The sequence below is a fragment of the Enhydra lutris genome, unplaced genomic scaffold, assembly GCF_002288905.1.
Source record: "Enhydra lutris kenyoni isolate GAN:26980312 unplaced genomic scaffold, ASM228890v2 scaffoldscaffold86, whole genome shotgun sequence".
In the NCBI taxonomy this organism is placed as follows: Eukaryota; Metazoa; Chordata; class Mammalia; order Carnivora; family Mustelidae; genus Enhydra; species Enhydra lutris.
In genome coordinates this window covers 5,405,580-5,472,884 of record NW_019154170.1, presented here as the reverse complement: position 1 = coordinate 5,472,884, position 67,305 = coordinate 5,405,580, and the positions used below count along the sequence as shown (strand labels likewise).

General features: G+C 63.4%; 3 protein-coding genes across 23 annotated transcripts in view; all 3 read right to left on the bottom strand.

Moving 5' to 3' along the window:
- Positions 1–3,879, bottom strand: part of LOC111161707 (methyl-CpG binding domain protein 3) — a 10,510-nt gene extending 6,631 nt beyond the window's left edge. For 3 of the 5 annotated variants that reach the window (XM_022525570.1, XM_022525571.1, XM_022525572.1), the window contains exon 1: positions 3,668–3,879. In XM_022525570.1, the coding sequence (XP_022381278.1) occupies positions 3,668–3,777 (110 nt within the window). In that variant the 5' untranslated portion in view covers positions 3,778–3,879. Of the gene's footprint in view, positions 793–3,667 lie in introns of those variants that run through there. The other 2 variants (XM_022525573.1, XM_022525574.1) reach the window with 2 other exon arrangements.
- A 4,223-nt stretch (positions 3,880–8,102) lies between these two features.
- LOC111161710 (cytochrome b-c1 complex subunit 10) lies at positions 8,103–11,975 on the bottom strand. Of its 2 annotated transcripts, none has more exons than XM_022525578.1 (3): positions 11,836–11,975; positions 10,343–10,487; positions 8,103–9,772 (listed from the first exon to the last, which is right to left on the bottom strand). In XM_022525578.1, the coding sequence occupies exons 1-2, from the start codon at positions 11,883–11,885 to the stop codon at positions 10,367–10,369; spliced, it is 171 nt and encodes a 56-aa protein (XP_022381286.1). In that variant the 5' UTR covers positions 11,886–11,975; the 3' UTR covers positions 8,103–9,772; positions 10,343–10,366. The 2 variants fall into 2 exon arrangements, with proteins under 2 accessions (XP_022381286.1, XP_022381285.1); XM_022525577.1 differs by having other exon boundaries at positions 8,103–9,723; positions 11,836–11,971.
- A 3,529-nt stretch (positions 11,976–15,504) lies between these two features.
- LOC111161705 (transcription factor 3) lies at positions 15,505–48,469 on the bottom strand. Of its 16 annotated transcripts, none has more exons than XM_022525553.1 (19): positions 48,367–48,469; positions 46,570–46,683; positions 43,478–43,550; positions 32,597–32,670; positions 32,310–32,388; positions 30,248–30,315; positions 29,015–29,144; positions 28,319–28,368; positions 27,139–27,241; positions 26,901–27,064; positions 26,690–26,822; positions 26,208–26,266; positions 26,021–26,099; positions 25,193–25,266; positions 24,693–24,854; positions 24,488–24,611; positions 21,165–21,300; positions 20,696–20,931; positions 15,505–18,427 (listed from the first exon to the last, which is right to left on the bottom strand). In XM_022525553.1, exons 2-19 carry the CDS (start codon positions 46,639–46,641, stop codon positions 18,285–18,287), a joined length of 1,959 nt encoding a protein of 652 aa, XP_022381261.1. In that variant the 5' UTR covers positions 46,642–46,683; positions 48,367–48,469; the 3' UTR covers positions 15,505–18,284. The 16 variants fall into 16 exon arrangements, with proteins under 16 accessions (XP_022381261.1, XP_022381262.1, XP_022381260.1 ...); XM_022525554.1 differs by lacking the exon at positions 48,367–48,469 and adding an exon at positions 47,541–47,973; XM_022525552.1 differs by lacking the exon at positions 48,367–48,469 and having other exon boundaries at positions 46,570–47,534.
- Positions 48,470–67,305: the final 18,836 nt, after the last annotated feature.

Here is a 67,305-nt window from a genome sequence, read left to right as displayed (position 1 = left end):
GGTGAAAGCGGCCGAAATGTGCACTGGGATGGGGAAACGGGTACACACACGGTCCCCCATGCACAGGAGTGTCCCTGGCCGCGAGCGGGAGGGAGGACGGACCACAACGCACAGGGAGGGAAGCGGACACAGGCCATGCAAGGTGTGAGTCCACGTGTGTGACACGTCCACGGACGGGAAGGGGGCTCGCGGGGGCCAAGGGCTGGGGAGGGGGGTGGTCACCGCTAATGGGGACGGGGCCCACCTGGGGAGGGGGAATGACTTAAGGTTAGCCCTGGTGAGGACTGCACGACTGTGACATAGGGCTCGGCCGACCTGCACGCTTCCAGCGGGTAAACCACCGAGCTGCCAGAGAAAGCACTCGTGTGGGGCCCAGCAGGCCCAGTGCCTCTAATCCAGGCAACAGCACGTCTGTCCCCCGAGCCTCCCAGGGACCATGGATGGCAGCGTGGAAGCGCAGCAGAAGGAAACCCCTCCCCTCCAGCATCAGGACCCACGTAGTGGCCGGCTGCACTCGGCTCTGGTACCCCCACCAGGGCCTCTGGACAAGCAGGGCTGTGGCTGCAGGCTGGGCGATTCCCTGGGGCCCGGGCGCCTCTGCGAGGACCAGGAGCCCAGCACGCAGGGCCTCGGACTCCTGGCTTCGGGACGACTGACTGCTCCACCACACCGGGCCAGCTTGCGGGCACACTGAGCCTACGTGCCCAGAACAGCAGGAAGGCATCAGGGTCAGATACGGCCACAGAGGAAGGAGAGGACGCCTCAGAATGCGCCAGCCTTTCTCTGCCTCCAGTCACCACCCCCCCCCCCCCCCCCCCCCCCCCCCCCCCCCCCCGCTACATGAGAACAGCAAATGGACAAAGAGCACAGGTAAGAGGCCGCGGATACAGGGCACTGGCGGTTAAGGGTCTGGGGCTTTCGGGGTGAGGGAAATGTGGAGGTGGCCACACCCGTCTGTGAAAGTGCTAGAAACCGGTCAATTGTGCACTTCAAACGGGAGAACTGTCCGCACGTGAATCGTTCTCTCAATGAAGCTGTTCGAGAGAGAGAGACTAGCTCCCGGGCGCTGGGGCAGTGATGCTAACGGACAAAGGGCTCATTTCGGAGTGATGGAATGTTCTGGAGCTAGACAGAGGTCATGGCTGCACAACTCTGTGGGTACACTAAAAACAGCACACCACGGTGCGCGCTGCTGACAGAGCGCGGACGTATCTCAACTTGCGAAAGCGGTTCGCGGCCCCGCTCTGGCGCCGGAAGACGTCGCTGCCGGCCCACCGAGAACCACCACCCCCCGTAGCTCTGAAAGCGCACGTGTGAAAGTAAGAGCACTGTGGCCTCTCTGGGAGCGGGGCCGAGGCTGGAGGGCACACACCAGCAGCCAGAGGCGGAGGGACGCAGGGCTGCGGCTGGCCCGTCAGGTGGCCGGTTGAGGCGCGAGGAGCTGCGCCCCAGCCTTGAGCCCCAGCCCTGAAGATGGCTGCAGGTCGGATGTGCAGCCCGGCCTCCCATCACAGGAAGGGCTGCTGCGAGGGTCGCCAGGAGCAGTGCAAAGGCACCCACGACACCCCAGCAGCAAGGTACAACCTCAGCCTGCTGCCCCAAGGAAGGGGGCCACTGTGCTAAGTCCCTCCTGCTTTTCCTGAGTATGGTTCTACTTCTAACGTGAGGTCCCCTGGAGAAGGCCTCCCTACTCCGTACCCCTCCAAAGACCTATCCCCGAGGTCAGGGTACTGACCTGCCACAGCCCCTCAACCTCCTGCTGGACAGAAGATGCCAGACACGACTTTCACAAAGAAAATGCACGGCTGCAGACCAATGTTCCAGCCCCCCCGAAAACAATCTGTGGGGTCGCTCCACCTCTCCTGCATGAGTCTTGCCAAGAACACACTCCCTTCCCCCACTTGCTCTATGGACAAGGAAATCGAGGCCCACGTGCTCCTAGGGACAAGGCTTGGACCCCACACCAGGTCTGCTGGACTCAAGGCCCTCGTGCCCTCCCTCCTCTCTGCACTGAGAACGAGGAGAAACCATCCACGCTCCTCCCCAGCCGCCTCGCTCAGCCGGAGCTCCAGTAGGTGGAGAGGCCAGAGACCCATGTTCTGGAAAACACCATGGTTCCAGGTCAAACCTCCCAGCGGGAGTGAAGGTGACACCCCCTGCCTGGTGGGTCACCCAACTCAAAGACTTGGGAATGGGAGGGGACTCTCCCGACACTTCCTCCCACTCAGTGGTCATGGGAAAGCTGGCAGTCTATCTGTACCCCTGTCTGGGGCTTTCCCCACTTGACAGACCCCCATGCTCAGGTCCAGGGCCTCAGAGGAAGACCCCACTGGACTGAGGCCCTGAGAGATGCACACACAGGTGGGGACGGAGGTGGAGCAACGTTCTCAAGGTGCTTCCACCCCGCTGCCCTTGGCTCAGCCTCCGGGGGCCTCTGCACAGCACGCCTGCCGCCAGGACAGCCCCTCCCAGCTCCACGGCCCTCCGGGACCGGCCCCAGCCTCACCCAGCACCCCATGGCCGGCCTCACAGAGCCCTGCACTTCTCAGCGGATGTCATCACCTGCAACCATGGAGCAACGGGCAGCCGCCTGCCGCAGCCGCCCAGGAAAGGAAGGCGCGGGTCTGACTCCCAGCGGCACAGCCAGAACCTGGGCCAGACCCCCAGCGGGCGCAGCTGAAGGCTGGAGCCGGAGAGACATGCCTCAGCCTTGCGCTCTGACAGGGACACAGACGCGCGGGCACGCGCGGGAACAGAGGGGGCTCCTCACGGACCCAGCAGCACAGAACCACCGCAGCCAGCACGGCTGGGACACGACGGCCAGCAGCGAAGGACGGGGACCCCGAGAGCCGCTGCGGCGGTCACACTGCTTCAGTGCCTGACATGACAGGGTCCCCGATCTTCCGGGGCCCAGAACCCGCACCGGGGTCGTGGCCGAGGCGCCGGCCCTTCCTTTCCCGCCGGCTTCGCTCCTTCCCCCAGGCGGCCAGCAAAGGCCCCGGAGGGACCCGAGCGTGGGGTGGGCGGGACAGTAGTCCCGCCCCGCCTCGGCCTCGCCCGGGCGGTTTCTGGGCGCTTCAACACGTGGCGGGTGTCCGCGACCTGAGCGCGCCCCAGGCCGCTGCAGCAGGGGCTCGGACACAAAGCGTCGGGCCGCGCTCAGAAAGGGAAGAGGAGGGGGAGGGCAGACGGCAGGTGGCCGACTGTCCGGGGCCGGCCCGCCGCCGCCCACCAGTTCTTCGTCCCACCGCCGAGCCCGCGGGAGGGGCGCTCACGGTCCCGCGGTCCCCCCGCCCCCGCTCCCGGCGCCCCCGCCGCGGGCTGCGCGCGCGCCCCGCGTGATCCAAGGGACAGCCCAGCTCCCACCCCCGCCTCCCAGCGGCATCTGGCCCGCGCCGGGCGCCCCTCGCCCCGCCGGCCGGTGTGCCGCGGCCGCCGAACAAAGGCCGCCGCCCGGCTCGCGCCGCCCCGCACTCCACGCGGCCGCGGGGGAGGGGGAGGGCACGCACGCGCACTGGCCCGGGTCCGCCGCGCGCCGGCACGCACGCACGCACGCACGACGCACGCGCGGGGCCCAGGCCGCAGCCCGGGTCGAGGCGCCCGGGCCGCCGCAGAGGCCGCTGGGAGGCGCCCGTTGGGGCCCTGCCCGGCCGGCACGTTCATTCACCTATAGTAAAAGACATCCCTGTGGCCGGCCGACAGCCCCGACCTTCTGGGCACTTCTTCCCTCTCCCAGCCCTGCGGGAGCGCCGGGCACTCCCACCTCTTCCGCTCCATCGCGCCCGGCTCCTCGGCCCGCCGCCGCCGCCGCCGCCGCCGCCCGGACCCCCGCTCGCCGCCGCCGCCGCCTCAGCTGCCTCCGTCGCCGCCGCCACTTGCCGCGGCTGTTCCGGCCCGCGGGCCCCCGCCCTCCGCCCCCAGCCGGGCACGCGCCGGCTTTGCCGCCCTTTCGGCCCCCTCCCCGCGCTCGCCAGCCCCCGCTCGGGGGGCCCGCTCCGCCCACCCGCCCGCGCGCGGGGCCCCGTGCTGCGCAGGCGCCGCGCGGGCCCCTCCCTCTGGGCGGTAGCCCCGCCCCGCGGCGGCCGCCCCAATCGGCGTGCTGCTAGGGGGCGGGGCTGATAGCGGCGAGGTGCCCGCCTGCCAGCCCGCCCCGCGCCTGCGCCCTGGGGCCGGCGGGCCGCGACGGGCTGGTCTGCAGCGTGGTTAGCTGGCGCGCTGTGCTGCTGGGGTCCTGCCTCCTGTCCCGTTGCCCTCGGGTCCCCGTTCGAATCTCGGGTTGCCCGCCCAGTACCGGGCCTTCACCCACCCGGCCAGCTCCGGCCCCCCGTCTCCCAGCCTTCAGGCGTGGTTACCCGCCGCCCTGCGCGCCCCATCCCTCCCGAAGCCTGGGAATGAGGGGTGACCCCCCCGCCCCCCGCGCCGCCGCAGTCCGGCCGCCTTCCGGTCCTGGGCTCCCGGACCTTCCTAAGAGACGCCGCTCCCCAGCCGGACAGACCGGCTACCCGCCCCGTCGGCCCCTGCCCTCGCCGGCGCAGGCCGGGTGCTCGGGAGACGACGACGGGGCGAGCGGAGGGAACTTCGGCCGGTGCGGGAGGGGCGGCCGGACCCCCTGAGCGGCCTGTCTTGGCGTCCGGTCCCGGGCGGCCGAGGAGCACGGCGATGGCGGGGGCGGGCTCCGCGGGGAAGCAGAAGTTGGCCTCCCCTGCAGGGGTCTTCCCAGCTGCGGTCGGAGGCCGGTCCTAGCCGGGGAACCCAAAACCGCCGCCCTCTCCTGGGCGTCTGCACAAGGTTAAGAAATAGAAACGAAGGAGCGCAGGTGTAACTTTTTGTTTTAATGGCTTCAGGCCCAGAATGTCGCTTCCGCAGAATCACAGATAAAGGGAACAGTGGGCAGACGGGCCCTCTGACCTGATCCATACAAAGCTGGGCTGGGGCACTAGATTCCTCTCTGGACGGTTCAGGCCAGAGCCCAGGACTTCAGGACCCTGACCTTTATGCAAGGCAATCCTGGTCACTACTGGGCTTGTCTTTTACCAGCTTGTATGATTTTATTTAATTTAAAAACTATAGTTACATATGGACATTGGGAAAGGTATGTGCTATGAAGTGTGTAAACCTGTCGATTCACAGACCTGTATCCCTGGGGCTAATAATATATGTTAATTAAAAATTGAAAATTAAAGAACGATAGTTACAAAGATAGGTTCATTGCAGTCAGTGAAACCACACGAAGACCTAAAGGAAAAAGTGTTAACCTTCTCAGGTGGGATCCCCAAGGACCACTCTCTGCTCCTGCTCTCAAGTCTGGGTATACCCCAAAGTGGAATTGCTGGGTCACGTGGTAATTCTATGTTCAAATTTTTAAAAGATTTTATTTATTCGAGTGCAAGCACGAGCAGGAGGAGGGCCAGAGGGAGAAACACACCTCCTGCTGAGCAGGGAGCCTGACTCAGGACCTGATCCTAGGATGGCAGAATGGTGACCTTAGCCAAAGGCAGGAGCTTCACTGACTGAGCCATCCAGGCGCTCTGCTCTCTCTGTTCAGTTCTTAGAACTGCCACACGGTTTTCCTGCGTGACGCCTGCCCCAGTTCACATACCTGCCAGTGGTGAGGAGGTCCGGCCTCCTCCTGGCACCAGCCCCAGCTCCATCGAGGGGAGGGACGAGGGAAGCCAGCTGGTCTCTGGTGGGGAGAGGACGGGGCTGGGGGAAGGCTCCAGTTTCACCACTTCTTGGCCAACGTTTGTCGTCTCCCGGTCCCCGCTAGCTGCACACCGGTGGGTGCGTGGTGCTGGGCCCCAAGAGCTGACCTTAAGAACCGCCACCCAATACGCATCCTAGGGGCCCCTCTCCATTCTCGGGCATCCAGCCTGCTGGCTCTCACTTGCTCCTGGGGGCGTTTGACCTTCTTGGGACCCAGCTGTCTCAGTAAGCAGACAGCCAGCCTTTGAGCACAACCTGGGGTAACCCCGGGGGATGATCCCCTGGGGGCTGGCTCAGGTGGACATGATGGGGTTTGCCAGCAGAGATGAGAGGCTGGGAGCCCTGGGAGGGGGTGGGGCAGTCGTTGCCACCCCCCACCCCACCCCACCCCCGCTGGTTTGCTGACACTTAGAAGCTCCCTTTCCTGGACTGGCTGTCTTGGGGCCGAGAAGACACCCTCTCCTGCCGTCTGCACAAGGTTAAGAAATAGAAATGAAATCAGGTGATGAGAGGAGCCACTGTGAGTGGCTGGGTGACTGTCTGAGGGCATCCTGGGCACTGTGGGGGACTGAGGATCAACTCTGACCCTGCTCACTCCATCCCAGGACTCCCCCAGTCTTGACCACAGATGTCCCCAGACAACAGTCCCTGAGTTAATACGAGGCAAGCACGGCACTCCACTGGGGCACAAATATATGGGGCACCGAAGACCTCAGTCATTAAAGTGAATGGCATTTAATACAATGCTGTAACAATTTATTTTTTTTATTTTTTTTTTTTAAAGATTTTATTTATTTATTTGTCAGAGAGAGAGAGAGAGGGAGAGAGCAAGCACACGCAGACAGAACGGCAGGCAGAGGCAGAGGGAGAAGCAGGCTCCCCGATGAGCAAGGAGCCCGATGCGGGACTCGATCCCAGGACGCTGGGATCATGACCTAAGCCGAAGGCAGCTGCTCAACCAACTGAGCCACCCAGGCGTCCCCAATGCTGTAACAATTTAAAATGAATGTAAAAGATCCATGATAGACAGTCAAATTTGTGTTTTTGGTGGCATCTGGGTGGCTCAGGTTGTGATACCAGGGTCCTGGGTTCAAGTCCTACATCGGGCTCCCTACTCAGCAGGAGTCTGCTTCTCCCTCTGCTTGTTCTCTGTCAAATAAATAAAATCTTTTAAAATAAATAAGTAAAAAATGTTTTAGATTTGTTTTGTTTTTTGTTTTTTTTTTTTTTAAAGATTTTATTTGACAGAGATCACAAGTAGGCAGAGAGGCAGGCAGAGAGAGGAAGGGAAGCAGACTCCCCGCCGAGCAGAGAGCCCGATGCAGGGCTCGATCCCAGGAACCTGGGATCACGACCTGAGCCGAAGGCAGAGGCTTTAACCCACTGAGCCACCCAGGTGCTCCCAAAATGTTTTAGATTTGTAATAAAAAAAAGATTTTATTTAGAGGCAGGGTGAGCTGGTGGGGGGTGTGCAAAGGGAGAGAGAGAATCTTTTAGATTTTTAAAAATTTATTTGTGTGTGTGTGTGTGTGTGAGAGAGAGAGAGAGAGAGAGAGAGAGAACACGAGCAGTGGGGACGGGCAGAGGGAGAAGCAGGCTCCATGCTGAGCAGAGCCCAATATGGGGCTTCATCGCAGCACCCCAAGACCACCACCCAAGCCGAAGGCAGGCACGTAACCAACTGAGCCACCCCGGCGCCCCGGAGAGAGAATCTTAAGCAGACTCCAAGCCAACGTGGGGCTTGATTCCACAACCCTGAGACCGTGACCTCAGCCGAAATTGGGAGTCTAACGCAGGGCATCTGAGTGGCTCTGTCGTTAAGCATCTGCCTTTGGCTCAGGTCATGATCCCAGGATCCTGGGATCGAGCCCCATATCGGGCTCCCTGCCTGGCGAGAAGCCTGCTTCTCCCTCTCCCACTCCTCTGCTGTGCTCCCTCCCTCTCGCTGTGTCACTCTCTGTCAAATAAATAAATAAAACCCTTTAAAAAAGTCAAATGCTTAACCGATTAAGCTATCCAGGTACTCCCAAGCTTGTATTTTTTTAAGATTCTATTTATTGACAGAGCACGAGCAGGGTGAGTGGCAGGGAAAGGGAGAAACAGGCTCCGTACTGAGTAGGGAGTCTGATGCGGGGCTCTATTCCAAAACCCCGAGATCACGACCCAGGAAGACTGAGTCGCCCAGGTGTCCCTTATTTACTTTAAAGTTTACTTTTTCTGTAATCTTGCTACACCCCACGTGGGGCTTGAACTCATAACCCTGAGGTCTACAGTCTCATGCTCTCCTGGCGGAGTCAGCCAGGTGCCTCCAAAGTATCAAGTTTTTAAACAAAAGGTTTCTTGGTGTTGTGCCGAGCCATTTGGAACCCCAAGACAAAAAGAGACATGATTCTTTTACGTGTTTTTATGTGGTTTTTAATAGTTAACTCCTCCCCACCGCCAGAACTTAAAGTGGTTGGAAAAGTACTAAAATACTGAAAAGTTGTATTAAAACTCACAATAGTTTAAGCCTCAATATTGTATTTATAACAGCATCTGACTTGGAATTTTACTTTTCTTTTATGGATGCAGGCTCAGTTGTATTTTCACTGAAACTGTTAAACATTATAAAATCACATAAAACTGTGGGAGGAGGGCCACATGGCCCCACATGGCCCCAGGGGCTGCGGGGCTGCCCGGCTGCCCAGCCCTGCACCAGGATGGGAATTGTTATGCCATGTCAAAGCGGAGGACCCTACCCGGGTGGTGTGGCCCCCAGGAAAGATGCCTCGGTAAGAGAATGACGCGCAGGAAGGGGAATCACGAAAGCCACTGCTGGTGTTAAAGACAGAGACTGTTCCCTGCGTGTCTTCCCCCGCCTGTGCCTCAGTTCTGTGCTGACGCCCTAATCCCTAGCATGGCTGCAGGAGCCCGGGCCTCAGGACCGAAGCATGGGAGGGGAGGCCCTGTCCCCATAGGATCAGAGTCCAGGGACACAGAGCACATACTGCCGCCTCCTCCCTGTGCTGTGCTGGGGGGGGGGCAGCCAGGTGAAGATGCGGCCAGAAGGCAGGATGTGGGAACTCACCAGAAGCAAACCCCGTGAGAACCCCGATCCCCACTCCCAGCCAGCACAACCGAGAAGATCCAGTCCTGCTGTGGGAGCTGCCCCGCCCATGGGGTCTCCTGATGGCAAACCAACACAAGAGCCGCTTTCACAAATTTGCACGTGCATGCGTACACCCCCCACCCTGGCAGGGGCGGGGGACAGGGGACACGGACCTGGGAGCCACAGACCCAGTGTACCTGCTCACTGTTGTGTCATTCATGGGATGACTTCACTTTTCTACAAGTTCTGATAGTTCTCCTTTCAAACCAGAGCCGCGTTCTCAACCCCGAGTGTGGGCTACATACGGGAATGTGTTTTCTAACAGGGTGGCTTCTGGGTAAGGTCGCAAGACACAGGACGCAGGGCGGCTCCAGGAGCGCCCCGGAGAGGCCCCCGCAGTGTGAGGGTTGCTGCATGACCGGCCCCTCCCACCCAGCGCAGTCCCACCCAGCGCAGCCCCGGGCTAGCCTTCCGAGGAGACAGCCCCAGCTGACACCCTGCCCGCGTCCTCCTGAGGAAGCCAGGGCCAGGACCGCGCAGCTGAGTCACTCCTTAATTCTTGCCCACAGAAATCGAGAGGTCATTTGCTGTTTTACACCCCCTGGGTGTGCGGTACCTTCTCGCGGTGGTGATTACACACGGCACAGGTATTACGCATTCAACACCGTAAGTGACCGGATTCTGCCGCAGCCACGGACCCCAGGTCACTCACACCACCACGGCGGCAGTCAGGTTGCCAAGTCCCTACACGACCACGTCCAGGTGGGCCAGGTTTCAGAGCAAGTTTAATGCTGTGTGCATTCAAACAAGGAAACTACCGTCAGAAACAGCCCTCAGTCACGCTGTCACTTTCCTCAAGGCCCGTGCTGAGGGCGTGGGCTGGTCCGGACACTGCAGGGGCTCCCAGGGAAGAAGACAGCAGCAGCAGATGGCTGGAGGGGGGACAAGGCAGGGTGAGCACCACTCCTGGCTCCCGTTCTCCTGGGAAGGGAGGTGCTGATGAGGTCCTCTGCCCCCGCAGCCAGGTCCAAAACCAAGTCTAGCTGGGCCGCCCAGTGGCCACATGGCCTAAGGTTCAGCTGCAGAAGGAGGCAGGAGGCACGCGCACCCCGGCCTATCATGTGGTCAGCCCGGTGGACAGCCCCGTGGGAGACGAATGGAAGAATCCAAGGGGCTGTGAGGCTCAAGCTGCGTCCCCAGATGCTGGCAGCTGTAGTCCATCCTCCACTGTCCCCATCTGTAAAATGGGGCACCCCTCCGACCACACCCAGGGCTGGGCAGACTGGGATGACAGGCGCGGAGTAGGGCCTACAGTCAGCCTCCGGGATGGAGCGCCCCAGGGCACTGCCCCGTCCCCAGGCCCACAAACCAGGGATGCTGGCTGGCCGCTCTGTGTTGACAGGCAGGATTCTCCCTGGGGAACAGGCCAGGTGAGCCGCCCAGACCTGCCTCCCCAACCCTGGGGGTGAAGAGATCTAGCCTCATGGAAGCCCCAGTCCTCAGCCACGTGGGAATCACAGGATTCACCTGCTAAGAGCAGCCTAAACTTACCGGAGGAGTCCAAGGGGGGTCGGTTTAATCGTCCTTCTTAAACTTGCCGTTGATGTAGGGCACCCAGTCCAGAATCAGCCGCCAGTCCGTGGCCCACACCAGCCCCACGGTGCCCACAGCGCCCCACATGCCTGCCGTGGGCATCCTGCCAGAGAACAGCTGTGGTCAGATCCCGCTCGGGGTCACCCTTCCAGATACATCTCTGGGTCTCTCTCCGCCCCCATGCCCAGCTTCTACTGCACACCTGACCCTCCTGCCCAGTGTGTGGACACACCCCCGATGACACCACAGGGTGGGCACAAAGCCGGAGACCCTGAGACGACTTCACTTCCACCTGCTTTCACACTGGGATCTTCTGGAGGTTTTTTGGGGAGATTTGCTCAAAAAAATTTTTTTTAACAACCCAAGCTCATTATCACCCATTCACAACACCAACCATGCAGTTCACAGCTGACCTGGGACAGCTACTGGTCTGAGGAAGGTGGCAGGGTCTGGGTTTCGTAGAGAGCACACGACACAGAGGAACAGGCCACCTCCCCAAGGACACGGGGCTGCGGCACAGAGCAGGGCTGAGTCTCCCTCTCACCCAGTACAGCTACCCCTCACGCCGTGTGACGGGTCAGCGTTCACAGCGGCTCCAACAGCCCCTCCTGACGCTCCCAGCCCTGTGCACCCCTCCCTCGCAGTGCCAGCGGGACCCAGTCTCCGGTCTCTAATGAGCGAAGCTCGCAGAGGCGAGCTCAGGAGCACCGGCTTCCAGGGCGCGTGCCCGGGCTAGCCTCTCCTCTGCGGGAGGCCGGCTGCCCCCTGAGCGGCCCCACAGGGGGTCTGCCAGCAATCGCGGGCTCGCGCTTGGAAACCCCCACCCCCACCCCCACCCCCACCCCCACCCCCACCCCAGGCAGAGCCTTTGGAGGAGACTGCGGCCTCCTGAGTCGGTGTGGCGGGCCCAGCTCGGACGTGCCCGCGGTCCTGACCACCCAAACCGCGAGGGAATACGTGTCTGCGGTCTGAAGCTGTGCAGGGCGCCTGTCCCGCAGCCACGGCTGACCACTACAGGGGCCGTGGCCGGCGAAGTGCGGCCAGATCCCGGTCAGCCACGTGCCTGGCACGTTGCAGCGGGAGGGTGGCCAGCGCCACTTCCAGAGGGCACGAACCACCACCACGCCTCCCACCTGCCTCCCCAGGGGCAGCCGCGGCCGCCGCCCCCGACCTGACGCCTGGGCGGACGCCACGCTTCCGGAGGGACCTCCCCTGCCACCGCGCCACAGCTCCGAGGGCCGGTAACATCCCAGGAGCCTTCCCGCCGTCCTGGTCCGCCCCCGGGGAGCCCGAGCCGAGGGCGCTGGACTGACAGCGGGCGGCGTCGGTCCAGGTAGGGGTGAGGAGCGGCCTCGGACGTCCTCCCCGCCGCTCTGCGCCCGTCCCATCTGGAACCCGGCAGCATAACGGGTGCCGACCGGGGACAGCGGGGGCGGGGGGCACATGCTCACCAGTATTTGGCCAGCTCGCGGTAGCGCGGGCCCAGGAACCTGCTCAGCATTGCCGCACCGTCCGCAGCTCAGGGTGACCCCGACTGTCGCCCCGCTGCATTACGCAGGCGCGGCGGCCGCAGCGCGCAGGCGCCTGGGGAGGCTCCGCTCCCGGCAAGCAGCCCTCTGGGCGACAGGCGTCTGCGGTTGCTGCGCGCGCAAACGCGGAAGACCTTGCAGTCATTTCCGGGCAGGGTCGGAAGTCGATTGCCGCGAGGGGGCGGGTCTGGAGCGGGGAGTGTCCTGCGCTGCGCGAGACTGGGCGGCGCGGGTGGCGTCCTCCCGCCGGCGGTGGGGCTGACCCTCTCGGCGCGGCCTGCGGCAGCTAAGTACAACCGCCGCCCTCGGCTGGTGGTTTTGTGTCTTTACCGCAAGCTGAGGCTCTATTTGCCGTCAGGGAAACTGCGGCCCCGCGGGGCAGCACCTTGGCCGGAGCCGCACGGAGGGAACCGCGTCGGGGCGGCGGGCCGCGCCCCCCCGCCTCTCCTGGAGCGGTCGCTCGCAGCCCGGCTCGGCCAGCGGACCGACCCCCGGCGCGGGCGGGGCCTGGCCGGCCGCGGTCACCGCTTCTAGGGCCGCAGCAGGCCCGGGAGAAGGGCGGCCGGCGCGGGCTCCGCTCCCGCCGCGCTGTCGGGGTCCCTGCGCCTGCGCCTCCCGTGGGGTGCCTGACCCCGCGGCGGGGGTGGGGAGCTGCTGGGGGTGCTGGCCCCGACGGCGAGAGCCCGTTCCCGGAGCGGCTTGTGGCTGGACGGGACGTTGTTTCTCGGCCTTCCAGGGCGCTGCGGGCCGTGAGCCTGCGGCCGGAGGGAGTCTGTGGGCGGAAGCCTGAAATGGGCGGCGGAGCCCGTGGAGGTGGCCGAGAGAGGAGGGAGGCGGAGTGAAGCTGTCTGAGGAGTGGGAGGGGGCGCTTGTCTGGCTCCGTCAGTCAAGCGCAGGACTCTAGGTTGCCGCTTGGGTCCTGATCTCAGGGTCGTGAGATCGAGCCCCAAGCTGGGCTCGTGGCTCCGCGCAGAGTTGGCTTGAGATTCTCCCTCTGCCTCTCCCTCCGCTCATGCTCCCCGCCCCCGCCCCAACCCCTGTGTCTCAAAGAAAGAAAGGAAGGAGGGAAGGAAGGAAGGAAGACCGAAAGATCTTTTAAACAATAAGTAGAGATGGGCATAGAGGCCTGAGGGCTGCAGGTCCTGGATCCAGCAGTTCCTGATGCCCTGCCTCATTGCTCCTTCTGCTTAATGTACTTAAGAGAAAAGGAGTTTTATGGCATGTTGGATGGCTTCAGGCACGGCTGGATCCAGGAGCATAGCAATATTATTACGAATCTCTCTCTGCATTTCTCAGCTCTTCTTTACTCTGTTGTCCTTGCCCTCTTGTGAGCTCTCTCTGAGCAGTGGCATGTGGAAACTCTAGGTCAACATTCCAGCAGCCCTTGAAGGAAGATGGCACCTCTTTGTTGTTGTGGAAAATGCCCCAAGGCTGGTTCTCCTGGGCCTGCTGTGGAAATGGGGCAGAAGTCGCTATGCTCATAAGAGGACATGGACTGAAACTAGGGGAGGGGAGGATCCCCAAAAAGGAGTAGTCAGGATCCTGATATCCAAAGCGGTGGTGGATAAGCAGGACCTTGGATTTCCCATGATACTCCTATCCAGCCTTTAGGGGAAACTCAGCTCCTACAATTTTTTTATGCTGTGAAATTCACAAAAGTTGTTGCAACCACCACCCTGTCTAGTTGCAGAAAATTTTCATCACTTCCAAAAGAAGCCCCATAGGTCTCCCTCCTCCTCCCCCTCCCTCAGGCTCTCCCCAGCCCCCGGCCCCCACGAGCCCCTCTCCTGTCCATGGAAGAGCCTGGTCTGGGCGCCTCACACACTTGGACTCACACCCCCTGTGGCCTTTTGTGTCTGGTTCCCTAACTGAGCTTTGTAGGCTCAGGGTCCGTCCCTGGGGCAGCACGTGGGGGCCCCGCTCCTGCTTGTGGGCAAAGGAGGCTCCCCTGCGTGGGGGGGGGGGGTTGTGTTTATCCGTTCACCCGTTGATGGAGTCTTTTTTTTTTTTTTTTAAATCTTTACAACTTACCGAGGAATACTGGACATGCAAAAACGCATGGACTGAGCACGTAGAACTTGGTGTTTGGACGTGTGTGCCCACCACCAGGACTGCGGGCGCCTGCTGGCCTTCCTCCTGCCCATCTGGACCCTTGCCGCCCCCCTCCCGGCCCCTGCGAGCATTCATCTGTCTCCTGTTGGTTCATCTGCACTTTCCTGACTCTTCTACCAGGGGGCATACAGTGTGTTCCACTTGGTGTCTGGTGCCTTTCTTCTGCTGCCCAGTCGAGACCCGTGGAGGGCGAACCTGTGTGCAGACCGCTCCCCTGCTGGAGGGCATTCTGCCTGTTTCCAGGTTTCGCCATCACAGCTGTGGCCCATGACTGGTTCTGTCCAGGTCTTTGAGTGGATGTGTGTCTTTATCCCCCTGGAGAAGATCCTGGGGGGCCGGCTGGCGTGCAGCGGGGCCCCCGTGTTGAGCTGTGGACAGAACCGCCAAGCTTCCTGTTTTTTCACACTGAGATGTAACTGCTGCGGACGGTCAGGTCAGTGTCCAGGCCCCGGTGTCTGCCTGCCAAACCGTTCTGGAGTAGTTGCGCCTGTTGATGTCCCCGCCAGTGAGACATGGGGCTCCCACCATATTGGGGCGTTGCACCACTTTAGAAAGGACACACAGGCTCCGTGTTCCCCATGGTCACGGTGACAGCTGTGCGCTGGGCAACTGGAAACCACAGGGTTTTACGCTCTGCTCACCTTGGAGGCCATAAGCCCCCCCCATGCACGTGTGACAGGGCTGCACACCCGCTGTCCCTCCCACCTCTGCCTCCGTGATTGCCACCTATGTCATGCGGCTTCTCTCTCTCATCAGGGTGCTTGTCACTGACTTGGGGCCTATTCTGCGCCAGGACAAGCTCATCTCAGGATCTGGAGTTCCACTGGCAAAGGCCCTTTCCTTGAGCACCCCCAGTTCCGGGGTCAGGCATGAGGGGTCCATGTCCAGAAGCTGCAGCGCAGTGTGGTGTCCGAGGGGCTGGCCGGCGTGGCAGGGTGCCTGGGGTTCATGTCAGGCCCAAGCTGTGTCCTCTTCCCGAGAGCAGGGGGCCTCAGAGGGCTGGCGGGGGCTGGCCGAAAGTCTGGGACAAGCACACAGTGACCTGCACCCTTCAGACATGCCCAAGATGCCATTGCTGCTGTCATGGGCGTGTCCCTTGCACCGAGTTTTCCTCCATCCCTTGCTCCCGTGGCTCCCTGAGCCGGGCCAAGATGCTCCTTCCAGAAATTTCCATAGAGCAGATCCCTGCTGGGACGGGGAGGGAGGGATGCCTCACTGAAGGATTTTAGGACCTTTGTGATCTATTTTTAAACAGCCTTTTTGAGGGGCACCAGCTGGCACAGTGGGAAGAACATGTGACTTTTGATCTCAGGGTTATGAGTTCGAGCCCCATGTTGGGTGTGGAGAAGACGTAAAAATAAAATCGTAAAAAAAATAAAACAAACACCTTTAAAGATTTTATTAGCACAAGCAGGGGAGGGGCAGAGGGACAAGCAGGCTTCCTGCTGAGCAGGATGCTGGGATCATGACTTGAGCCAAGGATAGCAGCTCAACTGCCTGAGCCACCCGGGGGCCCATAAACTGTCTTGATGGTGTTGACACACCATCCCATTTATAGACTTAATGTGCATAATTCAGTGGCCTTTGGCATATTACATTAATTATAAAAATTAACAGGCAGCCTCTCAGGGAGTGGCTTTCCCCATGAGCCAGTCCCGCGTCCAGATCCCAGAACCTCTTATTACAAGTAGAGATTCCCCACCTGACCCAAGGTGCTTTGGTTCTAGAATGTGGAATTGCCATGGGCCCCTCCCATCACTCTGGCTTTGCTGGCCTTGCTCACCGTGGCCCCAGTCAGACCCTCGTGGTACCTGTCCCCCAAAGACTCACGCTCACGTCCTGTCCCCCCAGTCCTGGGAACGGGACCTTATTTGGATACAGGATCTTTGCACGTACAGTCGGTTCAGTTGAGGTCGTACAGGAAGGGGAGGCCGTGAGGCCGTCAATGACTGGTGCGTCCTCGTGACAGATGCACGGGGAGGCACCTAGTGCCCCCGGGACAGGCTCTGAGTGATGTGGCCGCAACCGCAGGGATGCCTGGAGGCCCCGGACCTGGGAGAGGCAGAAGGGACCCTCCTCTGGAGCCCAAGGAGGGAGCGCGGCCCCGCCACACCAGGATCTGGGGGGCCTGGCCCCAGCACAGGAGAATCGGTCCCAGTGGTTTCAGACCCCGTCCCCGTGTGGGGCTCTGTGACAGCTGCCCCCAGGGGATCACATGCAGGGCAGAGGCCTCAGCACCTGCATGCGGGGCAGAATGCCATGCCCCCTACCTGGCGTGGCACCCCCTTCCGCCTGCCCTGCCCCCCGCTGGAACCACACAGCAGCTGAAGAGCCAGGGGACAGCCGTGGGGCCATAGGATATCACACTTATTGCTGCGGCTCTGTGCTACACAGGACAGGTCTCCAGAGCCGCTCAAGAGAGGGGCCCTTAACACATCCCAAAGAATCCAGCCAGCCATGTTGACACTTGTATAAAATTATTTTTCTTAAAGTTTTGTTTGAAAACCAGATATCTTAAGGCACTCAGCACGGTTTTCCCTTACTTGTGTCTCTTCCCATTCCCAAGGGCTATTTACGGGTACAGAACAGTCCAGTAGTAGTTGGGGGGGGGGGGCGAGTGGCTCCATGTAGACCAAGGGACACTGAGACAGGACCCACCAGACCCACACAGACCAGGGGAGGCACCAAGGAGGGCCCCTTGCCAACGACTCCTCGCCGTCCCCAGAACCGTCTGGGGGGTGTGGGCAGCATCAGTTGGAGGACCGAGGTGACATCAGGGCTTGGGAGGCAGCCCACAGGTCCTGCCTGGTGCTTGCCTTGGGGTGTCCAGCTCCTGGCCTCAGGGTGTGCCAGTCACAGGGTGTGAGGGCATCAGACAGCCCCACTGTTCTGGGAGTGCAGCGGGGGAGGGTTGCGGGGGAAGTGAACGTGGCCACCTGGGGTCCAGAAGTCGTGTGCATGCACTTGTGGTGGCGGGAGCCAGGTGGTTACAGGAAGGAGCCTGGAGCCCCGCAGGCCTGACCCTGCACCTGGGGGATGCACAGAGGGGCAGCTGTCTGGGTGTCCCAGCAACTGCAGGGACCTTTGGTTTAGGCCTGGGGAGCCCTGCGTGGAGCTGGTTCCCCCTGCAGGCAGGGGACGTGGGGAGGCCTGGAAGCCGGGCCTGGATATGGCCCACACCCTTCTGGTCTTGCAGGTGATCAGGGCCAAAGCCTGGAGCTTTTCAGAGTTTGGGGTCAGTCACTTGGGTTGGGGGTTGATGTGCTGGCCCAGAGTCTTCTGCAGGTCCTCTGCCAGAGATCAGAGAACAGGCCAGGGCCCCAGGTCAAAGGAACGAAGAATGCGGTGCCTGGGGACACCCCCCCTCCATCAAGCTCCTGTCGTATGGTCCCTGTGCCCAGAAGCAGTGGTCTGACAAAATCCCATCTGGGGAGGTCTGCAGACTGTGCGGGCCCACAGGCTGAGGGGGAAGGGCTGGGGAGCAGAGCTGCCGCCCTGCAGACACCCCCCACCCCCTTCCCGAGGGAGGGGTGAGGACGCAGCAAGGGCTCCCCAAGGATAACCCCCACCAGGGCAAAGGGGGCCCACAATGTCCCTCCTACAAGAAGCGAGGAAACCACCCACCCTCTGAACCAGCCGCGAGCAGAGGGGTCCGCTATCCCTCCTGCACCAGCGGCTCTGGGGCTCGGGCTCTCAGGTTCACGGTGGGTCTTTTCAATATGACTTTTAATGACCTGGTTGACTGTGAAAAGCCACGCTCAGGTCTAGAAACAGCAGCAGAAGCAGCAAGAGACACAAAACTTTTATACAAAATTGTTGCTTACAAAACATATGCAAAAAAGCTTAAAAAAAAAAAAAAAAGAGACCAAAAGCATCCTCCCTGCTAATTTCCTAAGACATTAAAAAAAATCTAACTAACGTTCTTTATTTTCCTTAAGACACAGGTCAGGCGTAGGCACGATTCACGGCTGCAGGAGAGCGAGCCCGTCCCGCTTCTCCCTCCCGCAAGGGGAGGTTCGGACTCTCCCGCGTTTTCTACTTAAGGCATTTTTTTCTCTTTTCGGACAAAGTGTTCATCTCGCTTGCTTCCCGGTTTTGTTTACAAACAAAACAAAACAAAACTGCCCCTTCCGGCCCAGGCCGTGGTTTCAGGATCCATCGGGGCCGCCCCCAGGCGTCGGGATGGTGAGGCCCAGGGTGGAGGCCGTGCTGCCGGCAGGGACCGGGCTGGGTCGCTGGCCCCGGGCCGCGCCCCCTCCTCACAGGTGCCCCGCGGGGTTGTGGGCCTCGCCCAGGCCCGGGTGAGCGGCGGAAAGCACCATCTGGGGGTCTCCGACCACGCCCGACACCTTCTCCTCTTCTCGTCGCTTCAAGCAAGCCGCTTTGGGGTTCAGGTTACGCTCTGGGGGGAGGGGAGAGCCATGTGGGACAGGGTCCCTCTGGGAGCCGGCGGGCGCGGGGCCCTGGAGAGCAGAGCGCCGGTCGGGGGTCCGAGCGCCCGGCTGCCTGCGCGCGAGGAGCCCACGGGGCGGGGCCGGCGGGCCGGGGGGGCGGGGCCGGCGGCCCGGGGGCGGGGCCGGCGGCCCGGGAGCCTACCTCGCACCTGCTGCTCCAGGCCCAGGATGACCTGCACGGCCTGCTGCAGGATGAGCAGCTTGGTCTGCGCCTTGTCCGACTTGAGGTGCAGCTGGCACATGCGGCCCAGCTCCCGGAAGGCCTCGTTAATGTCCCGCACGCGCACCCGCTCCCGCGCGTTATTGGCCATGCGCCTCTCCCGGTCCCTCAGGTCTTTCTCCTCCAGGGACAGCACCTCCTCCGTACTGCTGGGTCACAGCACCAGGGCCTCCGTTAGCGAGGAGCCGGGCCGGGCCGGGCGGGCGGGCGCCCGCGGACAGTGTGCGTGCGTGTGCGTGCGTGTGCATGTCCGTGACCGTGTGCTCCCCCGGGCTCGGAGCTCCGAGCCTGTCTGTGTGCGCACCTGGGACCCGGCCGCAGGAGAGGCTGTGTGTGTGCTGACGCCCCAAGGAGACCAACGCAGGAGCGTTCCCAGGGGATGGAGAGTGGGCCCTGAGCCCTCATCAGGCCATCTGTGGGGAGCTGGGGGCACCCTACGCCCCCTGCCCCTCCTGGTACCACCTTCCCGGCTCAGCGCACTTGCTGGCTGGGCGGTGCGAGGGCTAGGCCAGGCAGACCAGTGTGGGCAGGACAGGCCAAAGAGACTGGCCCAGCGGGCAAAGCCCCCCGCCCGGCCACCCCAAGAGCTGGACGTGGAACGGCCCCCCACTCTGGGTTGGGAGCATGGGCTCCCCAGGCCTTTCATCACTACCATGAATGCCCTGTGTGTCCCAGCGGTGCGGTGACTGAGCGCCGACTCTGCACCGGCCCCCATCACACACAGGACGGCTGAACGGCTCAGACGCCGGGCCACGAGGGCTGAACCCTGGTTCAAGTCTTGCAAAGCATCAGCCACGTGGCTCTGCCCAGCAACTTCACTCGCGTCCTCAGCGGGACGCCTGCCTCGCCTGGCCTCAGGGACGGGAAGCAGAGTGGGTGAAGGTCTGGCCCTGGTGTGCGCCCCATGGGCAGAAGATGAGCCCAGACACCTGCACATGAGCAGCGCCTAGGGCCCTGTCCTGCTCCCACAATAGGGGGAGGGGGCTACACCCCTGTCTGCCCGCCCACCCACCCACCCGGCCCTGGACCTGAGCAGATCCTGCCAGGTGGCGGTGGCCCCCGACCCCAGGACAAGCGCGCAGACCAAACTGACAGGCCTGAGGCTGGTGCACCCCTTGGTCCCCTTTCTTCCCTCAAGTCCCAACTGGGAGACTTTGTGGGGGGAGGAAAGACCCCAAGGTCGCAGCCCTGCCATCCGGGGCTTGGGCAGCAAGTGCGAGGTAGGAGGGGCTGCCATGGAAGCGGAGGGGCGGGTGGGCTGGGATTAGGGGAGCTCGAGAGGCAGAGAGCAGAGAGGTGGGCGCGGGGGACACGGCGCGGTGTCCACACCACCACGGAAACACGGAACCCTCAGAGCAGAGGGGACAGCAGGCTGGGGGTGGGGGGTGGGGGGGTGGGGCGAGGGCCCCAGCTCTGGTCCAAGCGACAGCACTGCAGGAGAGAAAGGGTTAACGGACGTGGAGGAGTGGGTGGGTGGGAGGCGTTAAGGAAGCAGCTGAACTGGGGAGCCAAGTCACATGGGGGCCTTTCTGGCTCCTCACCAGGGAATGGGGGCTGATGGGCTGAGGCGCCCCGCAAGGATGTGTCCGCAGCGACAGTGACCTCTGGCCCTGGCCACAGGGGCCTCAGCCAGAAGGCTACAGCCTCCCTAAGAAAGGAGGACTGGGGCGGGCAGGGCTCCCTGGGGTCCAGGGATGGAATTCAGAGCCAAAGTGCCCAGGTCTGCAGAGCCACGGCTCCCAAGAGTATCCTCCTCCCATTTCCAGAGGGGACACTGGGGCCAAGTTAGGTGGCCCTGTGGTCAGAGAGGGAACAGCTCACAGCAGGGCAGGACAGTCACTGCAAGGAGAGGAATAGTCACAGCGGGCAAGGCGGCCACTGCAGGGGGAAGTCACAGCAGGGAGGGGGGACAGTCGCAGCAGGGGAAATTGACTCCAGGAAGTGGGGGGAGAGCGCGGCAGCAGTGGCGGGGGAGGGGAGCGGCGCCCCCACTGACCTCGCACCTGCTGCTCCAGGTTCAGGATGACCGACACGGCCTGGTGCAGGATGAGCAGTTTGGTCTGGGGCTTCTCACTGTTGAGGTGCAGCTGACACATGCGCCCCAGCTCCTTAAAAGCCTCATTGATGTCTCGGACCCGCAGCCGCTCGCGCGCGTTATTGGCCACCCGGCGCTCCTTCTCCCGCTCAGCCTTCTGCTCTGGGGGGAGAAGGTCGTCCTCGTCCTCGTCCGGGCTATGGGGCGGGCCCGGGGGCCCAGAGGGAGACAGTGAGGCGGGGGGACAGGCGGGGGACCCGCCGACAGCCTCGCGCGGTGGGCGCCGTGTGCGTGTCTGCGTGCGTCCTGACGGGCGGGGCAGCCGGAGGCTGCGCGGGGGGGGGGGGCGGGGGGGGGCGTGTGCATGTCTGCGTGCGTGTGCGTGCGTCCTGACGGGCGGGGATGCTGGGGGCTGCGGGGAGGCGGGCACCTGGTCCGAGGCCGCGGGGGCTTCAGCTCCTTCTTCTCCTCCTCGGAGTTGTCGGCCGCGGATGTGTTCTCCTCGTCCTCCTTCTCCTCCCGTTTGATCTCACCGGCGCCCGAGACCGCCCCAGGGCGCGCGAGTCCTGCAATGGGCCTGGGCTTAGCGTCTGCGCACAGCCTGGGCCGCCCGACACATGCCCGCTGCCCTCCTGGGAGGCAGTGTGAGGTCTCTGGGGAAAGCCAGGACTTCGTATGCAAAAAAAGAAAAAAAAACCCAAAGAGCCCCAGGGCGCCTGGGTGGCTCAGTGGGTTAAGCCTCTGCCTTCAGTTCAGGTCATGATCCCGGGTCCTGGGATAGAGCCCTGCCTGGGGCTCCTTGCACAGCGAGGAGCCTGCTTCTCTCTCTCTCTCTCTGCCTCTTCCCCTGCTTGTGCTGTCAAATAAATAAAAATCTTAAAAAAAACAACCCAACAATAAAGCAGCAAACACCTAGAATCAGAGATCCGCATCTCACACCACACAATCACCAGTTCCAACAGAGAAAGATCTGAAAACCTTCAGAATAAAGTGCGTGGAAATCCCGCTGTGGTTCAGAGGGGAGGACTACCTCCTACAATACTAAATGAGCTGTTCTTGAAAAAAAAATAAATAAAAAAACAAACAAACAAAAAACACTGATAAACTGGACTATAGCCTAATTGAGAATTTCTGGTTACCAGGATCCCACCAAGAAGAGAAGAAGATACGCCGCAGGATAGAAAAGATGGGTTCTGAGCTCCTGGGGGGCTCAGCTGCTAAAGCAACTGCCTTTGGCTCAGGTCACAATCCCGGAGTCCGGGGATCGAGTCCCACAAGGGACTCCCTGCTGGGCGCGGAGTCTGACTCTTCTTCTGACCCTCCCCCTTCTCATGCTCGCTCTCTCAAATAAAATCTTTAAAAAAGAAAAGACATCACGTGTCCTGTATAAACCAATGAAGATGAAAAGAACTCCCACAAATGAACACGAAAAGGACTAGGAGCTCAAGAGGAAAACAGAGAAAGCTCCCAGATGGGTGATTCGTAGACGAGGAAGCGGCCATCTACTTCACGGCACCGACAATCCGCGGAAACGCAAACCGGGATCTGGCAAGTGGGGAAGCCGGCAAAGGGATAGGGCCCAGCATCGGGGGTACTGCCCGTGGGAGGCAGGTCGGGACAGTCTGGTGTCATCGGGAGGATAGATCCACAGACCCCCAGACCCCACAACCTGGAATCACACCCGAGAAGCTCCTGTGCACATTCTGGAGACACATTCCAGAACGTTCCAAAAAGCACCTACCCCAAAAGTAGAAAGTTGAAACAACCTAATGTCCCACATCAGGGCCCATCCTGAGCCCCCAGCAGGAAGGTGGCCCTTGCTGCCCACGTGACCACGCCAGCCAGTGCCAGTTTCAGAAAAGCCCAAGGCCACGTAATGGAACACAGGGTTTGAAGGCACACGGCAGGAAACTTGGCACTGTGACAGCAAGACACACCGGGAATGGGGCCTGGGCTTGGCAACAGATGAACTGGGAGGGCAGGGGAGATGAGGGGAAGGCAGGACAGGGAAGGGTAGCAGGGGGGAAAGGAGGAGATGGGATAGGAGCAGAGGGCAGAGAAGGGTAGTAGAAGGAAAAGGAGGGAAGGGTAGAGGAGAGGAGGGCAGAGCAGGATAGCAGAGAGGAGAGCGGGGGAGAGGAGGGCAGGGCGGGGGAGAGGAGGGCAGGGTAGCAAAGAGGAAAGCAGGGGAGAGAAGAGCAGGCAAGGGGAAGGGGAGAAGCTGGGATAAGGGATTCAGCTCAGGGAATGCCGGCCCCACAGCACAAACATCAGGGCGTTCCAGGCCTGTGAGGAGTCAAGCTGCATCCCAGTCGTCCCCCCACCCGAATCGTGGTGACTCTAAGTGTCCCAGAAAAATGCCCTATGTGATAAAAGTGATCAAAAAAAATCAAGAAATACACAGCAAGGCCAGCTGTCACACTCAGGCTGGTTTTGAGGGGGCGTGTGGAGAACAGCCAGGGCCCCTGGGCCAGACAAGAGAACCTGCCCTAACGTGGGAGGCGTGGGGTGTTCCTGGGGGCTCGGGACACCAGGCGGTGTGGGCGCCCGGCCCGGCCCAGTCCCGGCACCCTCTCAGGCCATGGTTGCCAGCACGGTGGCAGAGTCCACGTCCCCGTGCCTGGGACTGGCCGCCATGAGACCCTCACTGGCCCGTCACCACCTCCTCCCTGCAGCCTTGTGTGAGGTGCTGTCACCTCCTCGGTATTTCCCCAGAAAGCCCACAGCCCACGGCCGGTGGCCACGACCCTGACCCCATGTTGCTGCAGCGTGGGTCCTCAACTCTGGCACCTGACGCGCCTGCCCCCCCACCCCCCACCTCCACCGCGGCCGGCACCGTGCTCAGGATGGGGCTCTGCTCCGCTCGCTCTGCCTGGGGACCCCGCCTGCGGTCCTGGCTCTGGGCTCCACCCGGTGCCCAGCGGTCAGCACGCTCCCTGAACTCCAGACCTGCATCCCACCGCAGCCTCCACAGCTGCAATCCTGTGGGCTCTCTGGCTTGAGAACCCAGAACGCACCCCCACCCCACTTCCTGGACCAGCACAGTCGTGTGTCCCCTGCCCACGGCTTCAGCGGTCACCCATCATCCTCAGCTGCCATCAGAGGGCGCCTGTGGGCACTGAGTCTGGCAGCTCCAGACCCTGCCCGGAGCCCTCCAAGGCTCCTAGGTCCCTTGGGGTCAAAGCCCAAGTCCTCCCATGTCCACAGGACCCTGCATGACTTGCCCTGTCACCTCCCTGACCTCACCACCTCCCTCTTATCTAACACAGGGCTCCTCACTACTTCAACACACCAGGCACGGTCTTGCCCAGGGGCCTTTGCACACGCATCTCCCAAGCGCTGGTCTGCTTCTCCTCCCCTGCTCTGCCCAAATGTCACAATCTTGCCCGCCATCTTTAGAAGTACAAGCTTCTCTATGCCCTCTCCCCATTTCCCCTAGCATCCTTCCTTCTGCCTTTAGTCCACTGTTGCTCACCCCCCAGGGATGGGGTTTCTGGTTTAATTCCTGGTTTACTGCCCAGGGCCCACACAGGCCCCAAGCACAGGGCTGACGCCGACCACGTGAAGTGCCCGGGCTCCACCCCTCCAGGAAGGAACCGGCCGGCTGCCCTCCCGAAGGGCTTCCCGGTGCCGGGTGCAGGGGATGCCGCATACGGTGAGGGCCCAGCCCAGTGCCTGGCAGAGAGCAGCCCCCGGCCTAGCCCGGTGCCCTGAGCCGGCCACCCCTTCCCAGACCCCCACACTGAGGCTCACCGCTGTAGGAGTCCGGTGGCCGAGCGAGCTCGGGGAGGGCGCCAGGCTGGCCGGGGAGGGCCACGTGGTTGTGCAGGAGGCTGCTGCTGCCCGCAAGGCTGTCTTCCGAGGGGCCGCCTCCCACCTGCGGACAGAGGAGTGGGCTCGGCGGTCAGGGCCTGCCCACCCTGATCCCCCGCCCAGCCCGCCCCCAAACAGTACTCACCAGGCCTGTGTGTCGGCCCCCCAGCGGCATGACGGGGCCGGTAAAGCCTGAGGCCAGAGCCCCATGGCCGGGCAGCAGCCCGTGGACGTCCGCCGAGGCGCCCACCGCGTGGCTACGCAGCACGTGGATGGCCTCGTCCAGGCGGTCCTCCATCTTGTTCTGCTGCGGACAGGGAAGGGGCAGCGGTCAAGAGTGCAGACGCCTGGCATGCTACATGGCCTTGGGGCCCGGCACACAACCCGAGCCTTCGTTGGCTAGCGAGGCCATGTGCCCCACAAGTGACCTGCCAAGGGGACCCCCGTCCTGCAAATCCCATGAGTCACAGAGCCCGAGCGGCTCTCCGGGGACACGGCTTCCAAGCCCTTGTACGCTGGCCACAGCAGACATGCTGAGCTGCCCTCATGGGCCACCTCCCCCGGCCCAAGGTCCACATGTACCATGCCTTCCCCCGGCCACATGCGCCCATGAGGGACAGCGCCCATCCAGCCCGGGAAGCTCACCAGGCTGTGGAGACCCCCATCGTAGCTAGGCGATAAGGCACCAGGGGCTCCTGGCCGGGGCCACTGCGATGTCCCTGGAAGGGGTAGGCGGCATGTCAGCGGGGGCCCCCGGAGGCGGGGTGTCCAAGTGGCCCGACTCAGAGGCCTCAGGGTCTGCGATGTCCAGGAGGGCCATATGGTGGCCCCCATGCTCGCTGGGCCGATGGAAACCCTGCCGAGGCCGGGCCAGCCAGGCCGTTCCTGGGAACCCACCCAGCAGACGGGTTCCTGTCTCCAGAACCCAATCCCCAGGGGGAAGGCAGCCCAGTGGCACATACAGCAGGTGTCCCAGGGGTCAGCCTGCTGTACCAGTGGTCCGCCCCAGGGGCCCTGCGCGCACTCAGCAAGGCGAGAGTCCCTGAGAACTTCCACTGCAGAGATGAGGCGCTGCGGGCTTTCTAATAAAACCACGCGGCCTTCCAGGAAGCTGACCACAAGCTGACCCCCAGGAAGGTCCTCTTGGGGACAGGATGACCAGCCCCCTTAGCAAAGCCGAAACCAGGGCACGCCACTGGTGCCTATCAGACACTGGGGGGACAAACGCCAACCTGTCCACGTTTGGGAGTCCGGGAGGGAGTCTGGCCTGTTACTCTGGCTCTTGGACTCCCTGCCCTGTCCCTGACTGTTCATACAACGTAGACTAGACTGGAGAACCCCCCTCCAGAGAGCCTTCCAGATGCCCGCGGGAACCGGAGCCCTGAGGCCGGGGGTGCACCCAACTCTCCACACACTCAGGGCTGCAGGACCCTGATGCAGCCCCCATCGCTCCCCAGCAACGCCCCCACAGACCTGCGAGGCCCTGGGGGGAGCCCACGGGGGTCGAGGGGCTGGAGGAGAAGTTATTGCTTGAGTGATCTGGGGAGTAGATCTGCAACAGGGATGAGAAGAGAGACAGGGCCACCAAATGGGGTCAGGGGCCAGCCTCGGGCACTTGCCAGCCCAGCCACCCCTAGCCGCCCCATGTCCCATGCCTCACCGAGGCCAATGCCTTCCCCAGAGCATCCCCAGAGCTGCCAGCAGTAGTCCCGCGGGAGCCTGCGGGGTGAAGAGAGAGGAAGCCGAGCTCAGGGACACTACCGCCCCCGCCCCAGGCCCAGCTTGGATGCTGGTGCCCCAGCTGCCTAGCGTGGACGTCCTCACCCAGCACGGGGCAGCCCCATTCCAGCTGGGAATGGCCTGGAGTCCTGCGCCCTGCCACCACGGCGGCTCTAGGGACAGGCGGGCGAGCAGCAGGACCCGAGTGAGCGATTTCCCCTGGAGAATCTGCTCCCCCAGACGGAAGAATGGGGACCCATTCTTCAAAGGCCCATTTCCAGACATTGGATGTGGCCCACGGGGCCTGATGCAGGGCAGGCCCAGGAGGGGAAGGACAGGAGTGACGAGGGCCCAACCCCCACACCCAGCCAGGCTTCAAGCTTGGAGGGGCCCCATCCGGAAGAGGGGTAAAGGGGTGGGTACCCAGGAGACTGTCGGCCCCGCTGACGGGGGGTGTGTGGCTGGAGACGCCGCCATAGGCGGCCGCAGGGGCCGAGGAGAAGCCGGACGCGGCCGGGAGCCCGCCGTTCACCTCTGTCCCGTGCAGCTGGTAGCCCTGTGGGGGGAACGGGGTCACGGGGGTCCACTGAGGGTGCTGCCCGCACACCCACCCCTGCCCGTCCTGCAGACCTACCATACGCTCGTGCTGGTGCAGGCTGCCGAAGCCCGCGCTGCCCCCGACAGAGCCGCCACCGCCTGGGGGGAGGGGCAAGGGTGACGAGGCCCCACCCAGCACCGACCCAAAGCCCGCCTGGCCGGAGGGGCTCCAGAGCTCGGCCGCAGGGTGCAGGCTGCCATCTGTGGAGGCGCACATGGTGAGAGGAGGCCAGGGGACCCGCAGCCCCAACCGTCTCAGGTGAGCCCCCACACACCTGACATGTAAAAGGGGGGGGGATAGGCGCTGCTGGGGGCCTTGGCAGGTGCATAGGCGGTGCTGTCCCTCCCGTAGTCCTCACCTGAGCTGGACGGGTACACCTGCAGATGGGCGGGGCGGTCAGCCAGGAGGGGCCCAAGTGTGATGGGGGACCCATACCCAGCCTTGCCCTCCAGCCACCAACCCCTCACTCTATGTGCTCTAACCCTTCCCCTGGCCAGCACTGGAGGTTCCGGGGGGATCCTTTCTCCTGCTCCTTCTCTACCCTCCACCTCCCATCCCGCCCCTGGACCAAGTTCCAGCCTGTGCCTCCCGAGGCCTCTGCAGACTGGACCCCCGACCAAGGACACTGTCCCCCTCCTGCAACCAGCCAACTCCTCCCGACCCGTCCGAGCCCAGCTCTGATGCCCCCGGCCCTGCCTCTTCCCCGTTCCCCCATTCTAGAACCCCCCAGGGCCCCAGCCCTGACCCCAGGAGACGTGGGGGTGCAGAGGCCAGGCCTGGAGGAACAGCAGGCCCGCAAGGTGGCAAACGAGTTCCAGGAGCAGAAGCGGGGAGGTCTGGAGGGGGGCTCAGCTCTGGTGCTCCAGGGGACTGGGCTGGGGGCTCAGACGGGGGAAGCAGGGGGTTGAGGATGTCATGATCTTCAAAGAGCCTGACCCACACTTCCCGGCTGCAGAGTGCCCGCCCCGACCCTGAACTGGGGTCAGCCCGGGGGGGGTCAGTGTGGGTCAGCCCACGGGGGGGCGGCACGGGAGCCAGGCAGAGAGGGCGGCCGGGCCAGGGACACCAGCAAATAGCTTTTTCTCTCAGTGACTCCATCGCTGGAGTGCGGTGTGGTGAGCCCCTCCTGGCCCAGCATCAAGGGCCAGGAAGCTGGGGTGGGGACCCCATGAACCGGACCCCAAGGGCGCCTCCAACCCACTCCCGCTCCCAGGGGCCCATCACACTGTTCCCAAGGTGCCTGGGCCACAGAGAACATCGGGTCCTCTTGTTAACAGGGATCTGAGCTAGACCCAAGGAAGAACTTCCCAGAGGCCCTCGCTGCTGGCTGGATCAGAGCCACAGCGTCGGCAAAAGTCACACACAGCCCAGCACCTCCCCCGACGGCAACGCTGCGCACCCCCTGCAGAGAGGGCCCTGAGCCTGGACCCTGGGTCTGTGGCCACTCAACTCACCGAGGATGGGAGACCCGGCGGCACCTTCCGGACCTTCTTGGGCTGCGAGTCTGTACGGAGCAAGGAGTGAGCCCACTGGGCCTACCGGGCACCCGCCCCACCCAGCCAGGGGCGCGGAGGGAAGGGGTGGGGGAGAAGAGACCCCCGAGCTTCCCCGCTAATGACACGACCAGAATGAGGTCGCAGACCCACGTGCACAGGTCTAAGGGCAGAGCTCGGGTGGGGGGTCTGCAGGGGGCCCCTCCCTGCGCTCCCCCAGTCACGCCTCCCCGGTGTAGGTCCTGTGCTTGGCGGTTTCCCTCGCTCGGCTCAGGGACCCCAAGTCTCCACCTGCTGGGCTTCCGCGGCCGCTTGGACAGCAACACGCGTGGCCCAGCGGAGGGGGACCGGGCAAGGCCTCGCCTCTCCGTTCTGGAACCCAGAGTCCTCCTCAAGGGCCACTCAGCATGTTTCTACATGTTTGTGTGTTGTGGAGAACGCTGCCGTTTAAGACACCCCCCAGTGCAGCCGGAGGTGCTGGTGGGGGTTCCCAAGTGTGAGAAGGCCGTGAGCCTCCAGCGGGCGAGACCGCGTCCAGGGCTAACAGCCCCCGTTGAGCCAGGCACATGCCACGCAGGTTCCGGGCCACGGGACCCCGACCTGGTACTTCCGCGGGGGCCCGTCCCCCCGCACCTGCGCCCCGCCCGCCCCACTCACCCAGTCCGCTCTCCGCGGCTCTGCGCCGAGCGTGGCTGGGGTAGGAGTAATACTGGACACCGGCCTTGGGGCCTGAAGGGGACAGCGGCCCGGGGCTCCCGAGGGCCAGCTCGCTGGGCGGGAAGCCGGCCTGGGGGGTGAGACGGGGCGGTTGTCAGGGCGGCAGGGGGGAAGGGGGGCACTCGGCCCCGCCCCCAGGCCCATCCTGATGGTGCACACGCCAGTGCGCAGGCCCCGCTTGGACCCTTGTGAGGGCGACAGGGACCCTCGGCGGGAGCTCCCTGCCTGCCCCGCTTGGACGTTCTTCTGAGACGCAACCGACCACAAGCCACACGGTTCTTCTGAATGAAGGCGGAGAAGCAAGACGTTGCCACAAGCCCACAGCCCCACTCAAGGGGCTCAGCGTGCAAGGCCCGCGTCCAGGCGCTACAGAAACCCGCTGGGCTCACTCCATGCTCAGCCTTTTTTTTTTTTTTTTTTTTTAAATAAATAATTTAACTTTGCATATCTTAGTTTGAAACAGGCCTCCTTTCCTCAAGGGCAGAAACAACTGGGGTCCGAGCCAAGGGCAGTCCCATGCCTCAGCCTTCCCGTCTGCAGAACGGGCACAGGTGCCGTGGACACAGACGGGGTGCCCTGGGCCTGGCTGGCGCTCAGCCGTCACAAGTGCCGTGTTCCTATGTGACACGGCGTGCAAACGGGTGGCACCCCCTGGCACAAGGCCTAGCTGCACCAAGGACTTGCAGGCAGGGGGCCACGGTGGCTGGCTGCTGTCCACCTGCCCCCACAGCCTCCCAGCTGGACCAGCATGGGGAGACTTTCACCTGTGCTGGGCGCCCATGGAGTGGGCTGCCTGGGAGGGCGGGCGGGGGGCACCAAGGACCAGCAGGGGCAGTAGGGGGCAGGGCCTCAGAGTTACCAGGCTGGCCTCCATGTCCCGGCCTGCCACTCAGGAGTGGGCACATGTCTCTCAGGACCCCCCCCCAACACTGTGCATGGTGACCCCCAGCCTGGGCCCCAGGTCTAGGAGCTGTGGTGCGGGGGCCATGGCCTCCTGAGCAACCCACCTGCCCCGTTCACAACCAGCTGGACAGCCTGGCCCAGGGAGCCTGCTTCGGATTGGACAACAATCCCAAAGGGAAAGGCAGTTGGGCAGATAAATGACCAGAGCCCCTGCTCCGGGGTCAGCAGGATCAGCAGACCTGGGGCCCTGGCCTCCAACGCGGGCCTCACCTGACTCAAGCCGCCAACACCCGCGTCTCTCCCGAAGGTGGTGTACGTACTCCGCTCGCTGCCCTTGCCTGGAGGAGGAAAGACTTGCTGGGGGCTGACCCCAGGGACAGCGTGTCCCAACAGGCTGCCCCAGCACCGGGCCCACGCCAGCATACAGTGGGCACTCTATCAGTGCACAACACGAGAGAACCCCTCTGGGATGCTGGTCTCCCCGTCAGCCCGGGACACAAGCAAGAGTTGGGACAGACACTGCTCCAGGAGGACCTTCAGGAGACTCAGCAAACCATCAGGGTCCCCATATGTCCCGCGAGGTGGGACAGCAGCGACGGACACTGCCCTCCCCTTCCTCCACTCATAGCCGGGAGGCATCTGTCCCCAGGGGGCTGGGTTCCAGAGACAGACTGGGGGTCCTGTGCACCTGTGAGGTTCAGACCCAGCCAGCGGCTAGCTCAACAAGCACGTGACAGCTCTGGGTGAGAGGGGCCTGTGGGGACGGATCCTGCCCAGCAGCCCCAGTGTAGATGGGTGCCTGGCTCTGGCCTCCCCTGAAGCAGAGTCCCTGGCTCAATCAGGGTCCAGCCAGGTGCTGGTGTCCCTGGAGGAGGGACTGTCAGCAGCCTCAGTGAGAGAGAGGCATTCAGATGCTGGGCCAACTGACCAGAATTACTGCCAAACTAGGGAAGAAAGTCTCCCAGTTTCTTTACCGTGAAGTTACAATTTTGGCTAAGCTCTTGGAGCGGGTGTTGTTGGGGGATGGGCGGCGGGGGGGGAAAGCTCCACAGAAGGTGCCCCCAGTCCTGCCTCCCATGAGCCCTTGGGGCAGGCAATGCGGGGCACATGGAAGGACCACCAAGGCCTAGAGGCCAGAGGAGGGTTGCCCCGTCCAGAGAGTGAACAGCGGTGGCGGAGCGGGAGCAGGGAGGTTTTGGTGCTTCCTTCCTCCAAGGGTCAGCATGGGCAGCAAGGCTGGCCCACCCCACAACAGGTCCAGGCTCCGCCCAGGAAGGTGGCTTCCCCTCCCAGACTCTCAGCTCCCCCTGTAAGAATGGGGTATTGAGATTCCGGCCCGATATACAGCAGACACCACAGAGGAGCATCCTGAGACACAGGATGGAGCTGACAAAAAGAGGAAATGGAGGTTCCGTGAGGGAACCCCGTGTCGCCCGTGAGCCCGGTGGGCACAGAGCAGGGACCGGAATCTGTGTGCCGGGCCCGCACAGCAGCGGGACCCCCCGGGGAGCCAGAGCAGGCTGGGGCCCACAGCGCGGCCCGGGGAGCTCTGCACTATGCCCACCTCCCCGCCAGCTCGCTGGGCAGGCCTGGGTGCCACATGGCAGGCCTGGGACCCAGCTGGGCTCTGGGCTCTGCTGACCAAGCCCAGCCGTGAGAAACTGCGCACATCAGGAAAAAGCGGGAGGAAGGAACAGGCAGAAGGAAGCAGACCCCCTACAGGGGCACAGGCCACCCCAGGCCACACATGGGATGGGCCTTCACCCTGCTGGTCTGGGAAATGGGCACAAACTCCCACCACACAGACTGTCCCTGGCGCCATGCACGGCCCAGCTCCCACCGTGCACCCAGTCCCGCGGACCCTCACAACCACGCACTCACGCGCCCCCACAAGCCACGGTGCCCTGGCAGGTCCATTCGTGCCAGGCCTCACGTGCCCGTCTGCAGGTTGGGGAGGCTGCCGGGCCCCAGGAGCCAGGCAAGGCCTTACCACGTGCTACACGGAAAATGCTGTGAGGGTCCCGGTCTCGCAGTCAGGACACTGAGGCTCCGGAAGGGACAGTCCTCACCTGGGTCCCGGTGGGAGGGACTCAAGCCCAGACTGCCTGAATCCTGACCTTCGCAGCCCCCCTCAGAAGCGCCCAGCCCGGCTCGGACTGCCTCCCTGAGCTGCCAGGACTCCCGAGCCCGCTCTCCTGCGGGCAGCAGGCCACGGCCACCCGCGTCCTGTGCTCTGGGGGAGCCCGCCAAAGTGCAGGGGCCCTGAGCTCACGCCCCACACCCTGAGGACCACAGGGGAGCATGGGGGGGCCGGGGCCACGCGGACACTCACCTCCAAGCCCGGGGCCCAGGAATGTGGACGAAGACAGGCTGCCGTGGGGCTCGCTGAAGTGCGTGCCATCCCCGTAGGTCTGTGAAGGCAGAGGCCATGAGGGGGCTGGGGACACGGGCTCCAGGAGGCAGGCATGCCCGTGAGTGCCCAAGTCAGGGCTGGCACCTGCATCTCTGGGCCCAGGAGACCAGGCTGGCCTCTGCCTCCCCGGCGAGCCTCAGTTTCCCATGTATTCCCCACCCCGGAGAAGGGAAACCCAGGTCTCGGGCCTCACAGAAACTCCTTACCCGGCTGGGGTCAAAGGAGGAGTTGTTCTGGTCACCAGTGGCCCAGGAGCCCGAGCTGGGCCGGTCCTCCAGCCCTGCAGGCAACAGAAGAGAGTCAGGGCACCCTCACCCCCAGCCTGTTCCCAAGCCAGCTGTGGCTCCCAGCAGTTCAGGGAGAAGACCGGGCCCTTCCTGACCCAGCCCGGCCCTCACTCTGCCCCTATCTAGAACTGCCAAGGGGCGCCCGGCGGGCTCAGTTGGGAAGCGCGGAGCTCTCCGTCTCAGGGCTGTGAGTTAGAGTTCTACGTTGGGTATAGCTGTTCCTTAAAAATAGGTTTTTTTTTCCTTAAAAATTTTATCTGTTTAGAAGACACAGAGAAAGATGCAGAGAGAGACACAGAGGAAGATGCAGGCTTCTAAATGTGGTGCTCGATCCTGGGGCCCTGGGATCATGACCTGAGCCGGAGGCAGACGTTCAACCAACAGAAACAGCCAGGTGCCCTAACAGTAAATCTTGAAAAACAAAACAAACAGCTTCCCCAGACACCCTGGCACTCAGTACACCTTCAGGCCTATAGTTCAAAAAGCAATTCTACTAGCTACATCTGCCAACAAACTCCTACCCGTCCATCAAAGCCCCAGCCATGATGCCCATCCTGGGCTGAGCCCTCTCAGAGCCTCCTCCCCGCAGCACCTCGTTTCTCCCTCAGCCTAGCACTGACCACGAGGGACTGGGGGCATCTGTACCAGGCTCAGTCCCTCAAGGGCACCGTGAAATCTCAGGTCCGGGAAGTGGGGGTCTCTCCCTTCCCATCCCAGACAACTCAGGACGCAGAGCCCCTCCTTTGTTGAAGTAACAACTCAGCTGCCACTACCTTCCAGGGCCAAGCTGGCAGCCCCTTTGGGGTTAAGGGGCCCCAGTGAGGAGAGGCCCATGGTGCAGCAGGAGTTAACTCACAGGGCAGAAGATCAGGTCTGGAGCTCCGGGTGGGGCAGGGTGGGACCCTTATCTCCCCCAGCAGTCCGGGACACCACCCAGGACTCCCCCAGCCAGGAGGCACAGCGCCTTCCCAGGCCGGGCTCTACCCCGTCCACAGGAGGCAGCAAGACAAGACAATGTGGCCTGACAAACACATGTGGGGCAGGTCCTGGGCTCCCGCCGGCCCCAGCACCGGCCCTCTGTCCCGTTTCTCTCCTCTGGAACAGGAGGGTGGACCACCGCACTCTGCAGGCCCCAAGGAAGCCCAGGACCGGGGGAGAGGGACCTGTCCCCAGCCCCTCGACCATGCCGTGACCCCACACAGCTGAACTCAGGGAAGGCATTGGGAACCCCGGCGAGAACCCTTGGGCTGGCCCACCCCCAACCCGCTCAACCTAATCGGAAACTTCTTCTGAACTTCATGCTGCCGCAATGCTTCTGTGTCAGTCATCATCCCCCCCAAACTAACGTTTAATGGCTGCCTGATTTGCATAATTATGCATATTAATCCCTGCACCTAATGAATATGCATATGCCACATTTAGATTTTATTTTCTAATCAAAAATTTCCACCGTGATTGCAGCAGGGGGCTGCCTTAGCAGGGGTCGGGGGGTCGTGCGCACCCAGCGGGGGCTCCTGTGGTCCCAGAGTCCAGCAGGCATGCCACCAGGTTTGCAGAATCCGCACGAGGGAGTGGAGTAGCAGCCCGTCAGGCAGGGGTGACCTTGGGCAATGTACCCGCAGCAAAAGCCTCCCTTTCCCTCTACAGCTGCTTGCCTACCACCTCTCTCCTTCTGGAGCGGCCCCCCCACAACGTGCCCCTGGAGGGGCCAGGACCCTGCCACGGTGAGCAGGCAGGCCACATGCCAAGACCACAACAGACCACGTCTGAGGGCAACTCCAACTGGGTGCCCGCAGCCTACCCCTGTGTGAAGGGCACCCAGGGGCCCCCACAAGCTGCCGGCTTCCCTTTCTGGGGAAACCCTCACCGGCCCCCTCCCCTCGAGATGTCAAAACTAGGGACGGCCCCTCCCCCACCACCCCACTCACCGTTATTAAGCCCCCCACCCGTTAATCGTACGTTTTAATAACCATTATGAATATTCATAACATTCCTTGTTCATGTTCTAATTAAAACGTACTAATAGAACCAAACACAGCCGTCGGAATGCAATCTTTTCACGCCTTTCTTCTCCAGAGGGCGTGTTTCTGGGGGCAGTGGAGGCTGCTTGGGGCGGGAGGGGCCGGGCCAGGGCTGAGGGCACTCTGCGAGGGCCCACACACGGCAGAGCCCAAGGGCTCAGCGGGGGCGGGGGGGAAGGAGCCGTGCACCTGCCCCTTGCAGCGACCCCGATGGAGGACCAGGCCCAGGCCGCAGGGTGAGCAGCCCGCCCTCCACGAGGCCCGGGCCCCTCCCCCGCAGGCCTTACCCCGAGACAAGGGGACTCAGAGGGGCCCCCCCACAGACACTGGTGGCCCGTCCTCTGCCAGCAACTGCAGCCCAGATACCACGGCAGCCCCCCCCAAAGCCCCCTGACACTCCCTGCACCTCCCGCTTTCCTAGGGGGTTACTGCCATGCGACCGTGCACACTTGTTCCCTGAACAAGGGCACACGAGCAGCTGGCCCCTTGTGGAGCAGCTCGGCCAACGTCAGTAGGAAGGAAGATTCCTGAAGCTGGCAACGCCGTAGGAAGCAGCCCCGACCAGGGACCAGGGCTGGGCTTACACTGTGGGGCAGGCAAAGCCCAGGTGGTCATGAGCCCGGCTCCGGGAGTGCACCTTCCCCTAGATGCCCAGCTGAACCCCCAGAGCGGCTGCCCTCCTTCCTCCCTGCCGGCCGGTCAGAGCCGCCCTTCCCTGCCCTCCCCCCACGCCTTCCCTGCGTCGACCTGCAGCAGCGTCCCCCACCAAGTGGGGTTTCCTCCCACACTCCAAACCCAGGAACTTGAGGAAGCCCCCCCCCACCCGCCTGCCACAAACCGTGGCTCCGCCCCCCAGCAGCCTCCGTGGCGCCGACCACCCTTCACCCCGCAGCTCATCCCTGACCAGCCCCAAACCCGGAGTGGAACCCCCCGCGCACCCTGAGCTCTGCCCCGTCAGACCCCACACCCGCAGACTCCTCGCCCTCCTCGGGGGCTGTCGCCTTCCCGTCCCCTCCCAGCCCAGGGTCCTCTGGGTCTTCTTGGCATGGCCCACGCAGGGCCGGCCCCCCAGAAACAGCCTTGGCAACATCCGGGCCTCCCTCCCTCGCTGGACCTGCCCCACGGGCCCGTCTCCCCGAGGGCTTCCGCGGGGCCACGCTGCCTGCCGGCCCGTCCCCACCTGGCGCGGCTGCTCGTCAACGACGTGGCCAGTGTGCGTGGCGGCGGGAAGGACCTTCCGCTTCTGTGTGACCTTCAATAACGTAAACGCAGGTGACCGTCTGCGGCCCGTGGTGGCTGTGCCGGACAGCGTGGGCCCAGAAGCGAACGACGGAAACGGAGCCACCGCTGCAGCTGCCGAGGCGGCGTCGGAACGCGGTCGGAGGGCGTCGGAGGATGCCGGAGAGCGGCCACTGCGCAGGCGCTCACGGAACTCCTTCCTCCTCGCGGTTCCCCGGGCCGCCCCCGAGCCCCACGCAGCCCAGCGCTCTCTGGCTCTTCCCGCTCACCATCGGCCGCCCCCAAACGGCGGGCGTGCGTCAGGGAGCCCCGCTGGGGGCGGCACAAGAGGTCTGGCGGAGGGTCACGATCGCCGCGAGGGTGGCCACGGGGGCAACCCTTCCTCCGCGGGGCTCTCCTCCTGGGACTTCAGGATTAACTATTTTTTTTTTTTTTTTTAAAGACTTATTTGAGGGAGGGCGGGGCTGAGAGAGAGACTCTGGAGCAGACGCCGTGCTGAGTGTGGATCCCGATGTGGGGCTCGAGCCCACGACCCCCGAGATCAGGATCTGAGCCAAAACCAAAGTCAGACGCTCACCTGGCGGAGCCTCCCAGGCGCCCCGGGTGTCAACGCTGACATTCCTGTACCATTTCAAAACCTGCGGGGGCACACCACCCCGGCTCACTCAGCCCACCCAGCCCACATCCCCGCCCCTCTGCTTTATCCTTTGCCTTCTGCTCACGCGCAACAACGCTTCCCTGTCTGGCCCGCACAGCTTCAGAGTTTAGTAAGTTCTCCAGACCTGGCTGTGACCAGAACATCGAAAAGGGTCAGAAGCAGGTTACAGGGGCGCCTGGGTGGCTCAGTGGGTTAAAGCCTCTGCCTTCGGCTCAGGTCATGGTCCCAGGATCCTGGGATGGAGCCCCGCATTGGGCTCTCTGCTCAGCGGGGAGCCTGCTTCCCCCTCTCTCTCTGCCTACTTGTGATCTCTGTCAAATAAATAAATAAAATCTTAAAAAAAAAAAAAAAAAGCAGGTTAGAGAACATCACCGACAGCACGCGAAGAGGCAGGTGCCAGGCAGGCCCAGGACCCCGGGCACATCCGCCGGAGCCTGGGGGCAGGAAAGCAGGGGCCCCCTTGCAACCCGAGCGCAAGTGGACTGGAGACGGAAGAGGAAGTGAGTAGAGGCCACGCCCCACCCCCTCTAAGAGTAGGAGGACCCCCAACCTGGGGTTTCCCAGGTGGCAGAGCCAGCCCCACGTAAGGCATAAGGCGGGTCCCACACACGTGGTAATTCACAGAGGAACGGGCCCACAGGGCTACGCTGCGGAGGGTGCCCTCCCTCCCCCCTCCCCCGAACTTCAGGAAGACGCCCAACCAGTTTCAGGCTCAAGGGGGCCCATGTGGAAGCCGAGTGTGGGGAAGGGAGGACCTGCCCCCAACGTGAGCCCAGAAGCCAACCCGGGGCTTCCAGGCAAGAATGGACAGAAGACAGAGACACGCCAAATGTGGACAGGGGGGCCCGGATTTGGGGTGTATCTCGCAAACAGACCACCCAAGGCGGCAGCCACCAGGCACCCTTAAGGGAGTCTGGGAGCAGAAGAGACTTGAGAGAATAAGGGTGAGAAAGCAGAAAACGCGAGCCGAGCGGCAGCCCCAGCAACACGAGGAGACTTGGACGGGCAGCAGCTGAGGCAGCGGCGTGCAGAGCGGCCACGTAGCAAGGGCGTCCACCGCGGCAGGGACGGTCGGGGCTCCCAGAGGATGGGTAGCCAAGACCTGGCCTAACCCCACAGCCTGTGCAGCTGACGGCCCGTGTCCGAGCCCACGGACAACCTGAGAAAAAGGAACGAGAACGCGAAGAAGGGGACGAGAGACGCACACGCGTCCTGACGTCAAGGATGGCTGGGGGCAGGGGCCCTCGGGCCGGTGAGCCACAGCGGCCGCCCTGCTATTCCGCAGACGAAGCAGCAGCGGGAGCGGGGAGAGGCCAGGTCACTTACTCGGGCCCCCCCCGTAACCACTGTGCCCAGACTCTCGCCAAGAAACGTTCCCCACGAGGGCGATCTGTCAGGCGAAGAAGCGGCTCATTGCCCCACTTTCCTGCAGGAAAGGGACGTCTGATTTCCCCTGGGGGCTGGGAAGGCCACATTGGGAGGTTCACATGCATTACTTAAGACCCCGAGAGAACCCCCAGCAGGGCTGCGGACCAGCACGGACCCCCCACCCAAACCTGCTTAGGAAAACGTGTGGCCCACGCGAGGCGGTGAGGAAGCATACAGATGGCCATGGCCAGGCACCTCCGGAGGCCATGTGCACACGGCACGCGATGTGAGCAAGGAGTCAGATGTCCACGTCCAGGGCCCAGTCGGGGCGGGGGGGAGGGCTTCACGGAGGACAGGCCGGACGGAGACAGCCCCGCTGACCTAAGCTCTGGGAGTCTTGAAACCCAGCACCCCACCCCCGGCACACACAAGCCCTGGGGGATGCGCAGGGAGCACCTCGGGGCCGCGGCTCTGCACTCTTGACCTCAACAGGAGATGGACAGACGCTAGCCCCCTCCTGGAATCAGGACTCTCCGAAAGAATGTGACTCAACGAGAACGTTCTTTAAAAGAAAGCATCAAGTATCTCTAAAAAACGGACGGCCACGTGACCACGGCCATGGCCCCCAAGAATACAACGGGACAGAAACACGGGCCCCGCAACACCAGGCCCCAAGCGGAGGTCCACAAGCACAGCAGCCCCGCGGCCCAGGGTCAAACACAAACCACCTGCCACAAGCTGGAAAGAAGTGGGGGAGAGAGGAGGAGCTGGGCGGACGCGCTGGTGATGGACGCCTGCTCCACCGTTCCCCGGAGTGACGGTGAGTGAGAGAGAGATCGAGGTGGCGGGGCCTTGGACAGAGAACAGAGAGGGAAAGCTGGCAGACGTAGAACCGAGGCGTGGACTCTACCTCCCGACAAACAGGGATAGGGGACTCTGGAAGCCGCGGAAGTCCCCACTGGCCATGTCACCGTGTGTCCCAACCGAGAATTTTCTCCGCAGACCACGCCAGAGTTGAAAAGAGGTGCGGACAAAATCACGACAGGCATCACTGCAGGGAGAAAGGGGCTCGAACGCAAACAGGGAGGCGGGCCGGGTCCCCCATGCCAGAGACCATTCTCCAGAGCCGGGTTCAGAGCGTGCAGAGGTCGCCCACAGAAGCCCCTGGCCACGCGACTCAGGACCATGGGCACAGTGCTGGGCCGGAGTGGGCCGGTCCTGGGGACAGTGCCAGGATGTGGCGGCGAAGGAAAGCTGAGACCACGCTTGTGGTGGACGCCACGTGGGACCCGAGGGAAGGGCCCTGGGTGTGATACACGCACACCTACGGCAGGAGGGACCTCCAGGTGACCACGCGCGTCAGGCCTAGTCCTGCGGACTGTTCTGACGAGCCCAGGAGCACACACCTGCGGTTCTAGAAACCCCGGCCACTGCGGAAAGGCACACAGCGTCTACATGGGACGTGGGAGGTGAGGGGCCCAAGGATGGCTGGACAGGTCAGCTGGAAAACCAAGCCAAGGGACGAACACGCACAGGGAATGGATGTCAGGAGGCCAGCAGGACGGAGAAGGCCCCGGACCACGGCACCCTCACTGGGGGCTGCGGGACAGAACAGAACGGAACCGTAGAAAAGCCAAGGGCCTCGTACCTCAGTTTCCATAGTTTCTCCTCGAAACCACACGGGTCAAGACAAAGAACCTGAACAAACGGGGGAAAACCGGGTTCTGGCTTCAGGAAACAGTGCGGTGGAGACGGACGGTTCCTCCCAAAGTCAGCTACACAGTCGACACTGACACATCCCTACAGGGTCTGCCTCCAGGGCGGGGCCGTGGTGAGACTGCGCCCAGACCACAGCCCAGAATCGCGAGTCTGAACGGGTAGGGGGACCCCGTGGAAGGACAGCAGGGACAGGAGCAGGACACACCATGCAGCCGCTACCCCCGGGGGGCCGAGGCAGGAGCAGGCAGGAAGGCGGGAGGAGGACAGAACTTCACGGCCATCTGGCACCCCAGGAGGTGCCCTCCACCCCCCAACAAGGCGGATATGGACACAACCCCGCTGTAACGTGGACGCTCCTTCCTGGCGCTCTCCCCCACCCACTGCACGCAGCTCCGCCTGGACCCCTTGGCTCCGTTTCAGGCCGTGTTCACACGCACACAGGAATCCTGAGATCTCCCAGCGCTCCGGTTTCTTACTTTGTTCTGATCTTTGGCCCTTTCTTCCTGGTTTTCGGCCCTGTTCTCCCGGGGTACGGCTCGCACTCAAGTGTCTTCTCCTCCCGTGTTAGACGTTTCCCCGGGGAACACCGGCCTCTCGTGGGCATGGGCGTCTAGCGAGGACGGGTACCCCCACGAGCCCCGGTTTCGGCCCGCTCCCAGCCACAGCGACAGCTCAGGGCAGCCCCCCGGAGAGTGCATCGTGCGCACTGGCCAGGAACGGCCGTCCACACGATGGTGACCGCTCCTCCGCCGAGACCCTCGCCCTCTGGCATGTTCCTCCCGTCCCTGCTCTGCGCGCTGTGCCCTCCGCCGTCTGCCGTCTCTTCCCACCCCCTCCTCGCTCCTCGGCCTCGGGTAACAGGCAGCAGCGGCCCTCGAGAGCCTCCCACCTGTGCCACCGAACGAGCAGCGTCCCGGGACTCCCGGGGGCTCTCCAGAGCGGCCCCAAGGCCAGGATGCCACAAGCAGAAAGACCCGACAGTGTGAATGTGAAATCTAGGAAACGTCAGGACCAACTAAAAACCTCCGTCTTTAGCAAGTCATAAATGAAATCCGGAAACAGCCGGAGCACAGATCGCAACAGACGAGCACCTTCCGACGGGAGGAGCCGCGGCAGAGAGCGCAGCAGAGCCATGACCGGGAGCGGCCTGGGCTTACCAGCGACGGTCATGAAGCGCGACAGAAACGGTCCTCTCGCTTAGTCCCCGCCCTGTGAGGACAAACGACTCCCACGACCCAGGGTCGGTGCCTGGAACGGGGAGCTCGGCGAGAGCGGAGAAAGTCCGCGCTCAGGACCGGCGCTGCGGTTGCTGCAAGCTCACCAGGCAGCGACGGGAAGATGCGACAGGAAGATACCGCCGGCACCCGCGATGGGCGTCCAGGGAGCCCCAGTCAGCGCGAGGAGCCGACCTCGGAAGGTCCCGCAGTCTCGCGTGGTTTCAGTGTCCTTGACGTTCTCAACTGGAAAAAACGCCAGAGCTGGAGAACAGCTGGTCAGCGGCCGCTGGGGTGAAGGGCGGCAGGCGGGTGTGACTGAGGTGGCAGGCGGGGACAGGTTGGCACTTGGACCGTGGTATGGGCTAATGGCGCTCCAGGCGGGAGACAAGCGTGTAGACCCCCCAACACACAAGCAGACGCGAGCCGTACGGCGCACGGGACAGAGAAGATCTGAACCACGTCTGGACGCTACCAAGGTCGGCTCCCAGGCTATGGGCGTACGGGTCACGGCTGGGGAGGGATGCCCTTGACCTCCTCCTACGGGTCTTTTCGTAGCAATCCAGGACAATTCCAAAGACAACGGTCAACTCCAAAGAGGGGTCAGGAGTGGGGGCTGCGTTTGCTCAAGACAGTAACGAAAACTCATCAGAAAAGAGCTCACGGCCAACGAGCTTTTGAAAAGGTGTCCACCCACGATGAGCGACCTAAATGCCCCCAGAAACGGCACAGTCCTTGTCCCCTGCCCAGCGGGAGGAGACGCACAACAACCTGCAGTGGAGAAGGCGCTGGGCTGGAGAGCCGCGCTCGAGGGACTGACCTCCACGGGACCCCCGCCCGGCCCTGGCTGACCGGGTCGTCGATGGAGTCCTGAGCGGAGGGATTTCTCCCCGAGCACGCCCTTCGCTCAGTTCTAATGAGAAAGCTGCAGAGACAACAGTGTCCTCTGCCCGTCCGTGCGTGGCTACCGGTGTCCGGTGGCCTCGGACCCTGCGGTCCCTGGCAGACGACACGCCGTCACCCGGCTCTGAGCCTCACAGTCTCTGGAGAGCGTGCACGGAAAGCTTCCTCCTCTGGAGCATTCTCCGACCCAGGTGCAAACCGGGAAACCTCCAGCGCGCACGGTTCCAGGTCCCCCCCGCCACCGCTGGAGGGGAGGGCCAGGCAGACCCCCCACGCCGCCCGCGGACCCGGGGCCCACGCGCGGGGAGCTTGCGCGGGGAGAACAGGCTGACTCGGGGATGGGACGGAGACCAGGACGCGTGAGGCCAGCCGGCCCGGAGGACGCACGAGGTTGGCGGGGCCCAAGAGCGCCCAGGAGCCCCCGGGGGAGCTTCCCGGGCCCACCTGCCGAGGACCAGCCCCACCAGGCAGAGGGGGCGGGGGGAGAAAGCTCAGAGCAGGGAGAACCCACGAAGGGCCGAGCCCAGGCCTGAGACTGCGACCTCACTGCAGGGCCAGGAGGGCTCCTCCGGGACGCGCCCACCTCCAGCTTCCGAAGCCCTCAAGGCCACGGGCTCGCGGAAGCACCTGGCGGGCCGCAGGCATGCGTCCTCTTACAGATGAAGAAACAGGCTCGTGGGTCTGCCGCCTGCCACAGGCGACACAGTGTCTCCTGCCTGGGGTGGCAGTGAGAAGGGGCCCTTCAGCTCCAGTCCTTGGGTTCCCGGTCCCATGTCCCCAGCCACGCCTGGCTCGGGCTGGTGCTGACGGCTCGAACAGACCTGGGTGAGGAGGCCCCGGCTGCAGACCCAGGACGGGGGCCTCCCAGGCTGGAACCAGCACACCCTGTCCCCATCCCAAGTGATCAGGGCAGGGCCGCAAATGGCACCTCCCCCAGGAGCTGCGGCTTTGACTCGGGCTGCTGGCCCCAAGTGGGCACTGGAGGAGGGAAGACCACAGGGGCAGAGGCCCGGGGGAGACCAGGGAACGCCTGCGCCATCTCCTCCAAGGAGACCCCCAGGGCCTGGCCCTCTGCCCAAGCCAGACAAAGGGTAGCACCCCAGCTCCTGGGAGGTATTTCTGGGGGAGGCGGCAGGATGGCCTGTGGGGATTTCCACAGCTCAGAGACGACTCGGTCAGCCTGCGGCCACTTCCTCAGACACGGGGGGCCAGCATGGGGAGGGGAGCGGACATGACACAACGTCCCTCCCCTTGTGGGGGTGTCTGAGCACAACCCACCCCTGAAAAACCCCTTCCTTCCCCAGCCAGCACACACTAGATACCCTGGGGCACTTATAAACGACTCCCAGACAAACCTCTCCATCCCAAATCCCAGAGTCACGGAGAGGCTCCCACCTGCCCCCCGGGGTAAAAGCCAAGACCCCAAGGCCCTCCAGGACCTTCCTCGCTCCCCCTGCCCTCCCTACCCCCACTCCCTCTGCTCCTCCTCCAACACGCCAGCACCGGCTCTGCTCCAGGCCCTTGCACAGGCTGTGCCCCTCGCCCTGAACCCCTCGCATGTCTCCACTCAAACAGCACCTCCTCGTAGATGGTCCCCAATCACCTCCGCTTTGTGACCGCCTCCCCGCTGCCCTGCTGCCTGACCAGCCACCCGCAGCCCTGAGCCACAGGGTCCTACCTGAGCCTCCAAACTGGGCGCCGGCCAGGGAGGTGGGCCGGCCCTTGCCGTGGGCCGCTGGCAGGGGGAACATCTGTAGGAGAGAGAGAGGAGCGTGGGTTCAGGACACAGCTCTGCCTAGGGGACCGTCTCATGGGAGACCCCAGGCAAAAAAGCAGAGAAGGGGCCACACGGCACGCAAGGGAGCCCAGCCTGCCGTTGGCAGCGCCGCTGAACGGACGGCTCTTGATTTCGGGGACATGAGTGTGAGCCGCACACCGGGTGCAGGACTTACTTAAGTGGCAACACAAAAAACAACTCTGCTGTTTGCAGCTGAGTAGCCGGTGTCAGCACTGGAAACCTTCTACCTAAGCTCAGAAGCCAAATAAGATTTTCCTTAAGTTCCAGCTTTAAAAAACTAGAGTACTGCTCCGGGGGCCAGCAATAAGGGGGACTGTGCACAAGGCCCTAGCCAGGCCAGAATCCCCCCGTCCTCCGTGCCCCGGACCCTGAGTGGCAGCATGTGGGGAGGCCAGCGCCGCCCAGCTGCTGGGATGGGAGGAGGGTGACCTGGGTCAAGCGGCCCCCACGTGCCAGATTCTGTATCCCATGGTTGCCTGGGAACCCTTATCACACCTGCCCCTCAGGAGAAACTGAGGCCCGGAACCCCAGGAAGCTGGAGGAACCTGGGAAAGGCAGTGCCCACCCCCCAACAGGTGACTGGGAGGTTGTCCTGGGTGCTGTGTGGGCCACCCCTGCCCCACCCCAGTTTACCCAAACCCACCGTGCTAAATCCCCCAGGATTAAACAGCTTAGCGGCATTAGCCAAGAAAACCCAACACCAACAAACCCTTTTACCGCACAAAACAAAGCACATCCAGGCCCTACCCCCAGAGTCCAGGTTTAGATTCCGGCTAGGGTGGCTACAATCGGGGCGGGGGGCTCACTGGGAGCTGCTGATACCCCCAGCCCCCACCACCACCCAGCTGAGGACACGGACCCTGTGGGTGGCACTCCTGGGGCAGCGTCACCAGCCCTGGGACAGTCCCAGGACAGGGAGCCATGTCCCCACGCCCCATCCTACAGGAGGGAAACACAGGCCACGTGCTCATCTGGCCACGGCAGGCCAGGTGGCAGGGGCTCATGGGAGGCGGGGAGCCCGGCGGGAGGCAGGTTCTCACTGGATCTACACCCCTGCTTGGGGCGTGGCTGTGCTCGCTCAACTGGCCCAGCCTCCCCAGGGCCCTGTCCTCCCACATGGGGTCCTGGCCCATGGGGGCAGCAGACGCCTGCACCGAGGGAGGGGCTGGCTGAGCCACAACCAGAACCCACTGGACCCCAGGCCTGGGGGTCGGGAGCCAAGCCCCTGGGGGTGGGAGGGCCGCATTCCAAGTCTTTGTTTTGTCCCCTCGGGTACCAGGGGCTGTGCTGACGTGGCATCGCCCACAAGGGGCCCTGGGCCCTGTCCGTCCCCACACACCCGCTCACACCCTGCAGCAGCGGCCTGCTCTTCTGCGAGAGGGACCCAGGGCCCTGACCACATGGCACACTGAAACCCAGTCCTGCACGTGCCCTCCGCGCCCCGACGAGCCTCCTCCCCCCCTTGGAGAATTCAGGGCCCAGCAGCCCTTAGCACCGCAGCCAAGCTGTCCCGACAGCGGTGTCTCCTGCACAGGAACCTGGCCCCGGCGAGCACTACCCCTCCTGAGCCCTCCTCAGCCTAAAACCAAGCTGATGAGAAAACAACTGCACCGGGTTTCTCTGGGGCAGGTGCGAGGGAGCCGCTAAGGAAGGACGGCAGGGGACAGCCGAGCTCTCGGCACCCCGGGACCAGGCCAGGCCTTTCTCCTCGTGACAAGGACGGTGAATGGAAATGCAGCTCCGGGTGCGCCCGAGAGAAGACACAGGGCACCTCACCCCTCAGCCTCAATTTCCTCATCTGTGAAATGGGTTGGGAGCTGGGGCGGAGGAGACGGTCGGACGCACCAGAAAGAAGGGATGGGGGAACGAGGGTTCAAAGCTCTCGGCCAGAAGAGGCGAAGGGGCCCGGCCCGGCCAGACCCGGTGCCCGCTGCCCGCCTCCCCCCCGCCCCCGGCCCCAGTATGTTCCAGCTCAGTAAACCGTGACCTGTCAGTTTAACAAGAAAACAAGTGAGCCGCGCTCTGGGTTACTCAGCCGGGGAAGCAAAAATAAAACGGGGCTTAAAAATGGCTCAGAAATACCAGTGTGGCCCTTCCGGAGCCGGAGCCCTCTGTCCCGGGGGCTGTGTTTTTCCACAGGGCGGCTAGTGTCGTTTCGGTTTGGGGACTTTTGTTTTCGACAGGCCTCAGTGGCCTGCGCCGCCTCCTGCTAGGGGGTGAACTTCAGACTGAAAGCACCCTCCCCCCAAGCGTTTCGGATCCCAAGAGTGCTTCCTGGCGGAGGAGCCAGAGCAGGACTTGGGGAAGTGTCTGTAGCAGGCTGCAGGCACCAGAAGACACGCGGACCGCCGCACGCTGGTGAGAGATGACCCACTGTACAGATGAGCACACTGAGGCCGCCGCTCCCACCCCTGGGCCCGGCTGAGCTACGTGAGGCCCGGGAGCCAGCAGCCTCCCGAGAGCTCTGTCCAGCCCCAGCCAGGCAGGAGCCGCGCACTGCGGGGCCCCTGGAGCCACGGGACGGACAGTGGCAGCTCCCACCCACCTGGAGACGCCCACACTCCCGAGATCTGCCACGACCTCCTGCCTGGGCCCCCTGGCTCCTGACCACCCATCACACCAGCCGCCATGTGGCTGAGTCACTGAGGAGGGGACCCTCACTGGCCACGCTCTCTGCCCCGTACCGATCATCTTGGTTCTGGGTGGTTCTTTTTCCTTCCTCCTTCTTACCCCCACACCAATGCGTAAGCCTGATCACAACCACTTTCCAGATCAGGAGGCCAAGGCCACTGCTGGCCCACAGCCCACGTGCCCCACTGCACCCCAAATCCTCCAGCCCCTAGCCACCAGGGACCCTTCTAGCCAGCCAAATCTGAGGTCTGGCTCTGGGCTGTTCGGGTATTTCTGGCAGATGCTTCTGCCCCAGGAAGCCTGGGGGCGCAGGCCGGCACCCAGGCGGGGCCCCGGCTTACCATGCTGAAGTCCAGGAGATCACTGAGCTCCTTGTCTGTGCCCACGGGCGCCATCCTCTGTGGCTGGTTCATCCTCCAGGGCCCAGAGGAGGCACCTCAGGCCTAGAGACGGCCCTACAGAGAAGGGGACAGACACACGGGGAGACGGAGAGCAAAGAAGAGATCTGAGTGATGGTGGAAGAGGTGGACAGATGGGGAGTAGGAGAGCCCTTCTTCTAACGGCCCTGAGAGCTTGGGTCTTCCCAGAAGGAGCCCCTTCCTGACCCTGGGGGTGGGGGCAGAGCTGCCAGGACCTGCTTTGGGCCCCTAGAGACCTCTCCCCAGAGCCCTCAGGAAGTTTGAACACTTGGGTGGGGGGAAAGGGGGAGTCCGCAAATACACATTCTCTAAAGCCCTCCAAGACCACCAAGGAGTCAGATGGCAAATTTCAAAGGGGATGCAGGCTGGGAGTGGTCCCTTCCCCAATGCGTCAGAACCCGCCCTTCTCCCCCCCATCTCTCCTTCCCAACATCAGCCCCCCCAGGCGTGCCACCGCCACGGAGGAGGGAGGGCAGCCCAGGCCCCACCCCACGGGAAATGTCGTGACCCCCGCCCCCCAACAACTGTCCCAGCCTGTTGAAAACCAGGTCGCCCCAAAATTCAAAGCTAAAAACAAGCTTCAGTAAAAAGGCTCAACGGTCTTCCCAAGTCCGCACGGGAGGGAAGGAGGGCGCCCGGTGCAGGGACCTGCCTACTAAGCTCCCCTCCACCCCTCACCCCCTCCCCCCGCAAAGAAAACAACCCAGCTCGGATCGCAGAAAAAAACCGCCCCCAGCTCGCTTTATTGTCACGATGTATCCGGGAATTATTTTCGAGCAACTTTGAAAACATCCCTCGCCCGCCGCTCCGGGGTGGGCTGGGGTGTCCCCGAAGCAGGGCTTCCCCGGCCCGGCCGCAGGCGCTTCCGTTCCCGAGCGCCGGTGGAGGCTCACCTGCCGGGCCCGCCGCCCCCTCCGCCGGGGAGGCGGAGCGCAGCCGGGCGCGCACCCTCCGGCCTGGGCCCCGGGCTCCGCGTCGGCGGCGGCCCCCTCACACGCGGGGGCTGCGGGGCGCGGGGGGACCCAGGGTCCAGCCCGAGAAGCCCCGGCTCGCTCGGCCAGCCCACGGCGGTGGGGGGACGCGGCCGGCCCAGCGCCCCTCCCCCGGCGGGCGTGCGAAGCTGACTTCGGCGGGCCCGAAACCACTTTTCTGGCGGGGCGGCTGAGACCGACGCCGGGGACGCCCGAGGCGTGGAGACGTGGGGCTGTCGCAGGGCTCCGGGACCAGCGCCCGCCGAGGAAGGAGGGGGCGGCGCTGCGAGCGGCCGCTCCGGCCCCCCCAGGCCCCCGCCCGCCGCGGCCGGTGCAGGCGGCGGCCCGGGAGCCTTTGAAGCCGCCCCGCCGCTGCCGCCGCCCCGGGCCGCGCTAACGCGCAGCAGATGTTCGCGCCCCGGCCCCCCCCGCCGGCCGGCCCCAACCTGCGCCCGCGGGCCGCGCCGCCGCACCTTCCCCGCCAGACAAAAGGACGCTCCCCGCCCCCTCCGAACTCGGCGCCCGCGGAGGGGCCCCCGCCCGCGCCCCGCCCGCCGCGCTGCAAAGTTTCGCCAAGTGCGGCCCGGCGGGCGGGGGGCGCGGAAAGTTGGAGAACAATGACGCCCGGGCCGCGGCGGGGCGCACCCCGGACGGCGCCCCCGCCCCGAGGTCCCGGCCCGCGGCCGCGGGGGGAGGGGGCGGGCGGGCTTCGCACAAAGCCGCGGGCGCCGGCGTCCGGCGTGCTCACCTGCTCGGCGCGGCCGGGCCCGCAGCGCGCGGGGGGCGGCGGCATGAACGGCCCCCCCGGACAAAGGGGCGTCGCGCCGGGCCCCCGAGGGTCGCGCGTGGGCGGCGGCGGCGGCGCGTGGCCCGGCCCTCCCCCTGCGGCCCGCCCCGCGGGGCCCGTGCGCGGCCGGGGCGCTGGCGGAGGCGGCGTTTGCGGAGCTCGCGCTGCCCGCCGCCCGCGTCGCTGGGCTCGGTCCGGCCCGCTACGCCCGCGGCCGCCGCCGCTGCCTCATCTTCCTGCGGCGGGAGACATGTTCCGCCCCCCGCCCCGCGCGCCGCCCCGCCCCCAACAGGCCCCGCCCCGCGCCCCGCCCCGCCCCGCGCGCCGTTCGGCACCGCCGCGGATCCCTCCGCCGCCACCCGCTCGCGAACCGCGCGGCTCGTTTTGCTGCGCGCCCGCGGGAAACGGCGCGGGCCTCGTGGGAACTGGGGCCTGGGAGCAGAGGGCGCCGGCTAAGGGCGCGGGGAGGCGGCCGGGACTATCTTCCAGCGCGGAGGCGCACGCGGATTGGCAACGCACTGGTGACGCAAGAAGGCATGGACCGTGAGACGGAAAGATAAGGCTGGACAGCGGTGGCCAATCGAAGGGTGCGACAGTTTGATTGGCGTGACCGGCGGCCATTCGCGATGCGGCTCCGTCCCCGCCCCGCCTCTTCCGCGAGTCCAGAGAAGAAAGAGGTGGGACTCTCGGGGCGTCAGTCCCCGAGAAGCGATGGGGGAGGGCTTTGCGGTTTTATTGTCAGGTGTGCGGGCCCGCCCGCGCGGCCTCTCGGAGGAGGTCGAGTCTCAGTTCCTGGGGCTGGCCCCGGTGCTGGGTCTTGAGAGCGGGCATGTGCGCCTTTGCTGGCAGCGCGCAAGCCAGCGCCGTTTCAGGGTCCGAGAGGCCCACGCGCAGCTCGCCCTGTGCCTCTGACTTGCTGGTTGCTTTCTCCTACCCGAGTCTCGGCGTGCTCCCCCGAAGTCTGGACCTGCGCCTGGGCAGGGCTGAGGCAGGACCCAGCCTTCCGATGGTCCATGGTCTGCTTCCTTCGACGTCCGACATTCTTCCCACATCCAAGGGCTCCTCGAACCGCACAGAAGGGAATAATCGAATTACAAATGAAGGAGCCGAAAATACCGGAATCTTAGGGCGCCTGGGGGGCTCAGTCGCTTAAGCCTCTGCCTTCGGCTGAGGTCATGGTCCCCTGGATCCTGGGATCGAGCCCGGCATCGGGCTCGCTGCTCTGCCGGGACTCTTCCCCTTCTCCCTCTGCCTCTGCCTCTGCTCATTCTCTCTCTCTCTCAAATCAATAAAATCTGGGGGGGGGGGGGGGGGGAGAGAGAGAAGAGAGAAAGAAGGAAAATACCACCATCTTTCTTGGTTTCCTGTGTCCCCAGAAAGCCACCCTCCCTTCCAGGCCTGGGAAGAGGCCACCATCTTCCTGACACACTAGACTCTGGCCACCAGGTTCTCTTAGTGTTTTAGAACCTCCCTGGCTCATTCTCACCTCCAGGCTGTTGTCCTTGCTGTGCCCTCTGCCTGGAATGCTTTTCCACTCATACCTGGAAACTCCAAATCACCCTAGTTCAGTGCTACCCCCAACCCAGGAAGCAAAGTGGTGGTCCAGGGTGAGGAGTGAGTGAAGAAGACTAAGGAGAGGCCAGAGGGCTGCAGGCCTCCCAACGAAGGCACAAGCCCCCCTGCTGCACCCAGAGTAGGCTGACCCTCACCCTGACCCCTTCTGGCTCAGAGAATTCCCCTGTGCTGCACGCCTGGAGAGCAGGTGTGGGTCTTGGGGCCTGGGTTAGAATTCCTCATTCCTTCCCGCCTCACTGTGGCCACTTGCAAATTCTTGACACCCTCCGGGCCTCAGTTTCTGCGTCGAGAACACGAAGGCACAGCGATGGCTACGGAGTCGGTGCCCATGGCTTGAGCCTTCCTCCCTCAGCCTCTTCCCACTGATGGACTCGTGTCCCGGGCAGCACAAAGGCCCCTTCAATCCCCAGCCGTTCCCTGTGGCCCAACCTTGACACTACAGGTCTGGACCCGCTCCAGCTTCCCCCCAACCTGGGGGGTTTCTCAAGGAGCAGGCTGGGGCCCAGGCCTCTCAGGGCCCCCAGCCTCACGCAGACTGTGTAAACAGCAGCTCCGGGGCCACTGTGCCTAAAGAGGCCTCCACAAACTCAAGGACCGCACGGCTATTGACTACCAGCTGTGTGCCTCGCTCGGTGCAGGACACTGGGCCAATGGCATCTGTGACCCGCCCCGTGTCTGCCCTCCAGATGGGCCATCAGGTGACTTTGGCTCTACAGGTGACTCCCCTTTGGCTCTACAGGTGACTCTTTGCATCCATACGTTTGGCTGTCAGGTCCCCATGACCGAGAGATTAGACCCATTGTACAGATGAAGAAACTGAGGCTTAGAAAGGCCCTCTCTGGGTCCAGGGTGCCCCAGGGCTCACACCTGCCAGGAGGACCTCCTGGCACCCACAGGTCACCACTGTCCTCCCTGGGGAGGCCCAGCCTGGACTGAGTCACTGGGTGGAGCCGCCTGTGGGGGCCCCCGCATGCCTGTCACCTCTGCCCAGCCCCGAGGGTTGGGTGAGCCCCACAAGGCCCTGGCATGGGGACAGACCGCCAGTGGCAGGTGCCAGGGGCCCCTTGAGGCCGGGCTACAGCCCGCCCACCCCCACCTGCCGGCTTGCCTGTGGCCTTTGTTCTCCTCTGGGTGCTGCCTGCTGGCTTGGCCTGGGCAGGCAGGAGCCCGAGTCTGACTCCCCCACTTGCTTCCTCTTTCCCACAAGCCACACCTGAGCCCTGGGCCCGGGTTGGGGACCCCATGTGTGGGAGAGAACCCCATTTCTGGTTGGAACGACGAATGCCAAGAACAGATTCTCGCCAGTGGTGGTGGTGATGGGGGGAGATGAGGGACAGAACACAGACAAGGGGCGGGGGGACAGAAGCTTCCGGAAGACACAGTAGGTGTGCAGGCCAGGGTTGTCCACGCAGAGAGGATGTAACGGAATCCAGGATCCTGGGGCCATCTCCTGACATCTGTTTCCATTTGTCTCCAAAATGGGAATGTTCCCTTGGGGTGTGAGCAGAGCCCCCCCCCCCCAACACGCACTGCTCCTCCCTGCGTTTCATAAGCCCTGGTGGGCGGGGCACATCTCACTCCAGCCAGACCCCGGCTGGGACGTTTCCCTGTCCCCAGCCAGCGCCCGCGCCGGGGAGAGTGGCGCCTCTGGAGCTGGGGGCTTCTTGGTCCCTGTGGTCCCCACGGAGGGGCCTGACCCAGACCCGCACGCTCACTGGGGTGTTGGGGCTCATTTGTTCATTCTTTCATTCACTTTCCCTGGCTTCTGGGAGCGAGGGTTTTCGAGGGCCTGCTGCTTGGGCCTAGGGCCGGTGGGTCATGCTGGATACGGGATGCGGAGGGGGAAAGGGCCGCTGCCTCGCCGGCGGGAGGCAGGACCGAAGCGGCAGCCGTACCACCAGCCCCTCAGGCCGGGCTTGTCTGGCCCTCGCAGCTCTAAGCACAAGGAAGGGGACCTGGCGGTGACGGACCCCTGCCCATCCACCCCAGCCGTGTCCCGAGGAGCCAGGGGGCCCGGAGAGCTGGGAAACGGGCTGAGAGCGGCCAGCACCCCACCCTTGTGCCCCCATTGCCGGGCACCAGACGAAGAGGCAGAAGGCTCTGAATGTGCTCTCGCAGGACCCGGACCTCGGTGGGGTGGGTCCCCGGGGCAGGGACACTGGGTGTGACCAGAGGATGAGAAAAGCCAGTGGGGGAAGTGCGGGGACAGAGCTCTGGAGGCGGGTCTGCACATGGTGTATCTGGTGTATTTAAGGGGACTTCGAGGCACGAGGCCTAAACCCAGGGAAGTGGAAGGGAAAGGAGCCAAGTCGGGGGTGGGGTCGGGTCTCAGTGTGCGGGCACTAGGGAGCCCTGGCAGGGACTTGAGCAGGAGAGGGGTGTGGTCTGTATGGCTGCTGTGCAGAGGAGTGTTGGGGGGCGTGGAAACAGATATTAGGGGGAGAGGAGGGCTGGCCCCAGGGGATGAGGAGCGCGTGGACTGGGGATCGGTTTGAGGGGGACAGGAGGCTTGCGAGGGGTGCGGGCACGAGCAGACAGCCACCCATCAGGGCTGGGTGTGGGGCTGGGGGGCTGGGGGCAGTAACAGTGGTGCCCTTCTCCCAGCAGGGACGTCTTAGGGCTGGGGCAGGAATGAACGGCCCACAGAAGGGCCCTTTTCCGCCCAGGCCCTGAAGGACAGAGCCAGCCCTGGCCGGACAGTCGTGCACCAGGGGGCGGCAAGTGGGCAGGTGAAGTCCTGACCCGGGCCGAACCCCAACCCTGGACTGAACCCTGCGCCCAGGCCTAGCTCCCAGCTATGGACCGAACCCTCTTTCCACCTGGGCCCCCCACTTGCCTTGTGCCCGGCCACCCACAGGACCAGCGCCACCTGCCGAGGGCGGCCCTTCCCCCTCCTGGCCCAGTGCCTGTAGCTCCTGACTCAGGGGCCCCCAGGGCCCGTCCCGCCACATTCCGGGGTGGCCTGTGCAAACACAGGGTGCCTCCCCAGCAGCCCCCATGGCATTGTGTGCCCTAGTTCCCGGAGTGGGGGTTGTGGGCTGGGGACAGGCAGCCCGGCCAGGTACCCGCCGCCTGCCCACGCACCCACCCACGGGGCATCCTCACTGACCTGTGCCTGTGGCGGCCCAGGACGCTTCTGCCGACCTCACCACACCAAGGGCAATCCTTGTCTCCTGGCGTTGTTCGCGCCCCCGAGCTTTGCAAATGAGCCAGCGCAAATCACCCCCACTGCTCCAGTGGGGAAGCTGAGTCTCGGGACCCCGCCCCATCCCCCTTCCTACTGCTCCTCAAACACCTTTGCCCTGGCCGTGTGCCTGACTATCACTTCCTCACCCTTCGTTAGTTCTCAGCTCAGGGGCTGCCTCCTCCGGAAGCCTCCCTGGTCCCCAGAGCTCGCCAGATGCTCCCCAAGTCTTGGAGCCTTTCTTGCTTTCTACAGTTTCCGGTTACCCCACTGTTCACCAGCTCAGGCCCCCCAAGGGCAGGGAGTGGGCTTTTCTTACTCTATGAGGCGTGGTGCGCAGCAGGTGCCCAGAGGCTGGGTGGGTGGCAGTGAAGACAGAGGCAGCTTGGTGCTGAGGGTTCCTGGTTCTTAAGGCCAGGTTTGGGGGCCTGAGAGATGGGATCTTGGGGAAGAAACGAGCAGGAACCACTGGGCCTGCCTTGCCAGCAGAACTGGGTTCAAATCCTAGTTCCACTATGTTGTGACTATACACCTCGGGCAGAGGCTGCCCCCCTCGGGCCTTAGTGTCCCCTCCGAAAATCAGGGTTGGGGCTGGCCATCTTCCCTGCGCCTGTCATATTGGATCTCACTTTGGCCCTGGGAGGTGGGGACCATTATAAGGCCCATTTTGCAGATGGAGAAACTAAGGCTTAGAGGGAAAGAAACACTGATCTGACCAAAGTGACATTAAGGGTTCAATGCCCAGGACTGGCCGAGGGAGAGTGTCTGGGTAGGTGTTTACTCCTGTTCGTCTTTTTTTAAAGATCTTATTTATTTATTTGACACACACAGAGAGAAATCACAAGTAGGTGGAGAGGCAGGCAGAGAGAGAGGGGGAAGCAGGCTCTCCGCTGAGCAGAGAGCCCGACTCGGGGCTCGATCCCAGGACCCTGAGATCATGACCTGAGCTGAAGGCAGAGGCTTAACCCACTGAGCCACCCAGGTGCCCACTCCTGTTCTTTTTAAGATTTTGTTTATTGGACAGAGAGAGAGAGATCACAAGTAAGCAGAGAGGCAGAGAGAGAGGGGGAAGCAGGCTCCCTGCTGAGCAGAGAGCCCAACGCGGGGCTCGATTCCAGGACCCTGAGATCATGACTGGAGCCGAAGGCAGATGCTTAACCCACTGAGCCCCCCAGGAGCCCTGTTTACTCCTGTCCTATGGGAGGGGCAGGTCAGTGGGGTCACCAGGGCGCTGGCTTTGTGCCTGGTTCAGTGACATAGTTTGTTATGCCCAGTATCCCCTGCGATCTTCCCACCAGCTCAGAGTGGGGGGCCGTGACTGGCCCCATTTTGCTGAAGAGAACACTGAGGCCCCCCAAAATGCCCGACTGCATATTTATAGAGAAAATGAAAAGGTTATAAACGCAGGTCATCCAAGAGGCCCAGGGAGGGAGGCAGCTCCTGGTTCTTCCTCTCCGGGGTGACATCCAGCCCTTTCTGGGTTCCCAGGCACCTGGGCCCAGGTCTGGCCCCTACTTGCCCTTGTGCAGACAGGAGTTTTCAAATGGCTGGCAGGGAGTGCGTGAGGCGGGATCGTGGGTGGGAAGTGCTTGGACTCATCTGAGCTCCCTAGAATTGGAGGTGTCTCCAAAAAGGCAGGCGTTGTATACACTTTCCATCCCCTTGTCCTCTTCAGGGGTGGAAAAGGCACAAAGGTCAAGACATATACAAAGAAAAATCTTCATATGGGACTATATAAGAACACAACACTTCTGAATTAAACAGACACACAGAGGAGGTTAGACAACAGAAAGTATTGGCAACATAGTAACAGAAGGATGTATAGCCTCCATATGCGAAGAGTTCCTACATATCAGTGACAAAAATAACCATACAGAAAACCAGGCAAAAAAATGAACATCAGTTCATACAAGAAGAAATAAGAATGGCAGTTAAAGGGACTGAGAAAAAGAAACTTGAAGTCACTCTTGATGAAAGAAATGCAAATACGCCAAGAAGAAAACACTCACTGACCTCACAGTTGGCAAAATGGTAAAAGACTGGCCATATCGGGGCACCTGGGTGGCTCAGTGGGTTAAAGCCTCTGCCTTCGGCTCAGGTCATGATCCCAGGGTCCTGGGATTGAGCCGGGCATCGGACTCTAATCGGCAGGGAGCCTGCTTCTTCCTCTCTCTCTGCCTCTCTGCCTGCTTGTGATCTCTGTCAAATAAATAAATAAAATCTTTAAAAAATAAAAAAAAAAAAGACTGGCCATATTCTGTGGTGATGGAAAGGGGTGTGGGGGTCCACTGGAGGGTATGTATTCCAATAAAGAAAATCTACTACATCCCTTTGAACTTCCCCTCCAATTCCAGTCCTAACACTGATAAATCCAATAACAATCATAGCATCTGCAGGAACCTTGAAACAACCCATGCCCAGCAAAAGGGGTCACACAAGCAGATGACATCACCATCCTAGGAGGAATGCTGTCCCCCTTACAGTGAAGGGGGTCTGCATGCATATCCTGAGCAAGAAAGAAGTTGTGGGCGGATCGCCGGAGAAAATACAAGTTTGAAACCCACGGCACCATTTTGGGGGTAGAGATTTTGTAAAGGAAAAAAAGCGCTTTTCGAAAAAATGCAGGAGGAAACGTCCCCAGGGTTCAGCGGTTACTCTGCGGGGGGGGGAGACTTTCAGTTCTTACTTTGTATTTATATTTAAGAAGTGGAATTAGCTGAGAAGTTGGACTTTATTTTCTTTGTGTGTGTATGTGTATTTGTACTTTTTAAGTTAAAAGAAAGTTTAGTTTTCCACGTCACAGCTGAAGTTCTGTGAGCCTGCAGAGTCACGGAATGGAGATGGGTGTCCACCCGGGGGTACCCCAAGCCCTTCAGTGACAATGCTCACTGGGCATTCCCTGGAGGGGACAGGTCTCCAGCTGCCAGGGACCCTCTGGGGGGAACCCTCATGTTCCAGGGAGGTCCCCTCCCAGGGCCATCCAAGAGTGAGCAGAGTCTGAGGGGCACTGCCGGGTCCAGTGAGATCATCCCCCCCCCAACTCAAAGCCTGAGTTCTCATCAGTTAAAGGGGATCAGAGCCCGTGGCAAGCACCAGAGGGGATGTTGAGCCTCCTGGTCTCTGTCTGGGCCGGTGCTGGGGGAGCATGGAGGGACAGTCCCTTTCCTGAGGGCAGGGAGAGCCCCAAGCCCTGCACAGGAGGAACTGGGTCATGGGGGGAGGGTGTCAAGGATCCTCTCCTGTGAAGGTCGCTAGTCTCAGTTTCCCAACTTGCATGAGGCTGGAGGAGAATCAAGGCTCTGCGTCCAAGCCCTGTAGGCCTGGCCCTCCCCCTGCCATCTGGGGAGGGGCCTGGTCCCCTCACAGTTTCTGCATTTCCTCCCACCCCCAACTGGACCCAGGGCAAGGCAGAACTCTGGGTCCCAGGCCGGCCCCTGACTTCTCTGTGTCTCATTTTGACGAGGTCTGCAAAATGGGCATGAAGAACAAGAAATTCACCCACTAGCTCCCAATTCCTTCCCTGCCTGTGGTTTGGCTGTGTGAGCAATGCTGGGGCCTGGGGAGGCCTGGAGGGAGAGGGGAGAATCCAGGGACAGGAGCAATGACTGGAGTCAAGCACCCAGCCTGTGCTCTGGTGTGCTCCCCCCAGCACTTCTCCTGCCTGCTCCTCCCTTGGGGCCTTTGCACAGCTGGGCCCCTGCCAGGAACCCCCCTCTCCCTCAGTCTACAGCCCGGTATGGTAGTTGATTAGCTTTTCTCGCACCTACCAATATCCATAGCTTTCTGAGTTGCTTGGGCCCCTGCCCCCCCCCCCCCCCCCCCCCCCCCCCCCCCCCCCCCCCCCCCCGCCCCGTTCAATCAGGACAGCCTGGTGGTCCGGCCTGGCCACTGCTGAACCCCCGCACCCAGCCTGGGCCCCCCGCACACAGCAGGCACTCAATGGATATTGAGGTTGGAGAGGACGGTGGTCCCCATTTCACAGGTGGGGAAACTGAGGCTCAGAGGGACGTCCTGAGGCCAGATAAAGAGTGGCGCCTGGCCGAGTCAAAAGCATCTCCACTGGCCCCGGGGGGCTGCGGGGGGTCCTGGGACAGCTGGTGGGGCCCGCCACAGCGGCCTGAGGGCTGGCGTGTGTGGCAACGGCAGCTGGGGCTCCTCTGGGGCCCAACCCCCAACCTGCATGCAGGAGGGAGGGGGAGGGAAGGAGGGGAGGCAGCAGCTGGCGGTTTTGGCCTGGGGCCAGCTCCATCCTCTGCTGGGAGGGGCCCTGCGCTGGGGCGGTCTCTCTGTCTCTCTCACTCTCTTTGTCTCGGTGTGTCTGTCTCTCTCTTTCTCTGTCTCCTTCCGTCTCTCTAACTGCCTCCATCTCCCTATCTCTATCTCCCCTTTCCTGCACTTGGCCCACTCAGGCTGTCAGGGTGGAAGGCTGGGCCCACTTGGTGGCATTAGAAGCCCCCTTCACTTTCACCTGCCTGTGCAAGTGGACAGGACCGTCCCTGCCTCTGTGCCCTCATTATGGTCTCTATTCCTCCCCCAATGGGAGGCACCTCTCATGGGCTGGGGGACCCTGAGCAAGTCTCCCCGTTGTGAGCCTCAGTGTCCCATCTGTAGAGTGTCTGTGGGTACCTGGGACTGGATGCGCTCACTGGACACAGGCGCTCGGTGGGACCACAGGCTGGAGGTCCTTGTCCCTTGGGCTCATAGCTGGCCTGGGGAAGAAAGAGTGACGAAGGAACCACTTTAGAGGCACCTGAAGCTGTCCTGAGGGTCAGAGCTAAGTGGCCAGAGAGGGTCTCAGGGAGGGGGTGTGGAGGCTGGGAGTGATCTTGGTTGGCTCAGGGCCAGTGCAAAGGTCCTGAGGCCCAGGGCCACCCTCAGCCAAGTTGCTGGCTCTCCATCCCCAGGCCACACAGTGAGCTGACCTGGTTGACCCTGCGTAACTGCTCCCCCATTAAGGGCCTCCAGGGCCAGGCCATGGGGCTGGTGGTCAGGAGGGGCTGTGCGGGGAGCTGCAGCAGGGAGAGAGTGCCTGGGGGGGGAGGCAGGGAGGTGGGCCAGCCTGCAGCTCCCCCAGCTCTGCCAGCACAGCAGTCCTGCAAACCTCAAACCTTGCAACCTCGCTGACAACAGAATCCATCACAGCAGAAATATCCTGGGGCCTGCCGCTTAATCACCCCCTGATTTGCATTTTTGCATATTAATGAAGGCAGAGCTGCTAATTTTGCCGCATTATTTTAAAGGCGCAGAGACTCTTGGAGCTGGGCGGGCAGTGAGGACAGGCCTTCCTCCCCCAGGCCCGGGAGTGTGGGCCTCTGGGGACAGGATCCCTGGCCCGCAGTGTCGCCTCTACCCTTGTGTCCCAAGGACCCCACCCCTCAGGAGTCGCAGGGTCTCCCTCTTGAAACTGGGACATCAACCTTGCCATCCGCAGGGGAATAGGATTCTGAAATTTTCTGCAGGTGGCTCCCGCCTAAGCTCCCCGCCGGGAAAGCTGAGGATCCGACTGTGTCTTAAACCTCAGGACTGGAGGCCCTGACTCGCGCTTCAGGCCAGAAACCCAGGGCGGCCGTCAGCCCCCGCCGCGAGCTGCGCCCTAGTTCCGGACCCCCCGGCTCCCAGCCCGCCCGGAGGCCCTGCAGCTGCCCCCGGCTCCCACCGCCAGCCTCCCGGCCGTCGCACGCCGCTCCCTTTCCCGCGACGTCCTCTCTCCAAGAGGCCCTCGTGCCACCTGCACCACGCATGCGTCCCACCCGGTCGCCTCCACGTCTCCATCACGAAGCGGGGAAACTGACAGGCGGGGACCGGGATGGCGCAGGGCGCGGAGGGCCGTCGGGGCGGGGCCCAGGCCCGGGGCGCGCCGTCGGGCTCATGCTGCCACCTGGCGGCGCCCCCGGGTGAGGCCGCGGGTCCTCCTTGGAGCCCCCGCCCGCGGAGCCCACCCTGCCCCGGGGGACCCCTGGGAGACCCCTGGGTGAGAGGACAGCGGACGGGCTAGACTCCCCCGGACCCGGGCGCGCGGGCGCCCACAGGAGGGACGGAGAGGTCCGACCGGGAGGAAGGAAATGGGGGCCGGAGCCGGCAGCCCGTCCGAAGCCCGTCCGAAGCCCGTCCGAACCCCCCGGGGCGGTTCTCGCCGGGACCCCCAGCCTTCGGCGTCCGCGCGGGACCGGGCGGGAGGTGCAGCGGGGCCCGCACCGCGGACCGAGTCCACCAGGGGGCGCCCGCCGCCCGAGGCTGCGATCGGCGCCCGCGTGTGCCTGTGCAGCGCAGGAGGCCCCGAGAGCGCGCGCGGGTCCCGGCGGGCTCGGGCACGCGCGTCCTGACCGGGCCGTCCCGTGCGCGCGCATTTGCGTGTCCGCACGTGTGCGGCGTGTTTCTGTTTGTCCACCTGCCCTCAGGCGTGGTCTGGGGCGGGTTTGCCTGGGCTGCCCAGCGTGGTCACGCGTGCGCCGGTCCGCGCCAGCCCGCGTGTCCGCCTCTTCTGGCCCTTTACGCACGTTCACGTCTGTGGGTGTCTTCTGGTTAGAGCTGTCGGTCAGTCCTCTCCCCCACCGCCTTTCTTTGCTTTGTTGGCCCAGTCCAACAAAGAGCCCCCAGTGTCTGCACCCGGGGGCACCCAGGAAGCCACTCAGCGTGGGACCCGCCGCATGAGGAGTGCCGAGGCACAGCTGTGGTAAATCCAGGCCCGGCTCCAGTAGCCCAGCCGAAGACAGCCGGTCGGCGACAGTCCCATGGCTGCAGAGCCTGCCAAGCAGGGAAGGGACACCCTGGCACCCCACCACCAACTTCCCCACTCCTTACCATTCCCGCTCTTACCCCACGAACTCCTATGCATCCTGCAGGGCCCTGTGCTACTGGCCCCTCTTCCAGGACACCTGCCCTGGTTCCCCAGGTGTGAACAGAGGACAGGCAAGTGCTGGCTTCCCCGGCTCACAGACCTGCCTGCTGGCTGACCCTGGGTGGCCGTCACTGCATCTGGGCTTCCAGGCCATGTCTGCAGACAGCATTTCATGAAAGGGGCACTGTCAAGGGTGGGTGAGTACCAGTTCCCAGCCGCTGTCCCTGGCTGGCTGCTTAGGAGGTTCATTTGTGAAGACTGTGACCCTTTACAGTGGCTCCCTCCCTCTGTCTCTCTGTCCTTCCCTCCGTCTGTCACTCCTTCCCTCTCTCCCTCCCCTTCCTCTCTCTCCTCCCTCTCTCTGTCCCTCTGTCACCCCCTGGCCACCCCTCCAGCCCCCATGGGCCATCTCCTTGGCAACAGTGGCCACAGGGTCAGCCCTCTGATCAATCTCCTCTCACCCCTACGGCCCCAAACCTGCACCCGGAAGGTGACAAGGAAGTGGGGTCAGTCTTGGGTGTCGGGATGGGGGGGGGAATGCTGTGGGGTTAGGACGGGGGTCACTCAGGCAGAGTGGGGGTAGCAAGACTTGGAGAGGGCAAGAGGGTCCCTGGGGTAGAGTCAGGAGGGTCAGAGGTCAAGTGAGCCCTAGGCACACTGATGGCATGACCCTCTCAGGGCCTCTGTGTCCCCAGGCCGTGGCCCCTCTGACTTCCAGACTCTAGGTCTGGCCCAGGCCAGTTCTTCAGAGCCCTTGGTTTGTGCAAGGCAGGGTTCCCAGCCTGTCCTCATCCCAGTTTTCAGCTGATAACAAGGCCACCTGGACAGGCACTGGACAGGTCTGTCGCTGGAAACCAGCCCTACGGCCATAGCACACCAGGCCAGGCAGCAAGCCCGCACCGTCCCTCCAGAGCCGGAGGCCATCACTGGCCTGAAAGACTCCGCCATTACAGCTACTGAGCCGTCCACTGCTCCCGCTTCCAGCTCAGCCCATCCTCATAGTTTCTGGAATTTTCCTCCATCTTGGCCTCTGGAAGAGTCCACTACCGTTCTGGTTCTGAGCAGCTCCGCCTTCTAGCTCCTGGTCAGGTGGGAAGCTGTCAGGGGCCTTTAGGGCTTTCCCTTTCAGGACGAAGAGTCTGCAGACAGGCGGCTGGCAGGGGAAGGTCCCCCAGACACACCAGGAGGAGGTGGCTTTCTCGCCAGTTCTGCGGTGGGGACAGCTCAGCAGGGCAGCTGGGCTGTGTGGGGGCCCCGAGGGGGCCCCACCTCAGGTCAATTGGCGGGGCCCTGCAGGGACATCGATTGCTAAGTGCGTTTGTATAGATCCTGGGACAGGTAGCCTGGGCTTGAAAGGGGAGGGAAGCAGGGCCAAGGGGGCCTCCGGGGACCTTGGGGGGCTGAGTGGAGATGCTGGTGGAGGGGGGAGCGCCAGCCTGCACAAGACACCTCATCTGCTCTCTGACCTTTCTGAGCCTCAGTTTCCCCATCCAGACAAGGAGGGGCGGATGCCAATGGGGAGGAGGTGTGCCGCAGGTGGGCCTCCTGGGGGTCCCCTTTCCGGACGAGCCCCCCCCTCCAGCTCCGAGAGGTCAGGCTGCTGGCTCCGGCCGTGCCCCCTGAGGTGGGGCCGCAAGGCGCTGCCGGCGGGCTCCGGGGGGAGGCTGGGCGGGTCTGCTGGCCCTTTAAGAGCCTCGTTTCGGCGCCGCCTCGGGGTTATCGATCGCAGCCTTGGAAACGCGATTAGATTAACTGGCAGCGAAGGGCGGGCTGGCGGGGGCCTCGCGGAGGAAGCGCGGGGCTTCTTGGAAGCGGCTCCCCGCAGGCTGGCCCGGTGCTCCCGGGCGTGGGCGTGGCTGGCCGGTGCCGGGCCCGGGCGCGCGTACACCGAAGCGCAGAGCCCCGACCGGGGGGGTTGGGGGGGGGGTGCGCCCGGTGCGCCCCGCGGGCACCCCAGGCCGGAGGCCGAGCGCATCCGGCCGCGCTTCTGCGCGTGTCCCGTGAGCCAGCCTGGCGCGGGGCGCGGGAAACCCAGACCCACTCCAGGAGAACAGAAGCGGGTCGTTCCTGCGGTTAGACCTCACCGGCCCCCGCGGTCGCGCCAAGCCCTGCGCAACACTTGGGGTGGGCTGGGGGAGTCTGTGATCCCATTACACAGGGAAATTGAGGCCGGATCCAGAGTGGCTGAGCCGAGCCTGCATGCCGCGGGTGGTTCCTAGGGAGCCTCCCTGGTCAGGTCGCTTGGAGAGGGAAGGCGAAGGACTGGTTTTGGGGGGTCAGCCCTCCCACCATCCCTGCCCTCTGCCTCCGGGAGGTGCTTGACCTGGGTGGGCAGGGCTGAAGTCAGATGGGGGGGCCACTGTGGCCTGAGGAGGGGGCGAGCAGGGAGGGCAGACAGGAGAGGAACTGATGGGCCTCTGTTGGGGTGGGGGTCTGGGGGGGCTGCTCTGTCCCAGTTTCTGAAGCCTCAGAACACTTCCCGCCCCCAGGCACGGACGTTTGTGGGGCACCTGCTGTGGCAACAAGCTGACTCCCGCCCTGTGCCCACACTCACCCCTCATGCACCTCCAAAGGCTCCCACTGCGAATGTTTGTTGATCGACTACACAATAGTGCTTAGCAGTAATGGTAATACTAGGAATTTAAATTCCAGCTGCTTAGACCCGGCTTTGGATGACTCCTCTCCCAGCGCCACCTCCTGGACACCTCCGCAGGCTGTGTGCCCCAGCCGCCCACTCCATCCCCTTAACAGCCCCCCCCCCAGGCGGGAAATGTGACTGACCTGGTCTTCAGATGGGGGGACAGAGGCTCAGAACCAGGGGACAAACTTGCTCACAGAACCCAGGAGACAAAACCCTATACCCGACCCTTCTGGGTCTGATTGTCAGGTTGCCTCTGAGGGAGGAAGCTTGACCGTGGGTTTGGAGGCTCTGACTGGGGAAACAGGCGGAGAGTCCCAGAGGGGCCTGAGGGTCTCCCAGAGCTTCAGGGAGGGCCTGAGGTACTTCCAGGCAGAAGGAGGCGGTTAGCCCGGTTTGGCCCACAACCACACAGTACAACCTTGAGCACTTCCCTGGGGGCCACCTACCTGACCCTGCAGGGGCTGGCCATCTGTGGGGGGGCTGGGGGGGGTGCAGGGCGGAGGGGTCTCAGGAGAGGGTGGCCCGGGGAGGGAAGCTTGTCCCTGCCCCCCACAGGGATTCCATACTGGACAGACAGATGGGCCCTGCATACAGCAGGTGCTTAATAGATGCGAGCAAGGTCCTGCTCATGCTCCAGCTCTGGTCAAGGCCTTGGGGCGGGGCTCGAGGAGGGCTAGGGAGGAGGGCTGCGGCCAGGCCCTCTCCGAGGGCCCCCTGCACACAGCCAGGTGGGGCTCCCCGCTCTCTCCCCTTGTCTCTGCGCCCCTCTCCATCTCTGCCTCTCTCTCTCTCTCTCTCTCTCTCTCTCTCTCTCTCTGCCTTCTTCCTCCCCTCTCCTCTCCTCCCCTCCTTTGCCCCTCAGCTCTGCAGAGCCTTTCCCACTTCTCAGCTCAGGCTTGGCGGCTCCCCCTCCCCGCCTCCCCCCCCCCCAGGCCTCTCAGGAGCCATTAGCTGTGGCCTCTCCAGGTGCCCCCCACCCAATGCCAGGGAGATCCTGGGGTGGGGCACAGCCATCATGCCTGTTACAGAGTTTGCATCCCAAGTGGGGGCCCCTTAAAGGCCAGGCACCCCTGCTGGGGAGGGAGGACACAGACAATGCCTCTGTCTCATCTCCCTTCTGCCGAGTCCTCCTAGGCCATTCTCCCCATCACGTCCTCCTGGGGAAACTGAGGCACAGGCAGGGCAAGGGTGCCAGAGGAGGGCCAAAGGCCCTATGGATGGTGGAGATGCTTTAGGTGGGGGTTTGGGTTTGGAGCACCCCTACCCCAGAGATCTCCCCAGGTTCCCTCCCGGTCAGATTCCCATTCTGTCCAGGTCCCCCAGGGCGCCACTCACCCCAGAGGGGCTGCAGCCTGAGGTGAGCAGAGCTTGCCTAGGCCCAGAGCTGAAATGGAGTTCTCCGTGGAGGGAACAGTAGGGCAAAGACCCTGAGGCAGGAAGCGGGATGTGGGAGGAAGGAAGCAGCTGCTGCTGGCTGGGCTTGGGCCCCCGTGGGCTCTTCTGGGCTGCGGTGAGGGCTTGGGTCTTTCTCTGGGGTGTACTGGGGAGCCACAGTAAGGGAGGGAGGAGGAAGGAGTCATGCTTTGACCAGGCCCTTTGGGTGCTGGGGTGGGGGAAGGGATGCTGGGGGCAGGGAGGAGGCCGGGACCAGGCAAAGTCTGAGCTGGGGCAGAGATGGAGAGACTGGGAGAGAGCCGGCCCCTGTGCCTTGGGGGTATGGGGGGGAGCCCAGTGGCCAGGAGGGGGTCCAGGGCTGGGAAGGGGTGCCGGGCAGTGGCGGCAGCCCTGCTCGCCCCTTCGAAGCAGTAATTAAGGGCTCCCGGCGTCCCCGCGGCGTGATGTATGTGCGCCTTAACTAATCATTTATTAGGTCACTGATGTTTCGTCAATATTAATTCATTTATTTAAACAACTCGGCTCCATAATGAAGATGTTGCCTGAGAGGGGAGGCCAGTGGGTGGCGGGCCAGGGCTGCACGGCGGGGGCTCAGACCTGGGTCTGGGGGTCTCCAGGGCGCCAGGAGCCAGCTAAGGCTGAAATGGCCTGGGAGGTCAGGGCTATGCCAACATCCCACTGGTCTGGGGATGACAGACGGGGAGACCGAGGCCGGGGCACTTGAGGATGGGTCCAACACCTGCCTGACCCCCTTCCTGCTGCCCTTTTGGGAGGCCAAGACCAACAAGCTGGCCCCTGCCAGAAGTGCTCAAAGCTTGGCTTTCCCATTACACGGCCTGGCCCTTCCATCTCCCCGCCCACTGGGTGGGTATGTCCACAGGGACAATTGAGAACCAAAGTCATCGCATCCCCATCCCTCCTCTGCTCAGGAGCTGCTTGCATCTCCGCAGTGGCCTGCGGGGAGATCCAAACTCCGTCTCCGCCGACCTCCCTGCTCTGTCCCAAGGGCCCCCCACGGCCCTCTCTCCGCTTGGCCTGCATTTATTTGTTGACCTCTGCCATCTGCTTTCCCTGCAGCCTCCCCTTGCTGACGGAAGGGGATCTGTCCGTCCCAGGGTGTGGGTGCGGGTCAGCATGACCCCTTCCCTGCAGCACACACCGTGGGGGCCGAGTCCGGGCTGCGGCTCAGTGTTCCTGGCCGCCCCCTCCGCCGCCTCTTCTAGTCCGCTTCTGGACCCGCCGGACGCGAAGGCCGGTGTCGCTCCAGACCGGATGGGTGACGGCCAGTCCCGTGCCCTTGGTAGTGACCGCTCATCTCGAGGATAACCCGCTGCACTGAGCGGACCCCGGTCTTGGGCTCGGCTCTCAGGAGCCCGCACGGAGGTGCCTGCGTCGGAGGGATGCATGTGTCCGGACACTGCTCGGCCTTGCTCCCGAGGCCTCCGTGGGAAACCGGGCGGGTCCTTCCTGAAATCCGCCTTGAGGGGCCGACACCGAGACCAGGCCGGGGAGCAAGGTGGAAAGCGGCACACCCTCGGGGCCTGGGCTCGGGTGTGGGGATGCCCCCAGACGGGGATGTGGGCATCTTAGAAGCCCGGGATCCCAGGATTCTGGGCATTTGGGAGTTTGTCTCTTTATTCTTCCCCAGAGATGAACGCAGACTCTGGCGGGGGAGGGCACTTCTGTCCTGAGGGATCTCCGGGCCTCTGGCACAGGGTCCGGGTGGGTTTCCTCCGCCGCCCCCTCTCCCCGGAGCCGGGCCATGTGGTTGGCCAGTGGGACCCAGGCCTGCGGTGACAAAGGGGGAGTGTGGCCATCGTCATGACAACGGCTGACACCTTCCTCTCCCTCTTCCTCTCCCTTACAGAGTCATCCAGTCACCGACGTGGTCATCGACAGTCATTGTCCCCTTTGTACAGAAGGGGCCCCTGGGGCCCCTAGCGGGTGCGTGATGCCAGGGGTTACGTGACTCAGGAAGGTCCAGGCCGGGATTCGGACACCAGCCTTGAGCTGGGATTCACGGTCCTTGTGTCTTCCCACCCGGGCCATCTCTAACACGTTCACCTACCAGGGCCCTCTTCTGCTTTTCCACCTGCCAAGGCTCCCACTGCCCACAGAGTCAGAGCCTGGGGCCTGGCCCTCAAAGCCCTGCATGTCCCCTCCCGGCTGGGCACGCCCCCCTCCTTCTGCCGGTCAGGCTGCTCTCAGGCCCCGCCCCAGGACCGGGGAGGGGGGTGTCTCGCCTCTCTGGAGCTTCAGCTCACCCCCTCTACAGGCACATGCCAAGGGTCCCCAGGTGAGCTGGCCAGCAGCTCTCTCGGCCCACCGGGCTGCAGCCTCCCCTGTGGCAGGGTTTCACAGGTGGGGAAACTGAGGCTCAGAAGTTAGCCGGCTTGCCTGGCAGCGGGAATACTGCTCCCCGTGGGGTGGTTGTGAGACGTCTGCCGGCGGTTCACTCGCTCATTTGTACAGCCCCGTGCACCGCTCTGAGCAGGCCCACGTGGAGCCCCGGCCACGGCGCCGGACAGGCTGGACACGGGGGTGCAGACATTCCTAGGCTGGGGTGGGAGGTGGGGGGAGTCAGAGAAGGGCTGAGGCCCGGCCTGGTGGGGAGGCTGCGGGAGAAGATGATGCGAAGAAGCGGAAGGGGCACTGGCTAAGAGAGGAGAAGGGAATTCTGGGTCGAGGGCCAGCAGGTGCGGGGGCTCAAGGTGTGGAGAGCAGCCCAGGGAGCGCGCTGGAAAGAGCAGGGGAGCCTCGCGCCGAGGCCTGGGTCCCAGGGCTTGTTAAGGCTCCGTGCTCTTCCGGGAGGGCCCTGGGAGTCACAGAACATCTCAAGCAGAAGAGGGACCTGTCCCTGATGTGGCCTCCAGATTTATGACTCCACTCTGGGTGCGAGTGGGAGCAAGAAGCGCGGACTGAGCACCCCCACATGCCCGCCTTTGCCCTCGCTGACAGAGGGGACATCAGCATGGCCAGCCCCGGGCTCTGGCGTCAGGGGCCTGAGGATTTGTGTGGGCCACGGTCAGCTCTGCCTCGGCCGGCGCGGGGTCTCCCCAGGGGTGCCCAAGAGGACCCACTCCCGTGGTGTGGGAGGCGGGCAGCCAGGGTGTTCAAGTTAACTTCCCCTTAAACAGACTTAATTAGTTCTCCAGTCCCACATAAATTAAGTGTGGCCGGCCACAGAGGCGGGAGCGCCCGATCGATGGGCAGCCGGATGGCACGGAGTCCTTCTGCTCAGCCGTCAGGTCGCTCCTGCTGGTAACG

Bases quoted from the DNA above. Each gene is read 5' to 3' on its own strand.
- LOC111161705 (XM_022525553.1), bottom strand. From the start codon at position 46,641: ATGAACCAGCCACAGAGGATGGCGCCCGTGGGCACAGACAAGGAGCTC. The intron at 32,671-43,477 runs GTAGGACCCTGT...TGTTGCCTGCAG, and splicing joins CGCCCAGTTTGGAGGCTCAG to GGCTGGAGGACCGGCCCAGC. The intron at 24,855-25,192 runs GTGAGCTTCCCG...CCCTGTCCGCAG, and splicing joins ATGGGGGTCTCCACAGCCTG to CAGAACAAGATGGAGGACCG.
- LOC111161710 (XM_022525578.1), bottom strand. From the start codon at position 11,885: ATGCTGAGCAGGTTCCTGGGCCCGCGCTACCGCGAGCTGGCCAAATAC. The intron at 10,488-11,835 runs GTGAGCATGTGC...GTTCTCTGGCAG, and splicing joins CGCGAGCTGGCCAAATACTG to GATGCCCACGGCAGGCATGT.